Source organism: Rattus rattus, chromosome 2 (genome assembly GCF_011064425.1).
Source record: "Rattus rattus isolate New Zealand chromosome 2, Rrattus_CSIRO_v1, whole genome shotgun sequence".
Lineage (NCBI taxonomy): Eukaryota > Metazoa > Chordata > Mammalia > Rodentia > Muridae > Rattus > Rattus rattus.
The window spans coordinates 102730433-102802521 of NC_046155.1; the positions used below are offsets into that span (position 1 = coordinate 102730433).

General features: G+C 37.7%; 6 protein-coding genes across 6 annotated transcripts; 2 read left to right on the plus strand and 4 right to left on the minus strand.

Annotated features, from left to right (window-relative positions):
* The first annotated feature begins 5484 nt into the window (after positions 1 to 5484).
* On the plus strand, positions 5485 to 6435 carry LOC116894054 (olfactory receptor 51F2-like). The gene has a single exon (XM_032895776.1). It carries the CDS (start codon positions 5485 to 5487, stop codon positions 6433 to 6435), a length of 951 nt encoding a protein of 316 aa, XP_032751667.1.
* Positions 6436 to 18892: 12457 nt separating this feature from the next.
* Positions 18893 to 19837, minus strand: LOC116894055 (olfactory receptor 51F2-like). The gene has a single exon (XM_032895777.1). The coding sequence runs from the start codon at positions 19835 to 19837 to the stop codon at positions 18893 to 18895; it is 945 nt and encodes a 314-aa protein (XP_032751668.1).
* A 22173-nt stretch (positions 19838 to 42010) lies between these two features.
* On the minus strand, positions 42011 to 42970 carry LOC116894056 (olfactory receptor 51F1). The gene has a single exon (XM_032895778.1). The coding sequence runs from the start codon at positions 42968 to 42970 to the stop codon at positions 42011 to 42013; it is 960 nt and encodes a 319-aa protein (XP_032751669.1).
* A 5245-nt stretch (positions 42971 to 48215) lies between these two features.
* Positions 48216 to 48863, minus strand: LOC116893166 (olfactory receptor 52R1-like). Its single transcript, XM_032895078.1, has one exon. It carries the CDS (start codon positions 48861 to 48863, stop codon positions 48216 to 48218), a length of 648 nt encoding a protein of 215 aa, XP_032750969.1.
* Positions 48864 to 55623: 6760 nt separating this feature from the next.
* On the plus strand, positions 55624 to 56589 carry LOC116894057 (olfactory receptor 51F2). The gene has a single exon (XM_032895779.1). It carries the CDS (start codon positions 55639 to 55641, stop codon positions 56587 to 56589), a length of 951 nt encoding a protein of 316 aa, XP_032751670.1. The 5' UTR covers positions 55624 to 55638.
* A 7863-nt stretch (positions 56590 to 64452) lies between these two features.
* Positions 64453 to 65430, minus strand: LOC116894058 (olfactory receptor 52R1-like). The gene has a single exon (XM_032895780.1). The coding sequence runs from the start codon at positions 65422 to 65424 to the stop codon at positions 64453 to 64455; it is 972 nt and encodes a 323-aa protein (XP_032751671.1). The 5' UTR covers positions 65425 to 65430.
* Positions 65431 to 72089: the final 6659 nt, after the last annotated feature.

Genomic DNA, 72089 nt, shown 5'->3' on the forward strand with positions numbered 1-72089 from the left:
GTAACATTTTCTTTCTTAAGCTAATTTAGGAAAGTTTTAGAATTATCCATTATAAGATGTTACCTGACTTAAACTTGATTATTCACTAATATAAATACTAAACTATAAATTTTAAACTTTGCTAGTAGATGTTTCCCCCCTTTTTTAATGATTTGGTAATTTTACTGTCTTTATAGTCTTAGAATGTGGGTTTCTTTCTTATATTAATTTTAAAACATCTTATTAGTCCTTTGAATTTTTTGTACAATGTGTTTTGTTCATATTCATATCCCATCATTAACTCATTCCAGATAAGACAGAACCCTTACCTAGCACAACTATGGGGCCATGAATAAATTTATAGATAGGCCATAGGCTGTAGGGGAGGATGCACTTCTATTACCTTGTTAAAGGGACACAGTATTAAACTGACTCCTAATGACTCATTGCTATTTCCAAAATTACTGATACATCTCTCAGCCTTCATCTGAGAAACCTGTGTTTCAGTAGCTGATGATGAATAGAGACCCACAACCAGCCAAGGTGCAGAGCACAAGAGACTATAGAATGCTTAGTCCGAAACTACAGGTTTATTTAGACAGAAACTTCTTGTGCAGTTTGTTCCCTCTGACAAATCTGTGCCTCTTATAATGTAGAGCTATGATCCTTCAGCATACAAAAAAATTAAATCACTCTTTGTAGTCACAGGCGTCTTACTAACTCTAGAATATAATATAATAACCCTCTGATGTTTCATATAATTAGATCTCTGGGTAAAGTCTAAGTTTTATTAATTCATAATTTTTGGTGGCATTTATTATTATAAACATTATTTATGGTTGTAAAGAACCGCAATAAATACACTGCAATACAAACAAAAATAATCATTTCAAATTATAAAGGGCACTGAGGTCAATATTTGTATATTTCCAAGGGGAAAATTACCCTAAATAGATCTGAGTGTAACATGGACAATTATTAAAATTGATCCTGTAACACATTAAATGTGTAATTGTTATAAAATATTCGAAGAAAATGAACTATATAAATATACTGAATTATGGCACTGTACCTTACAGGTGCATGCTTAGATGATAAAATACTTTATTAAAAGTATTTCTGTCTGTTTCGATAGATGTGTTTGATATTTGTTTACCCGTTGGGTTTTAAAAGGTAGGCACAGGAGATTCTGTTTTGTTTTCTGTATTAGCAGTACTAAAACCTGAAATGTATTGTATTTACAGTGATTTATGAGGGAATTAATAAAGATTATTGTATCTCCAACACTAAGGCTCAAGGACCATCATGAAAGAGGGGCTGGCAGTAAGAGCCAGAGACACAGAATCTTCCAGGAGACTGTGTCTTTCAGAAATTCCTGGGAAGTTTCACCTACAAAGCAGACCTTAACAATATGACTGCCTAAGCCAGGCCTGAAGAAGTGTAGCACCAATGGACACATTACATGGAAGGGGAAAGTAGATACACTGACATGGTTTCATCCATAGGCAAAGAACTGTAGACAACTAAAGAATTCTGAGAATTTTAGAAAGAGTTTTTCTCAATAATGAGTCTACCAATTGTTTATCCAATACCAAATGGTCAGCCCTGAAATCATGTGCATCTAACTAGTAGTGTATGAATATACTGGTTGTATTTATATATTTAGGTACACATCTATTTATAAGAAATGAGAATGATTAAAGAAAAAGAGATCATGCTTTGTCACAGAGAAATGGAGGGGTATATGAGATGAATTGGAGGGAAGAATAGGAAAGAGAAAGACCTAATTATATCTTAATTTGATAAATAAAAATTAATAGAAAAATGACTTGGTTGTGGACAAAAAGTGAAACGTTTCAACAAAATTATAAAATCTAATTTAGTACACGGGAAAGTTGATACCTTTATCAACTGGGCCAGGCACTAGTGTGGGAATGAGGAGTGAGGTGACAGATATAGAGCTATTCCTATTTGGGGACATTTTTAGGGCATGGGTGAAAGAATTAGAATACCAGTCTCGACAGTGAAAGTATAAAGACACTTGACGTCAGGTATATCAGAGAGAATCCAGAAAACACGAGCCCACAGGAAGCCTCTCCCTCTGGGGTTTGTGTCATCTCCTTGAGGAGATTTCTAATGAAGGGGTTTCAGAGCCTGAGACATGACTCCTGATATCTCCCTACTGCTTCCCCAGCTCCCCAGCCTACATCTGGAAAAGACAGCAGGAAAGAACACATCTGTGTGTTTTGTAAGTAAAATCGCTATATTCGTGCAAACGATAGCTTCTACCTACACTGTTTCTTGAAAATTTGAAAGTTATTAACCTCAAATGTGATCCCTAATGAAAACTGGAAAGCTCCAAAACCATATTATTTCCAGGCATTCTGTTCTGTATACGTGGGGTTTAATTGTTGCAGTCATTCTGTCCTGCTCCTTAGAGAAGTTTAAAGAGCTTTTGTCATTCTAGTTTCTGGTGAGTTTTGTTTCAAAGCTGCCTCTTACAGTCAGTGGCCAGTGACACTCCTATCTACTGCTGACAGCCTCTTCATTGATGGCTGTCCAATGACTATTATGCCCTACATGCATACATGTAACATGTTATGAGCATGTAGGCTAGTTAGAAATCATTTCAATTCTATTTTCCACATTCTAGTTTTGAATTCTCAAGTTCACAGTAGTAACATCTGCAATGAAGTGCTTATTTGGAGAGTTCAGTCTATTGGTGGTTGAGCAGTGCTGCAACCCAGGTTTACTGCTTGTCATACCCATGTTAAAGACCAGTAGACAGAGAAAGACTCAAAGCAAATCTGCACTGAGCTTGCAGCATGCTCTGACGGTTTGGGATAGAATCTTCATGTAAAATTAGTGTTGAAAGTGGGACAGAGTATGTTGTTTAGTGAAGACTATTGTATGTCATCCAGAATATTTCAATTTTAACACACACACACACACACACACACACACACACACACACGGGAGGGGTGGTGAGAGGGAGAGGTAGAGGGAGAGAGAATGAAATGCAGAATTAATTTTTTGTGTTATGATTTAGTAAACATGATATCACTGAATGCTTCTTAAAATAAATTCTTGTATTTATAAATGGTATGGTGTGCCCCATCCAAAGAATTCAATGAATTTAGCCCCATTTAAAGAAAAAGAAAGAGGAGGAGGAGGAGGAGGAGGGGAAGAAGGAGGAGAAGGAGAAGAAGGAGAAGAAAAGAAGGAAGAAACTTGCCCTGTTTGATATTCTGGTGAAGGGGAAGTCCAAGCTATTATTTAAGATGGTTCTGGAAGTAGACAGGTGAGCAGGTCACAATAATAATGGTCATTGGCCACAATACTGTCTACTATATTGTCCACTATATTGGACATGATGTTTGGGAAGACATTATGTTGATTATGAATACAAAGATTAAAAAGTTTGAATTTATGATGAGGGCAATAAAGAGCTGATCTGAGGAATCAAATGAATAGTGGTTTTCTGTAGATCTCACCAGCATTGACATGGGGAAATCCTGGAAACCTTTCAGCCACAGGAACGAGCAATTACTAAGATTGGTATTGGAATAGTTCCTAAAATGGCATAAACACTCTTTAAAGTAGTGGTGATGGAATAGATAAATAGATAAAGACAGTCATCACTTCCAAAGCACTGCTGTTTGGGAAACAAGCCAGTCTAAACTCACAGTCCCACATCATTGCCTGCACTATCAGAGTGGGAGCAGGAGGGGAATGAGCATAAGGAAAAAAGGGGGAAAATCTTTAATCCATTTTATTTTTTTAAAAAAAAATATTTGGCAGTATGTCTTACTTAAATGAGTGGGTGACAGTTTCAACAACTAGAGGACTCCAGATAGCATTTTGTTTCATGCCTGTCACTGGACTGTGAGCAAAAATCTAGTACCAAGGTTGTAAAGCAGCACACACATTAAAATTAGAGCTAAATGGAAAGAACAATGAATTACCAAAATGGTGTAATTTTGCACACCATCACTAGGAAAAGTCCATCACACGCCCACTTTCTAGCATGTGAAGAGCTCATCACTCACATTGCTGATGATCACAGGGAAAGAACGCATTAGATAAGGAATATAGATATTCATATCAAGATTTGATTGCCCTTAAAGACATGCTAATTAGCCTTTCAGTCAAGAAGAACTCTTTTTAAGTAGGTTTTATTTTTAGAAGATAATTAAATGGTTGAAATCTTATTTAGTGACAAAATAATGGCCTCTGCTACAACCTTTTAATGCATATCTACCTTTGCACTCTGTTCATATGCACCGCCCCATCATCCCATAGTCTCCACACTTGCCTGTTCCCTCTAATAGTTCACCTTCTGCTTTCATGTTCTACACACACGCACACATGCATGCATGCACGCATGCACGCACGTACACACACACACACACAGCACGCATGCACGCATGCACGCACATACACACACACAGCATGCATGCACACATGCACATTTCATGCATACACACTAAAACTAGATTCTTCCAGGTGTCCTGGATCACAACCTTACTGCCAGCACTGGGGAAGCAGAGACAGTGATGATTTTGAAGCAAACCTTATCTACATAATGAGTTTCAGGCCAGCGTGACAGATTGAGACTCAACAAACAGACAGAAACTAGTTTATACTTAGAGGAGAAAACATACAGTACTTTTAATTCTTTTAATTGTCCTTCCTCTTTAATTCTTTAGTCTATATTCTCACCAAAATATGTACTTTACTTTCACACATATACGTGTATGTATGTACCACATATATGTATATTTATATGTTTGTATGGGCATGTGTGTGTGTGTGTGTGTGTGTGTGTTTGATGCATCTAGACATAGAAGAGAAATGTAGCATTATCTTTAAGAATCTGTCTTATTTTACTTAATGTAATGATATTTGATTTAATTCATTTCCCTGAAAATGATATAATTTTGGTTTTCTCTGTGGCCGTGTAAAACCTAATTGTGTATCATGATGCTGTATTTTCTTTATCCAGTCATCTGTTGATGGTCATCTAGGTGATCCCCTATATCGCTTGTTATAAATGAATCGCAATAAATAAAACTCTTTGTGAGACTTATGTCAGTGGACCACTCTGCTGAGATATTTCTTATATTACTTAGTATATTCCTTATAAGGACCTTGTTAGGTAGGAACATGAACATTACCTAGAGGTAAGAAAAGAGAGGTGCATTCACTGAAATATTTGTTATCTTAGTAAATAGCTAAGTTAATATTTGTAACTTAGTAAATGGCAAGGTATTTGAACCCCATCAAATATAGTCTATGCATTTGTAAGAAATCTGGCCTGAGCACAATAAAAATTATAACATCAAACTGTCCATAATACTTATATAACACACACTTGCTTACAGTGACTATCTTATGTGGAAATTTCATATACACATTTGTTTCGTTATTACAAATAGCCAGTCTTGAATTACCAAACTTGTCATTTCAGGATCCTCAGCTGCAAGTTTAATATTTGAATTCAATATGTCATCCTTCCAGAACACCACAGCTTCCTCCATCGTTTTCCTGCTCACTGGGGTGCCCGGGCTGGAAGCCTTGCACACCTGGATCTCCATTCCCTTCTGCTTTCTCTATGCAACGGCCCTGTCAGGGAACAGCCTGATTCTCTTCGCCATTATCTCTCAGCCCAGCCTCCACGAGCCCATGTATTACTTCCTCTCCATGCTGTCCACCACTGACCTTGGGCTCTCCATATCCACCATGGTCACCATGCTGGGGATATTCTGGTTCAATGCCAGGGAGATCAGCTTCGATGCCTGCTTGTCACAGATGTTCTTCATTCAACTCTTCACTGTCATGGAATCCTCAGTGCTGTTGGCTATGGCTTTTGATCGTTTTGTGGCCATCTCCAACCCTCTTAGATATGCTTCGGTCTTAACTGACCTTAAAATAGCTCAGATCGGAATAGCAATTATTACCCGGGGTACACTGATACTGACTCCTATGGTTGTCCTTCTGAAAAGATTGTCCTACTGTAGAAGCCATGTGCTCCACCACTCCTACTGTTTTCACCCTGATGTCATGAAGCTCTCGTGCACAGACACCAGGATCAACAGTGCAGTTGGGCTCACTGCCCTGATCTCTACTGCTGGAGTTGACTCTGTCTTCATTGTCCTTTCCTATGTCCTGATCATTAGAACTGTCCTCAGCATTGCTTCCCCAGAAGAAAGGAAGAAAGCCTTCAGCACGTGTATCTCACATATTGGGGCTGTGGCTGTGTTCTATATTCCATTGATCAGTCTGTCCTTTGTCCACAGATTTGGGAGACGAGCTCCACCATATGTCCATACTCTGATTGCCAATGCCTACCTGCTGATCCCTCCTGTCATGAACCCCATCATATACAGTGTGAAAACCAAGCAGATCAGGAAGGCTGTGCTGAAAGTTCTCCGTTCCAGCATGGCAAAGAGCTAGATGGATGTTAAACTGTTTTCCTACTCTGTCATTTTGTGAATGAGTGAAATTACATCAGAGGATTTTATAATGTGTAGATTGATGCCCTTGTTGTGAGTTTCTGATATAGCTTCAGTTTAAGCAAGAAGACAAGTTATGAGATAGTAATATGTACTACAGGTTTTTAGGGTTATTACTTTTTCCTCAAATGTTTCCATGATTTTAGGGACATTTCTTGATCATAATATCAAATATTTTCAGTAATCTAGTGAGCAATCATTTTATTTCTTTTGACATGTAGACTGTTTCTATTTAAGTAGAGTAAGAGATAGATCTATTACATGGCTTACATATCTCCTTTCTGGTGAGCATTTCCCTCTTCAAAGTTTATTGACACACTTTTCATACTAGCTAAGTTGTCATACAACTTAGATGTCTAACAACAGGGTAGATAAAATATGCTCTGTATATACACAATGAGCTCTTTTCTATTCATAACGAATTAAGTTATAGTTTTCAGAAAAATGGATGCAACTGGAGTTCTCAATATTCAACAAATAAATCTAATTCCAGAAGGAAAATACTGTGTTTCTGCCAGTGTGGTTTGTAGATTTTATTGAGCTATGAAAAATCATACATGCATATGACATGATAGCAGAAGGAAGACTGCCTAGTAGAATAAGGGAGCTAGTAAGTGGAGTAAGGCAGGAGGCAGGAGCATGGTGATGTTGTTCTCAATGTGATATAGATTTGTGTGAGCACAGACTCATGTTATGAAGCACCATGTGCATGCATACTTAAAAAAATATAGCTAATAAGACACACAGATGTATAGAAGTAAAATTAAAATTTATATTAATATGAATTACCAAATCATATTATGTGTATCTCCATGAACAATTGACAAATATTCATATCTCCTTTTAGTTTCTGGGAAAAGTTTTAGTGGAAGTCTTCTGTGAAAAGCAGCTCTATCTTACTAAACTTTAATATATGATTTTTTCATTGTATTAATTCTTTGTTCAGTACTTAATAATTCTGTTTTCATGATTTTGCAAAGACCATTTACATATAAGTTAACTTTTGTAATCTTTGGTGATGAGGGTGTGAGGGTAATACAGTTATCCTGTTTAGCGCTGAGCACTCAGTCGCTACTTTTAGTCTTTAACCACTTGTGTATTACCTTTTTGATTTTAGCCCAGAACATGAAGATTCTCTGACCAAGGCTGAGATCAGCCTAGGTCTGTGAGCATAAGCATGGATATTTAGAAGGCAATTTGACACCATGATCATTGAGCAAAATAACATCAGATTTCTTTTGGGCATGAGAGCTCCCTAGCCATGAACTTTGAGCAAGATTTCAGTATCAGGTATGAAATTGGCTTTTGTGGTACAGGGTTCAAATCTGATCAGAAAGTGGCTACTTATTTCATAACACTTGTGGCACTATGACAACAGAAGGAACATCTTGCCTGGTAGGGTCACTGAAGCAATATAGGGCTACGAAACCATTAATGTCTTTTTTCTCACCGACGGCTGAATCACACTTTCAGGCACCCGTAAACATATGCACATGTTACCAGTATTAAAAAAATACATGAAATTGGAAGTGGTGTGATGAGGAGTATGGAGAAAGTTGGAGGGGGTCATGGTAGATAAAATATTTCATTATAAACATACATAAAATTCTCAAAATAAAGAAAATAAAAATGTTTATATAGAATATTAGTTTCCTTTGGGCTGTCAAAATTATAGGAAAATGAATTTAGAAATATTTTAATGTGATTATCTTTGTAATGTTACATCGGGACATCTTCATCAAGAAAGAATAATGATATGGATATCAGCCATCCTCTAATTAGGATAATAGAAATGACACCAGTAAGAAACACATGGACTCCTTAACGCAAGTAACTTTATAAAAGGCTGACAGACACTGGCACTGACAAAGAGTTATGGAATGAGGATGCTTATTTCACCTGTTCAACATAGGAACAATGAGAATTCAGGCTTACAACAACTTATTAAAATCTACAATCTTGGCAGCAAGTTTCCTCTGAGCTAACACTTAGATCCCTCTTGAGAGGGTGCTTCCCTACTCATTCTGATATTGGAGGTCTGAGGTTGCTGCCTAGTGTCAGGACAACCTCGGAGAAAGAATGTTTCCACACCATATCTCATTCCTTAGGAGAAGAAAAGAGTTCTAACAGAGTTCAGGTTCCAATTCCTGAGGAGGGTCTATTGGTATTTTGTTGTGTTTTGAGATAGCATGATTATATTGCAATGGCTCATGGGAAAAAGGTAAAAATGGTCAGCAGACTAATATAATTGTGCAGAGAGCTATTAGCATAGTGACACTGACAGAACATCAATCAAACACCTGATTCTAGAATCTTCTAATCTCAATGTCTCATCCTTCAGTTAAGAGAACTAACCAGAAACTGTTAAATAATGTATTGATTCAAGATGTTGTATGTTTATTAAAAGCATGCTATAGATTTTGGAGCTGAGAAATGATATCTTCAAAATTAGCATTATGGACCAAGAGTATGTGTTATGTATGTAAGCTTGCTGTGGTCATGAAAAGGATTTTTTTGGTCCTTTAACCCATACGGTTGATAGAAGATGCAGTAACTAGCAACTAGCTAGTCTGATGATTCCGTGCTTCATAGACTATTATGATGTGATCTAGAAAGATGCTTGTTGATAAATTTCAGATATGTCCTGGAGGCATGTATTTTCTGCTTTGTAAAGACTTTCAATTTTCTACAACTAACCCAGTCCTAATTTAAAATGCCCAATGACGATTACAGGCTGTGTCTACACCCAGGTTTGTGTTGGAGACTGTAGGCTGTGCATGACTGAATTAACAATGCTGCACTCCTTTTATTGATGCTCAGCTCTCTAAGTTGCTTTTGTTTCTTATTAATGGATTTCCCCCCAAATTTCGGGCACACATTTCTGTGCTTAGATGATAGACTAGAAATTTGGGCTCATTATTTCCACTACTCTGCCTTCCTAATTTCCATTAGTCTTCCCTCTATGCATCTACTGATACATCATAGTATTGGTCTAAACGAGACCACCTTATTCAGGGTCTACTGTGGGCTTACTGCAGACTACATTAATAAAATTGGAGACACTGGAAGGGTAAAGCAGAGTTTGAAGAGAGATATTATTATTATTATTATTTTTTTACTTTTCTCTTGGAAACAACTATAAATCTTTTTTATTGGATATTTTTTATTTACATTTCAAATGTTATTCCCTTTCCTGATTCCCTGGACATAAGCCCCTTATCCCATCCCCCACCCCTTCTTCCATAATGATGTTCCCCTCCCCATCCATCCCCTCTTCCCCCCGACATTCTCCTACACTGGGAAGGTCCAACCTTGGCAGGACCAAGGGCTTCTCCTTCCATTGGTGCCCAACAAGGCCATCCTCTGCTGTATATGAAGCTGGAGCCATGGGTCAGTCCATGTATAGTCAGTCTTTGGGTGGTGGTTTAGTCCCTGGGAGCTCTGGTTGGTTGGCATTGTTGTTCTTATGGGTTTTAAGCCCTTCGGTTCTTTCATTTCCTTTCTCTAATTCCTCCAACCACGGTCCCGTTCTCCATTCAATGTTTGCTGCTAGCATTCGCTCTATATTTGACATGCTCTGTCTGTATCTCAAGAGAGATAGTATATTGACTGTATTTCTCTTATCTGGCCCATCAGATAGTACTGATTTCTTATCATTATGGGTCTTTTGATTTCTTAGTACCTCTTTCTTGCTTCCTTAGCTCTTTCATCATTTTGAAAATAGTCTTTTCGTTAAAAAATTTCAGCTCAGAGAACGTGACAGGACTGGGAGAAAGACCGTGAGTGCCAGAATAGTAGGATGTCTGCTGTGAAACAGTCTCTCCTAGAGATGTCTGCCTAAATAAGCCAGAATCAGTATCCTCATATATGATAACAGGGAAAGGGGAAATTTCCACTGGGCCACAGACCTACACAAAGAACTAGAGGCAGCTTATTAATTGTTTGGAGAGGGAAAATCTCTCAGTGATTTATTGGTTGTCCAATACAAAGTAGTCAACCCTGGAACTATGCACTCATGGTTTCGACAACAAAAACCATCTCAGCAGGTTGTATTTCCATATTTTTGTATACATGAACATGCACATATATGTATGTGTTGTAGTTTCATCTTTGTTATACATAAACATGTACATACTTACATGTTTATGCATGTATGTAACAATAATATCAAAGTAAAAGAGGCTGCCAATTTGATAGTGATGGCAATGGGTAGGTTGGAAGGCAGTACCTGAGAGGAGAAAGGGAAAAAGATTTAATTCTATTTCAATGAACTGTTTTATTGATGTTTAGTCTTTTTCAAAAGTTCATTTTCTATTCAAGTTATTAACTCTCTATCAAATGTTTGATTGGCATGAAGTTGTATAGGCAGAGTGGTTGGGTGTAGAGGATTTGGAGAATGATAAAGATTATGATGAAATATATTGAATGAAAAAAATAGTAAAATAAACATAAAAAGAAAATATATTTAAGATATTCAATCAAACTTGTTTGAATAAAGTTCGTTCCCTGAGTATTCATGGTGCTTTGACTAAGAAAAAGTTAAGAGCTCCTTGTTCCTACTGTGTCGATGTGAACCAGTCTATAAGTTCTTTGGAGCCCGAGATGCACAATATTGGTGCCTATGTTCCATCTCACCTATCATATAAAGTAAAGGTTTCTGTGCCCTAATGTAGGTTTGTTTCCATGAGTCTAGATTTATCTCATGTGAAGTCTTTGGAAAAGCCCCGCACAGGTGATTTTTCAGGCATGGAGGGTCTATGTACATTGTTTCTTCACACCCTACTAGGTCCTAGAACCAGAAAAAAAGAAAGAGGCAGATTTCACTCAAGATCTGTAGCGATCTGCATAAATGTCCTTAGGCTCACCCTAAGGAAGAGCTAGCTCAGCATCTTAAGTTAGACTTATGTGTTCTTTTCTGCAAGGACTGTCAGCCTTTGTTCTCTATTCTTGTTTTCTTCTATTGAGGTCGGGTGATTGTAGTAGACAAGGTATCCTATGACGTAGAGATTGATGGGGTTTTAGCGTAGGCTTTGAGGAAAGGGCCGTTCTAGAAAAAGCTGTGCTTAATTTGTTTTCTATCTCAACAAAGGAGAAACATTGCATAGGTTGGGGAAACTGTAATGCTGCCTTCAGAGAGGAATGGGAATGAATGGAGATTGATGTCTGATTCCTTCTAAAAAGGCTATGCAGAGGCAATAAAGGGCCTGGGGAGTTGACAGTTGCTATGGTGTTAGAATAATCATTGCTTTACTCATTAGGTCAATGGTTATCTCATAAGCTCTGCTTTTGCAAAGGTTGCACAAACATGTCCTGTGAAAACTATTAGCATTTAAGAGAGAGAGAGAGAGAGAGAGAGAGAGAGAGAGAGAGAGAGAGAGAGAGTTAAGAGTGTTCTCTTAGAGTGCGTCTGCATCAAAGGGGCCTCTGAGAAAGCAGTATTGTTTAGTGGGAGATCTCTGATGGACTCTCAAATGAGTCAATATCATCTCTAGGTCTAACAAATATGAAAGCAGCTTACAATAATTCCATATAAATAAGAACTGCTCTATTGATTTTATGCCTTTTATCTTCCTTTAAATTTGAGTCCAGCAGTGTTAAAAATGTTAGTTCCTAAGAGGCAAGTCAAAACAAAGACACCATCTTTCTGGGTATCCAGAGGCTCAAGTGTAGTCAGCTATAGCTCAGGCAGATGGAAGGAAAAATCATCTTTGAATGAAGACATATTAATCTGATTATTGAACTGGTGTGTATACATTTTTAATTGATAACATGTTTCTCAAACTCTCTATTTGCTAGTGAGGGCAGAATCCTGACTTTGTCACCTCAGTTGCCTCCAGTGTCAGGAAAAGGTGCTTTCAACTCAGCAACCCTTAAAGAGCAAAAGCCGCATTTGTTTTTATAAGAGTACTTTCCATGCCTGCTGTGTTTAACATCACTTATGTAATGAAGGACAGCCTGTATCATCTTGTACTTTGAAGCAGGTGGCTGAGAAAGTGCTGCTGCTCACTGGCAAAGCATGATGCCTTTAACAGCACCTGCTAAAATGTTTGCCTACAGTCTTTAAACATTTATAAGTACCAAATATACAAATTTTATTATTTAAAAAGAATTTTTATGGGTTTAATTGAAAAAATGTTTCCTTTTACTTATCTATACTGGTGTCAGACACCTGCCAATTCTATCAGAAATATAGTCAAGATTCTTCTGCTTTTGAATTGATCAAGAATCAGAATAAAGTAATTTAGAAAACAGGTCAGATGTGCCAATACTGAGATCTCTGAAGAAAGCTAGAGGTGTGTTGCTGCTCTCTGTTCCCTCTGCTCATATTCATATGCTGAGGAATAAGGATATGCTTTTAAGGTATCCCACATCTATTCATGTAGTATGATTCTTCCAATAATAGTCTCACTACAAAGTTCAATTATGAAATCTAGTTGTGTGAGCACTGTTTTCATGCAATTATAATGATTACTTCTTTGTCAACTCACAGGCCATCTGAATTGCTGAATTTGTCCTTCACTGTGTGGGAGCTGCACCATGGATTTCTCCTCTCCATTAGCTTCTAGCTCTTATGTACCCTTGCATATCCTAAGATAAGTTGCATCCTGGAGTGTGGCAGGAGGGAGCAAAGTGTGGAATCCCTGATGAAGGTCCTGTGATCTCCTCTCTCCTTTTGGATAGTGTCAATAGCCGAATAACCATTTCCACAGTCATAGCTAACTCTAGACTCCTTTGTTATGGCTTCTGGGCCAAAGTAATCTATACTCAAAGATGGTGACCATGTTGTATCTGAAAAAACAATCTACAATAATAAAGCAGAACTTTTCCTTTAAAAATTCAACTTTAAGTTTTGAATTAATTAGACTGTGCATGTCTAGATAATTAGCATAGCCATTATGTTATAACTTAGTCCCTTTTATGATGACTTTCACAATTAACTTTCACAGCGGATTTTTAAGTTTACAACAACATTATTAACTATATGTAGAACATTAGATCTTCACAACTTATGTATCCAGTAGCTTCATAAACAGTTGATATGGTGCTTATTTTTAAACTTGCCAATTGATCTTACTAAGGGAAAATACCAGTGTTGAACAAACCTGGAAAGTATAAGGATGTAATTTCCATACTTGCTTTGGGCTTGTTTGGGTATGTGTATGTGTGTAAGAGAGGGGGGGGAGAGTGAGGGAGAAGGAGGGAGAGAGAGAGAGAGAGAGAGAGAGAGAGAGAGAGAGAGAGAGAGAGAGAGAGAGAGATCAAAAGAAATATATTTTAGACTGGAGGTAAGAAATAACAAGAACTAAAGTTTCTGGAAAGAAGTCACACCTACATTGATCATTCTAAAAATGTAGATTAGTTAATTTGACTGCAATGACTATGTAGAGCTTCTAATGGTGAAAGGTCCAGAATTAAATTATCTGTGTTATCTTATATCAGAAGCCTTCTAGGAAAGGTTAAAGGCATGCAAGTGAGTTTTCTGGAGATGGCCCACTGTTTTACATGGCTATGATGGGTACACTCTGAAATGCAAGATCCTTAAAGAAGTCATCTCAGAACTTCTTCTTGCTGATGATATGCCTTTCCTGCCATTATTATGTAGCCTAATGATTCCTGGGCATCATACTACCCTATTAGGCAAATTCCTTGCAAATCAACATGAAGATGAACTTTCATGAATTAGTGTTGTTTAGATTAATTAATGACTTTATTGAATTCATAATTTGATCCAAATAATTTAAGAAGAAAACTTAGGGAGATGGTTTAGTGGTTTTGCCTGAAAGATGTAATAAAGTAAGAATCAAGAATAGAATGTGCCCCCTCCTCACAGAATAGTAAACATAGGCTGCATACTAAGAAATACAATGAGCCTTCACAATCATATTAAGAAGAGAAATAAGCTTGGGATAAATTTGTGATCAAGAAAAAACTTTAATTCTAGGTCATGTCCAAGGATGAAGCCACAGGTGTGCACTGTGATAAAGCAAGTCCATGTAAAACTATTGCTTTGAACTTATAATGAGCTTATAGAATGAAACTGCTTTGAACTCATTGTTGACATCTTTCTGTAACTCTTTTATGTAATCTTTTATCTATGAGGTAATTTTACAAAGAACTTTTGTCTAAGAAGGTGTAAAAAGGCCAGAAATAAGAAGTAACGTGATGGCTTGGTGGGGGGGGGTATTCTGCCCCATTCATTCAAATGTATTTGAGGCTCAGTCTTATCCACCAAATGAATGTATAAATATGTCTGTTTGTCTATATGTATTCATATACAAAAGTGTGTATACGTGTATGTATGTAAATATGCATGAACACTTATGGAGTTGATGAGACAGGAGGTCTGTCCTTACTAGAATATCACATGTATATGAGTATGTTTGTGTCTGTGAGTGTTGTCTGTGTAAATGATTTTCTTTATTTTGTCTCTGGTTCATGAAGAATTAACAAGTTCCAATCTTCTTGCCTGGCCAGTGAGAAGTCCTTGAGCCAGTGAGATAGCAATTAAGCCCATTTTCTTTTTAATTCTCTACTGCTCCCAGCAGGAATTTATATCCAGAAACCAATGGCTTTAGGCCTTAAAGTAGCAAAGAAAAAAAATTTACCAAAAGTAAGCTATTTTTGCCTGAGCAATCACAATTTTGCCACTGCACCTGTCAAAGTGCCCGTTGCTGCCTACCTCAGTTTGCCTAATAACCAGGAAGTTCCCTGGCTATCTTATCCCTTAATAATAATCATGCACTGTTCATTTTTGTGTGTGACATAACATCCTGTTGCTGTAAGATAGATTCTTTTGGACTTTATAAACAGTTCCATAGCTCCGACACAAAAGCTAAGAACGTAATCAGATAACATATGAGGCCTACACTAAAGGCTCCTCCAGTTCACAAATAAAGATTTTACGTGAGGTACTTACCAATGTATTTGAATATATGTTTTGATTTAAGACCTTATACATATGAATTATATACATATGTATAAATCTTAGGAAACTTTTCTGTTACTGTGTTGGAAAACAAAGCTGCATTTCCATGTCATAGTCATTTATATTTGGCTCCAGAATAGTCTGTCTCTTAATTCCTTTGAGGTGAGAGCTGACAAACAGTTGTATGAAGTACAAAATGAAGAGTCTTCCACTCCATCTCAGCCCATGCACAGCCATTTCCTACCAGTCTCCTCCCACTAAAGTGGTATATTTGTTACAATTGATTGCTCAATCTTGACACATAAATCTTCCCAAATTCAGAGTTTATAGTAAAGGTCATTGTTGATATTGTTTGGCTTATGGGTTTAATAAGTGAATAATGATGAGTATCTCTGTGGTAGTAACAGGCGAAGTATTTCCCAATACTAAAATTATGTCTTGCACTACAGTACTCATCTCTCTCCCACCAGGCTCTTGGTGACTATCTCATAATGGTTTCTCTTTTAATTATAGATATTAAATATAATATCTATATAATTATAAAATATAATTATTATAATGGCATATGGTTTTAATTATATAGTATATATAGTAGTATAAAGCCTTTTCATATTGACATTGCACTTAGTAATAAATAATAAAATTTCCTTAATGTCTTCACAGTTTAATAGTTGATTTTAGAATTGGTGGTTTGTTTTGCAATAAGAGCCTGCATCAATCACTGTGTTCGGCCTTGTACCATGATTCTACCTTCCTCCTAACATTTAACAAAGAAAAGATGCCATTATCAATGTTAAATGCCAGTTCAATTTTCATTTTGTGACTGTGTGTTCCCTTTGAATATCATTAGTGTTTGTAATAATAGGTGCATGAGCATTATTAAACTTCATCTTATGTGGTTTCCATCATTTTTGTTTGAGTTCTTTATGTTTACCTAAATGTCAAGTAGATTATTATGATTGCAGTACTGCGAAGAGTTACTATTTACTGTTCCCTTCCTAGCTTGATTTACACAGTATTTGTTCTCATTATTATATTGTTGTGAAGGTAGATGCATTTGTAAGGAACACTTTAACGAAATACTATCTTTGCCAGCTATATCGTTTACTATGGATATCAGGTTTGTGTTAGTGTTCTCATTATCTTCACAATATAGTTTATATAGATATGAAATATATTATACTGTTTGAAGAGCAGTGAGGTCTTAGTTAGTCTATCCCTAAGGCCACAAGAGATGGATAGTTCTATGGTAAAGTGTGCTATTTTCCTATTATCATAGAAATATGAGTGTGAAAAGTAGATTAGTGTAAATTAGACTGGCATATCCATTTTTTGGGGGGAGGAGGAATATAGAACTAATTTTTATTTAGGTGTGCGTGCGTGTGTACTCTTGTGCATGTGTGCGGATGTTTGTGCATGTGTGTTTTTGCTAGAGTCAGTTCCTCCATGAGAGTCCAAAGGATCTGACCTAGATTCTGCTGTTAAATCCTAAGGTGTTAATCTGTCAGTGTTTAGAATAATTGTAGTATCTCAATGGAATCTCAGAAGAAATTCTTATTGGTAGATATCCATACATTTCTAGTTCAACAAGAAACATCATTCTTAGCCCAAATCTACAAAGATAGCCATTGCAAATGTAGATAAGATTTTCCTAGGAGTGTTATTAATTTTCCAATTTATAAATGGAAAATTATAAAATAAAGCATAAAATTTTGCTTTATTTTATGCAAGTATATTTTGTATATCCATGTGTATAAATTCAGTGTGGAAGGAAGGAAAAGAATCAACAATATTCTGTTGTAACAGGATCTTATGCTTTTTTGTATCATATTTTATTAATGACAGCACATTTATTATTTCTTCTGTAAAGTTTATCCAAAAGACCCTTAAAAGAATTTTTCTGAAAATTTTATAATAAACAGAAAAAAATGACAAAGTTGTAGACCTATAGAGAAAGCCATTGTTTGGGTGAGGGACTTTGGACTAAATACAAAGGTGAAAAGGAAATTTAATGTTAGAACAGATAGGAAGTCAGTGTATGTGGGAACGAGTGGTGAGGGCAATTTGTTAGCTGTCTAGCATGCAGGGAGGTACAGAATATCAGAAATAAAAAATCCAGTGGATAAACTTATTCATGAGAAAACATAATTTAAGTCATTCATAGAGTTTATAGGAATAAGTTATGGAAGCCTCAGTTTCTCAAGTAGTTTTTTTTTTCTTTAGCTATGTCAAAACTAAGGAAAATTACTAGATGATATAGACAGAAATCTGGCTACCAATTATAATAGCAATTTCTTAGGTTATACATATCACACATGGAATGAAATTGGGTACATTAGAATTGTCCTAATAATATATATGAATGACTATTAGGAATAGTATAACTCAATAACTAGCAATAAGGTTCTATTATATGGATGGTATTTGGCTAGATATTGTAGAAGCTTTACAAATCAAGACAATTTTTATCTATGCAATTTATTAATCTCCTCATGAGAACTTGCATGGCTAGTATACAGACACACTAATGCTCATGATCATAAAGAAAAAGGCAAAATATTAGGAAAGGCAGATGATGGTAAGACTACTTGAATGTCACTGGAGACATTCTGAAAAACTTAATGAGGTTATCTAAAGATGAGTCCTAAAACTGTAGACTTTCAACATAGAAAGTAGGTGAAAGGTTGAAGTAGAGTGGGCAGTAAAGTTTACCACCAGGAATGGTTTAGACATCTAAAGGAATAGTTAGGTTAATTTTCAAGTCTTGAGACTTGAGGTGCATGCTAAATCTAAGAGAAAGTTGAAGGTAGATTATAAAGTTATTAGTTCATTCAGTTTATATATGAGAAAAAAATCCAAGAGATGTTTATTTCTCTTTTAAAATTTCTTTTCAACTGAGTTCATGGAAAACCAATGTAAAACATCTGCAACTGATAATTTCTGGGAAGGCAAAGTCAGATTTTGCCAATGGAGTGCCATTGGGTTTATTAACCTCACTCTAGGGTAGGACCCCATGCCTAGGAGCACTTGGCCAGCACAAAACAGACTCATTCGGGGCAAGGGGAGGATGTTGCTTCTTTTTGCTTTGTTTTGATATTTTTGTCTCATTCGTTATTCATTTTGATTTTAGTATTTTATTGTTGTTGTTCTTTGGAATGAGCAATAGGAATAGCATGAAGTTGGGTAGAAAGGAAGGTGGGGGATCTGAGAGGAGTTGGGGAAGGGGAAATGATCAAAATAAATTACATGAGAAATTCAAATTATGAGTAAAATAAAAGTTAAAAAATAAAAGGCAAAATAAAGAGAGATAATGAGAATCTGTGTAAGTGTTCTAGTGGTAAAGAAAAATGCATTAGGAAATATTATTGTGAACGTGTTTGATTGGATTATACCTAGATCTATATAACTTCAACCTTTAATGTGTGACAATTGTTTCTCATCTTGTAATAAGTCTTTATGTGATTACTGGTTGTCAAACATGAGGTCCTTTACAATATATAAGTCTCAGAATAGCTCTCTGGATCTGCTTGGTTTTCACACTGTAGATGATGGGGTTCATCACAGGGGGGATGAGCAGGTACACATTTGCAATGAGCGTGGGCACATAAGGCGGGGCGTGTTTTCCAAACCTGTGGACAAAGGACAGACTGATCAAGGGGATGTAGAAGATGGCCACGGCAGTGATATGAGAAATGCAGGTGCCGAAAGCCTTCTTTCTCTCCCCAGGGGACGCGATGCTGAGAACAGAGCGGATGATCAGGACATAGGAGAGCAGGATAAAGATAGAGTCCACTCCAGCAGTAGAGATAATTGCAGTTAGTCCAAAAGCACTGTTGATCTTTGTGTCTGAGCATGAGAGCTTCATCACATCAGGATGGAAGCAATAGGAGTGATGGAGCACATGGCTACGGCAGAATGATAGGCGCTTAAGGAGCAGGACTAGTGGGGTCAAAATGACAGTCGCTCTAGTAATGACTGCCAGACCAATTTGTGCAATCCTTGCGTGAGTTAGAATGGCAGCATATCTCAAGGGGTTTGAGATGGCTATAAAACGATCAAAGGCCATAGCCAGGAGTACTGACGATTCCATGAATGTGAAGAGGTGGATGAAGAACATCTGTGACAAGCAGGCGCTGAAGCTGATCTCCCGGGCATTGAGCCAGAATATTCCCAGCACTGTCACGATTGTAGAAATGCAGAGACCAATGTCAGTGGTGGACAACATAGAGAGGAAATAGTACATGGGCTCTTGGAGAGTTGGTTCAGTAAGGACTACGAACAGGATCAAAGAATTCCCAGATAGTGCAGTTAAATAGAGGCAGCAGAAGGGGATGGAGATCCAGGGATGAGCCCATTCCAAACCAGGGACACCAGTCAAGAGAAAAGTAGGAGAGGTGGAGTTATAGAAGATTGACATTACGGCCTGTCCAATCAGAATCTTGACTTCTCAAATCTAGAATTTCGAAATTATTTTAGTTGAAGTCTGATAGATATTCAATAAAGTGGATGAATCTTAGGGTATGCCTCAATTAAGCTTGACATCTATAGCTACCCCCTAACTACTTTTGATACCAGTTAGGAGGGCATTACCAGAAGGTTTTCTAATGACCCACCCTATCCGTTGTCATCTTTTTATCTATTCAGCGGTCATCTTTCTCTTAATGTCTGTTGACATAATTACTAGCTTTTATTTTTGAACTTGATATAAATAGAACCATGCAAATGATGCTATTTCGTTGGGAGATTTTCATTCAAAATTATATGTAGATCAGAAAGTTCAGCTATTTTATTAGGTTTGAACTAATTTAAATTTATTCAGCTAACTTTATTTCACCTTTTTTATTTTATATAGTTACCAATCGCTTTCTTTTAATTAAAACTTTTGATTCTTTAAGAGATGTTTCAGTTCATATGAATTTGAAATTTGGAATTCTTGATTTATAGTACTAAACCCCTGCTCTGTTCACGATTGTAGAACCTTCTTTTGAAGTGGTGGTCATTGAGACAAATTATAAGCTTCTTATAAGCTCATATGGCCTGGCTCTTAGTCTGAATTTGATCGGCTACATCATTCTAGCAATATATATCAATATATTAATTCAAAGGCTGTCTCACACATTCCTGTAAATGTGTGTATAAATTTGTTTTGAGCCTTCTGATAAATGTGAAAGATGTGTTTGTCTTCTAGATACAGAAGTCTTAGAAGTTTGGACAAACTCTTCAAGTTTATAAAAACAGAGGTGACATTGTGAATCAGAGAATAAAAGACTTTAGAGTCTGTGTTATTACAAACTAGACCATACTGTCTGATAATAGTGATAATGGTGGTAATTATGACATAATCTTAGTTCAAATAATAATATTATTTTCTACTAGTATATGGAGCAAATGTGAGATACATATCTTTGTTATTAAACATAAAATTACTTAAAATGTCTACTGTCCAGACTTAAAACACATATTTTAAGAGTGTGTACCTATTTTGTGACCTGTATTTAAATTGGTGGGAGTAACTTTTAACAACTAATAGATTATTTGACAAAAAGTGAATACACAGAGTAGTGCATTTTGAAAATTACATATTTACTAAAAAAGCCAAAGTCTTCAAAGTGTCTTGTAAATAGTCTTCAAATTGTATTGTAAACTTCTTTCAGATTCCTATCGATCATGTAATAGAAGACTTCCATGGTCAATTCAATGAGTTATGCCTATTTTTAAACATTTCTAGTACCTAATTCCTCACATATGGATATAAATGAAGATGAGTTTGCCTATTTGTACAAAGTATTGTTTGCTACAAATTTAAAATCTTCAGGCACTACAAGGACAATACTTCTTACTTTTTTCATGCTTTTTAAAAATAAGCATTACTGTTCTAAGACTGATATTATGAATAGTAGATACAGCTAGATTGTTTTTATATTTTCATTTTACACTTTCAAGGTAAACTCAAACACAATATTACTGCATCAGAATTCATTCTTCTCCATGGAAAAGACTCTATTTTGCATAGCCTTTGTATTTTCTTTCTCAGTTTAGTTATTAGTTCTCTTTTAGTTATATTATAGTTGTGCACACATATCTGAAGACCTATCAATTTCCATAAAGTATGCTCCCAAACTCATAAATCTGTATATTCTCACCTTGTCTGGTTATTTTTGCATAAATCTCTGAAGTTAAAATAAAATTACATCATCTCTCCCTTTAACTCCTCCCATGTAACCTCACCCCGTACTCTCTGAAATTCACAACCTCTTTGTCTTTCAGTGTTAATCACCACTTCCTGTTGTGGTGCAGTTGTCTACTTCACATCACTGACTGTTTTACAAAAATTCCATTTCAGAGTAACTTTATCACTAGCACAGTGCAAAAGAAAGCTCCTCTTCTTCTATTAAACTTTCAATCCTGATAGAGATGAGCGAACATAAGATCTACTGCTAAAGTTGAAAACCATCCTAAATCAAATATCATTGAGAGTAACTCCTTTAAACTAAAGCATATAAAGATGATTAAAAGGTAGGCCAAAAAGATTAAAACAGACACAGAAGGAACACCCATTCAGAGCCTGCCCCACATGTGGCCCATGCATATACAGCCATCCAATTAGATAAGAAGCAAAGAAGTGCAGGCCGACAGGAGCCGGATGTAGATCTCTCCCGAGAGACACAGCCAGAATACAGCAAACACAGAGGCGTATGCCAGCAGCAAACCACTGAATTGAGAATAGGACCCCCGTTGAAGGAATCAGAGAAAGAACTGGAAGAGCTTGAAGGGGCTCGAGACCCCATATGTACAAAATGCCAAGCAATTAGAGCTTCCAGGGACTAAGCCACTACCTAAAGACTATACATGGACTGACCCTGGACTCTGACCTCATAGGTAGCAATGAATATCCTAGTAAGAGCACCAGTGTAAGGGAAGCCCTTGGTCCTAAGGTAAGACTGAACCCCCAGTGAACTAGATTGTCTGGGGGGGGTGGGCAAGGGGGAGGATGGGGAGGGGAACACCCATAAAAGAAGGGGAGGGCTTAGGGGATGTTTGCCTGAAACCGGAAAGGAATAACACTGAAATGTATATAAGAAATACTCAAGTTAATAAAAAAAAAATATATAGGCCAATTCTTCCTTATACCCACAGGTAAATATAGCCCTCATCAAGGACATTTCCCCTTGCACTAGAGACCACGGCACAAAAACAAAAAACAAAAAAAAACAAAAACAAAAAACAAAAAACAAAAAACAAAAAACAAAAAGACAAAAACAAAGAAAAAACCAACAACAACAACAACTAAAAACAAAACACAAAAACAAAACAAATAAACAAAAAAACCCAAACAACCCCCCCCCAACCAATCAAAATGCAGAGTTGTGGAGCCCAGTCTCAAGAAATATATCCTGTACCTAAGGCACAGGGAACACTGTAGGAGAAGGAGAGGATAGATTCTAAGAGTCAGAGAATCAGGGAACTTGCTGTAAGACCACCTTTTAGAAATGTCAAAAATGACTTAAAAAAGATGAGTTGAACATTTTTTTAAAGTTTTCTAAAAGTTTTAAATTTTCCAGAGTAAAATATGAATTTCTATAAAGAAATTTAGATCAAGCCAGTTTTACAAAGGTCAACTAAGAAAAGAAATATCTAAATTAAGTTGCAGAAAAAATATCAACTTGATTCTAAATCTATCCACACTCCTCAATTACTAAGACTTGGACACTGAACTATAAGACATGAATATGTAGAAGGTCATCATAGGGTGGAAAGTCAGAAGTAGTAAGATAGCTGTTATCTAAATGCAATGAGCTAAGACTATATAATTGAATGACTAGAGCTGAGGAGAAGGCCAAAAAGAAAATGCTAAGCTCTAAGGATATATGGAGATACTGGAAACACCTTGCAGGATTGGTAGCATTTATATGGTAGTACATTCTCTTTTAAAAAGTGAGTTTGCGGTTTCCTAAACATTTAACCATAAACTCACCCATCAGACTCAGAAAGTCTACTTGTAGAAACTTTCCAAAGACAAGTGGAAGAATATGCATGCACACGTATGCATTAATGTTAATAAGAGCATTAGTTACAATAGCCCCGAGATGGAAACGGTCCAAATTATTTCTGCTGATTGTGGGGTGAGCAAACTGTGAATCGCCTCTATGATGGAATAGTGTTCACACAACAAAGGAAAGTAAAACTGGTATTACTGAAACACGAATGTACTCAGACAAATTATGCAGTATGAAAAATCTGTAGTTAGAAGATTACATACAGTGTGACCAATCTTAATCAAATAAGTAGAAAAGAGAAAAAAATGGTGTCTAGCTGTGTGTGTACTTGTGTGTGCAGGTTCATATGCTTGTGCATGGTCAGAGGCCAGAGGAGGTCATCATGTGTCCTGCTCTGTCATTTCTCACTTTATTCCTATGAGATAGGGTCGGTCACTGAAGCTGCAGCTAGTCTGGTGGCCAGCGTGCCTCAGTGACCCACCTGTTTCCGACTCACCTCTCTAGGGCTAGGGTTACAGTGTGAATGGCCATGCCTGACCTTTTACACAGGTATTTGGGATTCAAACTTGGGTCCTTATGCTTGAGTAGCAAGCCCTCTTACCTACTGAGCTATGACCCTAGTCTTGAAAGGAAATTTGTTTTGAAGACAGAAAGCAGGTCTGTCTCTCTAGGAGTGGGAGTTGGACAGTAACCAGGAAACTATTTTGGGTGATGGAAAATGTTCTAAAATTGGATAGTGGTGATGATTTCCATTACAAATGCACTAATCTTTGGAGTGCATACTTTTTCTAACACATATGTTATGCTGAAGACTTTTAAATATAAATCTGGATTTGAAACTCTTCCAGGAAATGCTGAGCATAGAAAGTAATTGGTGGACAACATCAAAATAGTCTTTGGCAAAAATCTTGTGTCTAGTCTTGTTGGTTTCTCTATGAAAGGTAAGCAATAAAAAAGTTCAGAAAATACAGATTCATACAAGCTTAAAAAATGTGAAATGCTGTGATTTTTTTTTTGGAGAATGGAAAGAAAATAGATAAGGAATATTTTTATCTAAAACGATTGACAGCTATTTAACAACATAGAAAGATCTGTTGTGGTTTCTGCACTATTGTAGCAGTTACTGACATAAATAGGAAGATTTAGTTCCCATTTGGAAACAAATAGAATCTTGGGATAGAATCAAAGCACAGGAAGAAGTCCAGGTAAGCTAGACTTTAAATCCAGTAGTTACAGACTTGGGTAGTGAATAACAGGAGTTTGATAAACTGACTTAAATAAAACACGTAAGGCATATCACCAAAGTCTGAATTGAAATTATTTCCTGATAGTTAAATAAGCAAATTTCAATAAACTATAGATGTTTTAGAACAAAATCCAGGGGAATATTAATATAATTTCAAAGCAGAAACAGAATAATAACAAAATTAAAGCTAAGCACTAAAGAGTAAAGCTTGGAGTTTTTATTTTGGTAAAATATGACGAATTCTTTTTACAGCAAAACATCTCCCACTTGAAACATATAAAATATTCAGTGAGATAATGTGCTCACTGCAGAAACAATGAAACATGAGAAGTTGTATCTGTTCCTGTAAGTAACCTCTCACCATACTCCTGCAGGTAACCCCAATGAAACTCATTCATTGAGGAAAAAAAAGTGAAATCCATCAAATAACTACTAGTTAATACAGGATCATACGACATCACTGATAGTCAAAAGAACAACAATGCTGCTCAAGAGTGAAGAATTTATTGAGGCTTCCTCTCTCTGATGGATGTAATGGACCCAGTGTGTGACTCCAGGTCTGTTCAGTGTGGTCATTACTGTGCTGCATTGTCTCTCTGTGCCACGCCCGGCTTGGTCTTGGTGGGGACAGAGCAATATGGTTCCTGCTCCTGGGACAAGGCCCTGGTGTGCACCGTCACAAGACTGCCGTGGGTGTGTGTTGATGGCTGCTGTGGGCGTAAGGCTTATTTGTATAATCATGTATATATTTTCTGGAACCAGTACTAGCAGCAGAGGATTCTTTTCTTCCAAGGAATGCCCTCCATGTTAATGTAAGTTTTTTGCTTACACTTAAAAAGGCAGATAGAGGAGTTCAGGATCAGCATAGGGACAGCCTAGGACGAACAAGGTTAGGCCAAGGCATAATGGAAACGGCCATTTCAGGGCCGGGTCCCACCCAACTAACTTGTCCTCTATGTTTATTAAAGGCAGAAAGATCTCTGAATTCTTTTTGCAATGTTCAGAAAAAATGTATGCCTGCTGTCAAAGGGCTGGGGTCACCGGATGCTGATTCATAAGATAATCAAGAGGAAGCCTGCAATTTTGAATTGATATGTAAATAAAAACTGGGATTTTGGTCTGCAATAGATGAGCTAACAGAACTAGATAACAGTTCTCTAGAATTTTCTCTAAAGAGAGTTGAGCTGTCTGGAGAGTGAAAACAGCTCTTTGATAATTTTTTTTTCTAACAGGATTTCTAAATTGGTCAGAATATCCAATAGTTGTTCATTTTAAATCACCTTTTCTGACTTTGGTCAGAAAATCCATGAACTATCCAAATAGTTTTTACAGTCTTTACTAGCAGAGAGAGCTGTCTCAACTAGAGAGTTTTTAGAATAGCAAGACAAAGCTGTCTAGAGCAGAGCAGAACATGCACACACACACGCACACACACACACACACACACACACACACACACACACACACACACAGAGAGAGAGAGAGAGAGAGAGAGAGAGAGAGAGAGAGAGAGAGAGAGAGAGAGAGAGATCAAGAAAGCCATCTCAGCAGAACCTAGGCAGTCAGCTTGGACCCTTTTGACCTCAAGTCACTTCTTTTTGCTGCTCCCAAACACCCCTTCTCTCGAGAACACTTCTCTAAGCTGAGGCTAGTCCTTGGGATCTCTGTTGTTGAGAATTAAACTAGAAGTGTGAACTTAGCTGATGTTTTTCAGGACCCTGATTAGAATAAATGTGCTGTAAAAATGCAAAACTATGAGAAATGTTAATCTATGAGGATGTGCCCATGTCTGTACTTGGGAGTTCCATTATTATATGTATCAGAAATAAACTCTAAGTTAAATAGAGAATATTTATCTTACAAAATGTCAGGTTTCATTAGACATTTTCACACTTGGACATACATTTACTATGACTACTTAAACATGTACAAGTGTAACATCTGCGTGGAATTTGGAGTTTCTGAATAGGCAGCACCATGGACGTGAACAGACCAGAGAGGAGAAAGCAGAGCAAGGAGTTGAGAGCAGTTGAAAGTCATGGGCCAAGTAAAGAAGGGCCTTGCCTTTGCCGATGTGGAGAAGCAGAGGCCTTCCAAATGTTGAAGGACAAACATCAGGAACTTTGGATGGGTCTTTGCACTCACTTCGACTGAAAATTCCTTGGGTCTTTTGAGTTACAGTTCAGCTTAAAATGAACAGACAAACATATTACAGACAGAAAGAGTGTGGTTTCCTACCAGGTTGTCTGGACCTTCAGATAGAGAGTGGAGGTTTCTCTTATTCTTCTACAGTGGGACATGTGAAGGTCACCCACTTGTCCCTATGAGTGGAGAATCTTTATAAGGAATCTTGGTGATGGACTCACTGCTTCAGCTGGAGTAAACACCAGCACATGGGATTTCTGTGCCATGCTGGATGTCTCAGAGCTCTGACCCCTGGGATGCTTCAAGTGACATCTAAGCTAATGGAGGCTTAGATAGATGGGAAAGATACACACGAAGAGAACAAATATAGACACAGAAATCCTATGTATATATACCTAAGTTTACAAAATGAATTATTACTCTGGTGATAGATAAGGGGTTGAACATTTCTCCTTAAACATTCTATGCGTTTCTTATCTGTGGTCCTGTTATGTGAATAACCGGAGTAACAGAATTAAAACGGGAACAGTTATAGTTATAGTTAGCGGCAGCTACATAGTATGTATTCATTAAATGTCTCTTAAAATGAAGAGATAGGTTTCATAGGGTCCCATTTATATCAATTATTGATCTTAGAATCTGAGCCATTGAAGTTCTGTTTAGAAAAATTTCCCCCTGTACCCAGGCTCTTTCCCACTTTCTCTTCTACTAGATTCAATGTATCTAGTTTTATATTGAGGTCCTTGATCCACTTGAACTTAAGCTTTGTGCAAGGTGACAAATATGGGTCTATTTTCATTTTTCTACATACAGAGAGCCAGTTAGACCAGCACAATTTATTGAAGATGCTTTCTTTTTTCCATTATATATTTTTGGCTTCTTTGTCAAAGATCAAGTGTCCATCAATAGTGTATGGTCTTATTTCTGAGTCTTCAATTCTATTCCATTGATCAACTTGTCTGTCTCTGTACCAACACCCTACAGTTTATCACTATTGCTGTACAGTAGAGCTTGAGGTCAGAGATGGTGATTTCCCCCAGAAGTTCTTTTATTATTAAGAGTTTTAGGGGTTGGGGATTTAGCTCAGTGGTAGAGCGCTTGCCTAGGAAGCGCAAGGCCCTGGGTTCGGTCCCCAGCTCCGAAAAAAAAAAAAGAGTTTTAGCTAACCTTGGTTTTTGTTTTTCCATATGAAATTTAGAATTGCTCTTTCCATGTCTTTGAAGAATTGAGTTGGAATTTTGATGGGGATTGCATTGAATCTGTAGATTACTTTTGGCAGGAAGACCATATTTACTATGTTAATCCTATCAATTTGTGAGCATAGAGATCTCTCTATTTTCTGAGGTCTTCTTCAATTTCTTTCTTGAGAAACTTGAAGTTCTTGTCATACAGATCTTTCACTTGTTTGGTTAGAGTTACCACAAGATATTTTATATTATTTGTGACTATTGTGAAGAGTGTTGTTTCCCTATTTTCTTTCTCAGACTATTTATCATTTGTATAAAGGAAGGCTATTGATTTGTTTGTGTTAATGTTATATCCAGCCACTTTGCTGAAGTTATTAGTTGTAAAAATTCTGTTAGAATTTTTTGGGCTACCTATGTGTATACATATCATACATATACCATCTCCAAATATTAATAGCTTCACTTCTTTGCCAATTTGTATCCCCCCATCTCCTTTTGTTGTCTTACTTCTCTAAGTTTAAATTTTGAGTACTATATTGAATGGACATTCTTGTCTTGTTCCTGGTTTTAGTGAATTTCTTCAAGTATCTCTTCATTTAATTTGATATTGGCTGTTGGTTTGCTGTATATGGCTTTTATTATGTTTAGGTATGGATCTTGAATTCCAAATCGGCAACCTACAAATTGGGAAAAAAATCTTCACTAACCCCACATCCAATAGAGAGCTAATATCCAAGACATATAAAGAACTCAAGAAACTAACCTTCAAAAAAAAAACCACAAACAAACAAACAAAAAAAAACCCAAACAACCTAACCAAAAAATGGGATACAGAGTGAAACAGGGAATTCACAACAGAGGAATCTTGAATGGCTGAGAAGCAATTAAATAAATGTTCAAAGTTCATAGTGATCAGAGAAATGCAAATCAAAATGACTTTGAGATTCCACCTTATACCAATCTGAATACCTAAGATCAAAACTCAGGTAATAGCACATGTTCTCAAGGATGTGGAGAAAGAGGAACACTCCTCCATTCTTCGTGGGATTGCAAACTGGTACAACTATTCTGGAAATCAATCTGGAAGAAAATTGGAGATGGATCTACCTGAAGACCCAGCAGTACTACTCTTGGGAATATATCCAAAAAATGCTCCACCATACCAAAGGAGCACATTCATAGCACAAACAACCCAGATGTCTCACAATGGAAGAATGGATACCGAAACTGTGGTTCATTTACACAATGCAATACTACTCAGCTATTAAGAACAAGGACAGCATGAATTTTGCAGGCAAATGAATGAATCTAGAAAATATCATCCTGAGTGAGGTAACTCAAACCCCAAAAGGACATACACGGTATGTACTTACTAATAAGTGGATATTAGCCCAAAGTACAGAATACCCAGGATACAGTCCACAGACTCAAGAGGGTTAATAAGCTGAAAGGGCCAAATGAGGATGAATTAATCCCACTTGGGAGGGAGAAAAAAGCAATCACCATGGGGACAGAGGGAGGGAGGGACCTAGGTGGGAGAGGGTACAGGGAGGAGAAAAGGATACTATGATCAGGTATTGGGGGGTCGAGTCAGGAGAGAAACCCTATGGGCCAGCAGAATGAATGGACATATGCAACCCCAAGGGGTGGGAGGTGGAGGGACCCTCTAAATGTACCAGAGACCTAGGAGGTGAGAGACTCCCAGGACTCAAAGGGACCTTAGATGAAATGACTAACAGTGGAGAGAGGGAACTTGTAGAATCCACCTCCAGTAGAAAGACAAGGCATCAAGTGGAGGCATGATGTTGCCATCCCACAGTCAACAACTCTGACCCATGTAAGGGGAGGTGCTGATACTAAGGTTTAGTTTCCTAATTTGTTCTTGATTTGTTACTAAAGAAGGCCAGGAGCCAATTTCTGGATGGAAGGTATATGCAGGACCCTTTTTCCCCAAGAGGAAAATGAGGCGGTGAAAGAGAGAGGGACTTTTTCTGCTATGCTTTGGAAAGGGTAGAAAGCAGCAGTCATGTAAGGTCTTGGGGCAGCTAGGGGCTTCAGCCTCCACTAAGGGCAGTGGCCGAGGATGTTGGTGGGGGCTGACTGATAAGTTTATGGTAGGAGGAGAAATGGAGATAATAACTGACGAAAGCATACCTTTCCTGACAGGAGATTCTGTGCCCAACAATTGTGCCTAGCCTGCAGCAAGTTCTAAAATAATGAAGCTGTCTGTGTGTCCTTTATCCTTGGATTCTATGGCCTCCAGAGTGGGCTGGTAATGCTACCACTCACTGTGGAGCAAAGGTGGGCAGAGAGAGAAGCCCTGTTGGGTTTTGATCGAGCTAAGCAGGACGGAGCAAAAGGGAGCCAGGAGGGTCTGGTAGCAAGGTCGCAGCTCCCAGGCTAAGACAGTAGCATGTTTTTTTTTTCCGGAGCTGGGGACCGAACCCAGGGCCTTGTGCTTGCTAGGCAAGAGCTCTACCACTGAGCTAAATCCCCAACCCCGACAGTAGCATGTTTTAACATTACACATAACAGATCCAGAATTGTTCCTGTCTAAAAGAACTGCAGGAACAAAAATGCAGAAGAGACTGAGGAATGGACCCAATTTGGCATCCATCTCAAGGGTAGGCTCCAAGGCCTGATACTATTACTGATGCTATGGTGTGCTTACAGACAGGAGCCTAGCATCACTGTCCTCAGAGAAGCTAAACAAGTAGCTGACTGAGACAGATGCAGATACTTACACCAAACCAATGGACTGAAGTCAGGGACCCCTGTGGTTGAATTAGGGAAAGGCTGGAAGAAGCTAAGTAGAAGGACAATCCCATAGGAAGACCAGCAGTCTCAGCTAACCTGGACCGCTGAGATCTTTCAGACACTGAGCCACCAACCAGACAGTAAACACTAGCAGGTCTCAAGCCCCTGACACATAGACAGCAGAGCACTGCCTGGTCTGGTCTCAGTGGGAGAAGAGGCGCCTAACTCTTGGGAGACATGAGACCCCAGGGAGTCTGGAGGCCTGGTGAGGTTATGGTGAGAACATCCTCTTGGAGACAGGGAGAAAGAGGAATGGGATGAGGAACGGGGTCAGAGGGTGTTCTAGGAAGGGGATAAAGACTGGACTGTAAAAAAATAAAAGTAAAACAAACAAACAAGCAAACAAAAAACAAAAGTAATACTTGCAAACCAAATCTAAGAACACATCCAAAAGATCATTCACCATGATTAAGTATGGTTTATTCCAGAGATGCAGGGATGGTTTAACACATAAACCAAGAAATGTAATCCATCATATCAACAAACTGAAGGACAGAAACATGATATTCTCATTGCATTCAGGAAAGAACAAGACAAAACGGAAGAGATAAATTTCCAAGATTCAGAAGTGAGCAGTACATTAGAGAGACAAAGTTAAGGTTCCCCTGGGACCTTTTCTTTTGATAGAGGAAAGATTTGTTGCCTTGGGAATGTAAGTAAGTAAGTAAGAGACTGCCAGAAGAGATTACTCGAGGGTTTTATACTAATGAAGTTCTGTGCAGTGGGCAGCTAAGAATTTCAAAGTAGTTTTAGGTTATTCTATTCCATCCTGATTGTTCAGTCCAAGCCAAGGAATACCTTTTAATTTACCTTTCAGTACTATCGAGCATGGTGTTTTACAGATTATATACAGTGTCCGTTGAATTAACTTATCCTCACTCTTTTTAAATGTCCTTTTCTTATTGAAAACAATTTAATAAAATATACTTTGATTACATTTCCCCCCTCCTCTGGTCCTCTCCACTCACTCAATTCCTCATCCCTTTTTCTCTTTCTCTTTAAGAACAAGCATGGTTCACTGTTCACAAGGACATTTGCAGCTAAGTTCATAGTAGCTTTATTTGCAATAGTCAGAAACCGGAAACAACCAAGATGTCCTTCAATCAAAGAATGGATAGAGAAAATGTGGTTCATTTACATAACGGAGTATTACTCAGCTATTAAAAACAATATCATGAAACTTTCAGGCAAATGGATGGAACAAAAATGATCATCTTGAATGAGGTAACCCACACCCAGAAGGATAAACAGGGTACGTGCTCACTTATAAATGGACATTAGCCATAAAATAATTAATTGATATAACCATGCTGTGATCCACAGACTCAAAGAAGCTAAATAACAAAAAAGATATTTTAATCCAGAATTTACAGATGTATTCTTGTTCTCAGATTGAGCCTTTTAATAGAGCTCTGAAAACTGGAAGTCCATATCATCTTCCTTTCAATTAGCAAAATATTCAATGTACCACATGAAATCCCATTAGTTGAGATATAAGAAATAAAAAATAATTCTGGTAGTTCCTTACTTGGGGTAGTGAGGTGCTGCTAGTTAGAGAACGATCCCTGAAGGTCTGGCTGCTAGTATTGGGGTGATGTGTTGGGGGAGAGTAGGCAGCTAGCTTAAGTAGTCCCACTGTTGAGAGAAACATCTCAGAGCATCCAAGACCTCTGTGTTACACAAGCAGAAAGCCAGAAACTTCTGCCTTGTGGATGTCTGAAGCTGAGAGAACAGACATCACATCTATAGCATTTGTTTTCTTATCAGAAGAGGAGGATGAGGGCACAGACAACGTCTGGAAACTCTAATGTCAATACAGAGTCTTGTGACTTAGTATCTTCTACGGGTGGACTTTGTGACTTAGAGAGCAAAAGAAACCTTGAGAAGTTGGCTTTTCTTTCGTAACGTGTGATTTCAGTTTAAGATCAACTCGATATTTGCATGGATGAAAATTGAATAAGAAGTGGATGAAGTTAGGGGCTCCTGATAGAGTGGGTTTATAACAAAAGAGTCTGCAGAGATGGAAAAATTAAGCCAAAATGGTAAAATAGGTGAAGTGTGAAACCAAACTCATTCTTTTCCTGTAAAGTGGGATCAGTTTGAATGGTGTGGCAGGAAAGAGTCAAAGGAGACCAGAATAAATCTGCCTTAGCTGGCTAAACAGGGTGACAGCCCCAAAGGGAAATAAGACATGTTATTTTGATCAAATAGGGAAACGCTGGAGGAAGGTAAAGAGGAGGGAACCCCACAGGAGGACCAGCAGTCTCAATTAACCTGCACCCCAAGATCTCTCAGACCCTAGACCACCAACCAGGCAGTATACCAGCTGAGATGAGGCCCCCAACACATATACAGCAGAGGATTCCTGGGTCTGGGTTCTGTCAGAGAAGATGCACCTAACCATCAAGAGACTGGAGGCCCCAGGAAGTTTAGAGGGCTGGTGGGGTGGGAGGGGCGTAGGGATATCCTTGTGGAGACGGAGTCGGGGGATTGGAAGTGGGGAGGAGGTATGGGGTGTGGAACAGTCGGAGGATGGACCAGGAGGGGATTAAAATATGGAGTGTAAAAATAAATTAAAAAAGAAAGAAAGAAAGAAAAGAAGTTTAAACACAGAGACAGGAGAAAAATCGAGAAATGTCTGGTCACTTTTCTGATAGTAAAGTGACTTACTGACAACGGGCAGCACGGAGCACAGAAGGCAAGTTATACTGACTTGGCTTCATTCTTTGAATTTGAAGAACAGATGGGGTTTGTATGCGGTTGGTCCAGAAAGGGATGGTTAGATAACTGCATTTTAACTTTTACATGGAGCAGGTACTAAGGAATAATCAGTGAATGAATAATGAACATTAAGTACTTAATTTCAAGGAATTAATTTTGAATAATGGATTTCTACCACATCCTAGGACAAGGATTACAAAAACAGATTTAATTTACTAATTCTGCATACTATAATTCTTGTAAATTGTCACAGATTAAGAATTACGATGTTCTTAAAATCTAAGTGTTTACATCATCTTCTGTCATTAGCCAGGTTTTAATATTAAATGAGATTCCTAAAACAATAATTGTCAGAATAAACAATTCTTTCATATAACAAGCATGAGAATTTTATGAAGAATCTGAATTATATATAAAGGATTTTTTTGTTTCTTGCCTGGTGACATGAATTTTTAATCTTGATTGCTTTTTAATTGTTGCATTACAGTGTCTGGTTCTGCCCCTGCTGGCCATCGGCAAGGACAAATGACATGACGAAGGCACACACTCTACTTTCGTGAAATTGTTTCATTACTCCTGTGATCAGTGATTTTATAATCCTGGTGGTTTCGGCCTTTAGTAAACTTCTGTCTTCAGCTACTCAACGTAATTCCTAGAATTTTCATCATTGCCTCAAAGACATTTATTACATATCTTCAATAGTGCTTTGACGGATGATGACTTGTTATAAGTGGCATTGGGAATTGCCTTGGCAAAATACTTCCTCCTTTTGAACACATTTCAAAAACGTTCACAGTAATAGATAGGCGGTGAGAAAGTTACTGATGTCCTAGACCTGCCACCATGTCCTTCCTGAGCACTGGAAACTTTAAGGGAGGCACATGAATATTGAAACATGGCACATCACTGAACTTCTCTGGATCAGCTCATAGATTCTGTTTCCTTCGTCTGAAGGTTTGGTTGTTTGAACTTCTTTGTTTCTCCTTTTTATGTTCCTCTTGATTTGATAGTCTTGACATTTAAATGTTTCCCTCACTCATCAGGTTATGGATACTAAAGGTCCCAGCTCATCATCATATGGCGAGGTGGCCCCTTTCCTGTGAACTGCCTCTAGAAAATGCTGATGACTTAGAAAGTAAGTGAAGCGCACTCCTGGACAGCACAGGACACCCTCACTGTGGTTTGACTTGAAGACAGCTAGTGACCTTGAGTAATTGCTTAGAACTACACAACAGTTTAAGACTCTATTTTTTTTAAAGGTTTACATATATTTCACATTTTACTAAAAATCAAATTTCATTTATAAATTTTTCAGGGAAAATCTTAATTGAACAATTTTATTTCCAAAGATCTTACATTGAAAACCACACCATTTGCTGTACTCTTTCACTTTTTTGGATTTTTTTTATGTACATTTCAAATATTATTCCCTTTCCCAGTTTTTCATCCATAAGCACCCTATCCCATCTCCCCTTCTCCTTCTTCTGTGAGGGGTGTTCCCCTTCCCCAACCACCCTCCCTTCCCACCCTGACATTCCCCTATACTGGGAGGAGGGATCCAGACTTGTCAGGATGAAGGGCTTCTTCTCCCATCGATGCCCAACAAGGCCATGCTCTGCTACATATGCAACTGGAGCCATGGGTCTATCCATGTGTACTCTTTGGATGGTGGTTTGGTCCATAGGATCTTTGCTTGGTTGGCATTGTTGTTCTTATGGGGTTGCAACTCCCCTCAGTTCCTTCAATCCTTTCTCTAACTCCTCCCATGGGGACCCAGTTCTCAGTTCAATGGTTTGTTGCTAGCATTCGCCTTTGTATTTGTCATGCTCTGGCAGAGCCTCTCTGGAGACAGCTATATCAGGCTCCTGTCAGCATGCTCTTCTTAGCTTCATCAATATTGTCTAGTTTTGGTGGCTGCATATATATGGGTTGGCTCCCCAGGTGGAGCAGGCTTTGAATGGTTAAGGCCCCATTTCTATCAAACTGTCTATATATTATACTATTAATTCATTTTGTGCTACCATGAAGAACTATACCTTTTTGAGCTAATACCTGCTTATTAGTAAGTACCTACCACTTACCTTTTTAAAAATTCAATTATTTTATTTAAATTCCAAATGTTGCCACCTTTTCTGGTTCCCCCTCCCCGAGTTCTTCATCCCACCCCCCTCCTCTGCTTCTGAGAGGGTGCTCCTCCACCCACCCACACATTCCAACCCACCCACTTACCCACCTCCACCTCACCCCCCCACCCCCAGCATTCTCCTTCCCTGGGGCATTAAGCCTCTACAAGATTAGTACTCCATTGTGTAAATGAGCCACATTTTCTGTATCCATTCCTCAGTTGAGGGACATCTCCATTGTTTCCAGCTTCTGGCTATTACAAATAAGGCTGCTATGAACATAGTGGAGCTCATTTCCTTGTAGTATGGTGGAGCACCTTTTGCATCTTTTAAGACCCAAAATCATGATTCAGTGAAGAGAAAATATTAGTCACCTATAGCAATCCTATTAGTTAAAAATAGATTAACAAAGAAGCAAAATTCAGAAAGTTATTGACTTTTTTGCTTCCTTGAAGCTAGACGCATACATGCTTCCTTTGCCTGATAGCTTGGAGTGACTCCGGTCTTTAAATTGTAACATTCCATTAACTGTGAAATAAAAAGAAAAGGTTTGAGTGCTTATCATAATAGTAGTTAACATGATACTAAAGTATGTGTTTTCATAAATTTTGTGTATTAGGTAAGCAAGCTTTATAATCCTGAATTTTTTCTTTCATTTTCTTTTTTGTATGTCTTTCTTCCTTTCTTCTTTCCTTTCCTTTCCTTTCCCTTCCTTCCTTCCTTCCTGTCTGCCTTTCTTTCTTTCTTTCTTTCTTTCTTTCTTTCTTTCTTTCTTTCTTTCTTTCTTTCTCTTTTCTTTTCCTTTTCCTTTCTTTCTTTCTTTCTCTTTCTTCCTTCTTCCTTCCTTTTCTTTCTTTCTTTCTTTCTTTCTTTCTTTCTTTCTTTTCTTTTTTCTTTTCCTTCCTTCCTTTTCCTTCCTTCCTTCCTTCCTTCCTTTCTTTCTTTCTTTCTTTCTTTCTTTTCTTTCTTTCTTTCTTTCTTTCTTTCTGGTTACTATCCTTACCAGGTTTCATCATGCCTACATAAACAAGAACAAAATTAATTTTCCTTGCTGGATTATGGGGGGATAATCTAATGTTCAGTTTTAGTTTAAAATTTCTAGGAAGCTGCTGTGTGGATTGATATTTACGGACTCAACCCATCTCCCTTTTCTCTATTCCCAAAAGCTCATTTAAAATGGAATTGGACTTTTCTCAACTTCTTACAGTCTCCTACGGTCTTGTTTCTTCTCCCTACATTTTCCCTATGCCTGCACTCTCTCTTACCAGATGTCACTGAGAGAGGTTACTTGTCTTCACATAAACTATCAGCAATAAGAGATGTGGACACATGTAAACTTAGAGATGTTATACAAACAACCAAAAAGCTGCATTTACTTTCTGAGATATCTGATGGGGAGAAAACGTCAGGTATCAGTTCACTGGGCAGGATCCAGGTACCATATAAATAGCATTCCCCAGATGAACTCCCTCCCAGGCATCTCTGTAAGTCATCGTAAGCCTGATAGAGTTGAGTGATGTTCACTAAAAGGATATCACAGCACATATTTTACACCAAAGGGGAAGGAAAAGTTGGTACAGTGAAGACAGCTCCACCCGACACATGGGATGTTTGTGCACTTTACATAAATATTCTTCACTTATGATCTCATTCCTTTTTGTGCATTAGAAAACTTGTTAGAGCAAACAGAAAGAAGTGAACGCTCATAAAATCTTGCATGAGATTTTAAATGTTATCTATTTTTAAAAAATTGAAATTAATTACATCATTTCTCCATTTCCTCTAAGTTACAAACTCAGGAAGAAACAGGGAAGAGCCAAAACAAGAAAACCTGAGTCCTTAATAATTTCTCAGTAATTTCTGAGATAATTATAATTGCCTTTCTGAGCATCTGTTATATTTCTGGTCTTAATCCACTTTTTGTTGTTTTAATGAAAGCATTTAGTTTAATTTAGTAAACATATCAAATGTTTCTTAAGCACTCCTATTTTGTAGCACTTGACATAGTAGTGAAGAAAACATTCACACTAACCTCATTGATATTAGTTTGTGTATGGATCTGAGGCATAAATAGAACATAAAAATAGGATGGAAGAAACGCAGATGTGTGTGTGTGTGTGTGTGTGTGTGTGTGTGTGTGTGTGTGTGTGTGTTAAAGGCAGAATTATAATATGGTGCATATGACTGGCTTCCAGAAAGCAAGGATGAGCAAAGGTGGGGTCAGATATAGGCTAGACAGACAACTTTCCTTAAGCTTTATATTCAAGTGATAGAAAATAGCATAAAGGTTAAACATCAGGAAAAGCTCGCAAATCTATTGCAGCTTGAAAAGTCATTGTCACTCTTTGGATAACTGATTCAGAAGCAATAGGTTGAACACCAACAGGAGTATGAAGCATCTTTATCATTATTTTGAATACATGTCATCTGAGGCTCTTTTTGTTATAGAAAAAAGTTAAGCCTTCATAGACACATAGAATATATGCTTTGAAAATTAAGTAAAGCCTTGAGAACTGGGATCTATTTCTACTTGTTTTGCATGTGCATAAATATTGCTGTGGCTTATAGGTCTGACTGGGACCCTTGCATGCAAGCCAGCTGGTTCAATAACAAAAGATGCTCAAGTTCCTATGGACCCTTCTCTATTCTTTCATAATTACTTGGAATTAGTATCCTGTTGCTTTTGAACTCTTAGCTTTGAGTAGCAATTGCCTTATACTTCTAGCTTCTTCAAGCCACAAAGTTCTTGTTCTCTCCTTTCATGGTCATCTTTCTACGTTCATCATCTTCCCCCATACACCAATTTAAATCTAAGTTCTGCCTATGAGAGAAAACAAGTTATTTATATTTCTGAATCTGACTTATTAAAAACAATGATCTCCAGGCCCTTGATTTTCCTGCAAATGTCAGAGTCTCATTTTTTGTTATAGCTGAATAAAATTCCACTATGCACATATACATTGTTTTCTTTATCAATCAATTAATCAATGAATATCTAAGCTTGTCCCAATTTTTAGCTATCACGAGTAGTGCAGCAATAAGCATGACCTCGTAAATATGTCTGTAATATGTTAAATAAGAGTCTTCAGTGAATATAGGTAAGATGACATTGCAATAAGACTAGTCACAAACTCTCATATTGAGGCTGGAGCTGGCAAATGGCAACCTGGTAGGAGGTAAAAGACCCCATGAATGGGCAAAATCATGAGAGACACCCTCCACTTCTGGTATCAGGAGTCTCAAAAGAACATCAAAGTATGATGTATATGCAGAGGACCTAGCTCCGACCAGTACAGGGTCCGTGTTTGTCTCTTCAGTCTTTGTGAGACCCTATGAGCCCTGCTTAGTTGATTTTGTGGGTCATGTTCTCCAGGTATCCTCAACCCCTCTGGGTCCTACAATCCTCCTGCACCATCCTTTTGTGGTGGTACTGTGTCAGACTAATGTTTGACTGTAGGTTTCTGGATCTGTTCCCATCAGTTCCTGGATGATGTCTCTCTGGATGGTGTCTCACTGATGACAGCTAGGCTTAGCAATGATCTTTGCGTATGGTAGAATATCATCGACTCTTTTTTCTTTGTCAGTCATGTTTGGTTCTATTCTGCATCTCAGGACTGTCATTCCTCTGGTTCCTAGACATCTAGACAGTGTCAGGTATGGGCTCCCTCTTGTGGCATGGGATTCTAACTAGTATTTGCACCTTTTTTTGGTCACCATCTGACTGGCAGAAGATGGAGTCTGAAGGCATTTTTCATTTGTGTTTCTCTGATGGCTAAGGATACAGAACCCTGGCAGGTTCATTAATTTGACACTTGTGCTTATTTTAAGAGCTGTCTGTTTACCTCATTAGCTCTTTATGATTTGGGGAAAATGTTTAACATTTGCACTTTCTACATTCTGCTTGTCAGTCTCTGTGTGATGTGCAGTTTGTAACATTTTTCACTGTCCCAACACTTTAGCAATCAGTTAGTTTGCTGTGCAGAAGTTTTTAGCTTCATGTGATAATGTTAGTTAGTATTTAGGAATGCTTCCTATACCAATGGAGTTTTTTTCAAAACAGAGGGTGCTTCTGTCTTGATGTATTTTCTTTGTATTTGAAATACAGGTTTCAACATTTCAGATTTTATATTGTTTTTTAACCATTTATATTATTTTTCAGAAACAGTGGATTTATTTTAATTTTTCCATGTGATACCCTAATGTAACAGCCAATTTCTGCTGTATTGCATTCATCAGCTCCTCCTCCAACACCTATGACTTGTCTTACTTCTGCAGGTTTCATAAGAGCAAAGTTTTCTACTTTTTGTGTGGCTACCATTTTAGAACAGTGTATGGCATAGAAGAATAATATTGGGCATTTAGAAAACAGTTGATGGAGTTCTGCAGGGCAGGTAGGTACCAAGTCAGATAGCTTCTGTGGGTGTCCAAGCTAGTGTGGGTATTTGGGAAAAGTCTTACCTGTGTCCTTGGTTACTGTGAGCAGAGCCTGAAGTGGAAGGATGGGGTTACCAACCCACAGTCAAAATTTCTGACCCTGAATTGTTCCTGTCTAAAAGAATTGCAGGGGCAAAGTTTGAAACTGAAGGAAAGGTTGTCCAGTGACTGGCCCAACTTGGGATCCATCTCAAGGGAGGCACCAAGACTTGTGACTATTACTGATGCTATGATGTGCTTACAGACAGGAGCCTAGCATGACTGCCCTCTGAGGGGTCTTACAAGCAGCTGACTGAGACAGATGCAGATAACTATACCCAACCATTGGATTGAAGTTTAATTAGGGGAAGGATTGAAGAGGAGGGCAACCCCACAGGAAGACCAACAGTATCTATTAACCTGAATCCTAGGGAGCTCCTAGAGACTGAACCACCAACCAGGTAGCATACAAGGTCTGGTCCAAGGCCCCAGCACATATATAGCAGAGAATTGCCTAGTCTGGTCTCAGTGGAAGAAGAGCCTAGTCCTTGAGAGACTTGAGGTCCCAGGGGAGGTGGAAGACTGATACAGGGTAGGGGCAAGAGGAAGAGGAGGAATGGGATGAAAAACTGTGGGAGGAGGGTTTGGGAGAAGGGCAATAAATGTAAATAAATAAAATAATTAAAGGAAAACAGTGTAACTTCACTGAGTTCAGAGGAATTTCTGTGTTTTCTTTATCTCAAGGCCTATTTCTATGGCCTTGATTTTAAAATTTGATAAGACCTATGATTTTAAAATTTATATTCCCTCATGAATATTGTACATATCACAGTTACATTCTTCTATAGAATTGTATCTGAAATATCTTCTCGATGTGTCCTTGGAAGTCCTTACATTTCAGGGTCAGGGAAAGCTGGGTGAAGTCCTACTGTTTAGCTATCAGCCACAACACCATTAAATGCATTATTTTAATGTTTGCCCATCTTTATGTTTATTGAACAGAAAGGTGTATGTTTATTAATCCTTTAATTTCTATTACTCCATGCAAAGTAAAAAAGCATAGTAATATGAACATGTTGATTTTGCTTTGATTTGATGATAACAACATGTATTGTATTAAATTCTTAATCAACCATTTTTCATTATATAGACTATTGTAATGTAAATTTGTAAAGAACCATTAAGAAACAAAGCAACAACCTCTGCTCTAAGATTCCTTGCATTTTATGTGATGGCCTTTTCTAGACCCAGAGTTCCCATTTATTTATTAAATTTAGAAACATATATCCCTAATTTCCAAAAAATTCTTTTGACTATTACTTGTCAAACCATTTACTCTTGTCATGTGTGCCATGTATTGTCTCTGTATACAATAAGCTAAGTAGTTTTGAAAAAGCTATGAAACATTTACAACCAAGGAATGGATTCACAGTGATGCAAACTTTACTTCTTGCCATGGAGTGTGTCTCCCCTGGAAACATTTAGCAGAGTGTATAACACAGAGCATGGTATCTAGGATATGGAAATCATACACCAAAATATCAACTCGCATCCATATCAAATGTGTTGCTTAATGTCTCTAGACCTTCATTTAAACAACAATGTATATTTTAGTTGCATTGTAAACAGATACACATTTTGTTGTGCTATTTTGAAGGATAGGGAGAATGTGCCTTGTGAGACATTTGAGAAAACCTAGCACAAAACAATCAGGAAATGTCAGTTACTTTGAGCATAGTTTTATTTCTTCATCACTAGTTCTTACATTTCCCTGATTAGACTTTAAAACTCATGCAAAGTGTAGCACATTGTAAACAGAAAGCATCTAAATATTCATTAATCCTTGTTAAATAAATTAAAAACTTGAAAACTCACACATCAAATGGGGCATTGTTTTTGGAGCATGAAAACCACAGCAGGATTTTCAACAGTATTCTGTGTTTATTTTGCAAAGAGCAAGCTAAGCACAGCCTTTCTGATTTGCTTTGTTTTCACACTATAGATGATGGGGTTGAGCACAGGAGGTAAAAGAAGGTAAACATTGGCCATCATTGCATGGACTACTTTGGGCGCTGAGCGACCGTAGCGATGCACCAGAGACAGGCTAAACATCGGGATGTAGAAAACAGCAACTGCTCCAATGTGGGACACACAGGTGCTGAAGGCCTTGTGCCGTCCTTCAGAGGAGGCAATAGTGAGGACAGAGCGAATGATCAGAACATAAGACAAGACAATGCATGGAGTATCTACCCCTGTGGTCAGAATGAGATCAACTAGTCCACAGATGCTATTGGCCCGAGTGTCTGAACATGCTAACTTTATCACATCTGGATGATAACAGTAGGAGTGGGAAAGGGCCTTCCTTTTACAAAAAGAGACAGGTTTAAGGAGCAAAAGTAGAGGAACTATTAATAGTAGAGTACGCATCATCACTAGGAAACCCATCTGAATGATTCTAGAGTTAGTAAGAATTGTAGTATATCTAAGGGGGTTGCAAATTGCTACATAACGGTCAAAAGCCATAGCCACTAGTACCCCTGATTCTATAAATGTAAATCCATGGAGAAAAAACATCTGAACAATACATAAATCTAGACTGATTTCATTTGCATGAAACCACAGGATTCTCAAGGTGGTTGACATTGTAGAAATAGTCAAACCCAGGTCAGTGGCAGAGAGCATAGAGAGGAAATAGTACATCGGTTCATGCAGACTGTGCTGGGTCACAATGATAAAGAGGATCATGCTGTTGCCAGAGAGGGCAGTGGCATAAAGACAACAGAAAGGGATGGAGATCCAGCCATGAGCAGACTCTAAGCCAGGAATGCCAGTCAGCAAGAAGGTTGTCAATTTCGATGTGAAGTTGCTTAGGAATTCCCTATTGTCCTGCATTTGTAGCATTTGCCTTTACAATGCTCACATCCTAAGAAGTAACAAATTGTACCATTAAGAAAAAGTATTTAGACAATTTTTGATAAGAAAAACTACTCTAGACATATATTTTGTTGCCTAGAAAAATTTATTCTAGTGATTATAATTAGAGACATTTAGAATTTATTTTTGCTGTTAAACCAATATATTCACATAAATGTACATTTATATATTTATTTTTATATTAATAGATTTTTAAGTTTCACCAGATTGTGTGCATAAATTCATTTCTAGGATTGTAAAAATAGGAATGTTTCAATGTGGAAGAGTCACTAGAACACAGGAAAACAGGCACAAATTTATTTTTAATATGTCTGGTTTAAAGTGAGCAAGAGAAGCCTACTTAAAGATATTCATGGGTTTGGAATGGACCTTCATGTATGACTCTCTAGACATAGATTTCTAGGAATAATATTTTTAAGCCCACAGAATGGGTGAACAGCCAAGGAGAGCGGGTTACTAAAAGAAAATAATGAACACAGAGTACTGTGCAAGTTTAGGAGAATGTGAATGATTTATGAGAACTATAGTAAAGAGATCCTGGTATCCTCTTGTGTATATGTTTATAACAGTATTTAATTGCTTGAGTAGCCAACTTAGCAAGTATTGAAACATTCAAAGGGAGTTTAGAGTAGTTGTTGATACTGGGACAGGCAGGTACACTTGCTAACTGAAACTCACAACTAGTGGGAGTGGATTAGGGAATGGATGGAGAAATTGTGGTGGTGATATAGTTTGTTTCATTTTCAGAAACTTAGCAGTTAAGGCAAACTGTTAAAGATAGAGTGTGACTAAAGTAGGTTATAAGAGACATGGGAGTGTTTGGACAGGGGGAGAATTTAGACAAATATATAAATTTATAAACTGCAATTATAGATACAGTAAATCATCATGAATTTTAGATAATGAATGAGAGGATTTAGTTAATAAATAGAAGTTTGAAAGCATCAGGTGATTGAGCTCAGCACAGGAGAGTAAGTAGATCTCAGAAAGATAAGGTTAAGCATTTTCATTAACTCTAGGGTGTCTCAAGTAGTAGGTTGATGGAAAGCCATTCCACAGAACTTTCATCCAATACCTATAATTCTCTCAGGGAATTATAAAGAGTAGATTTTGCTCCTTTCCAAAATGTGTAGAGTGATGGATGCTGGCTTGAAGATAAAATCAAAGATAAAGTTAATCAGGCAGTTGATTATACATGCATAACTGTTTTAAGGCCCTGTTCTCTTAAAATTATACTTTATATAATTAATTTCTAGGATGATAAAAAAATCAAATAGTAGCAATATTCCTTACCATGTTAAGGTTGTCAGTCAAATTTTGCAGGAATTACTTTTATGCTAATAAATATCTTTTAATGTGTTTTACTAACTTTTTTGTGCTATTTTGGTCTTTTGGTAAATCTCAAATTTCATGAATTTTAACTCTGTCTGAGAGGAATTAATGCAATATACAGCTACAAACTGCTATTATACGATACCAACATAGGGTAGAATACATGATTACCTAAATTTTCTATGAGCCTATTTGAATAGTTTTGTGTAGGTAATAAATATATACAAAGACACCACAATGAGCATCCAAGTTGAACTTACCAGAGCCTTCTGGAAACAGGAACTTCCTATGTCTTTGTTAGCAGAGATAGAACAGGCTATCATGCTGGGACCTATGGACTGTTTAGTAAGTTTGAAGTGAACTGTGGGGTTATATGCAAGATGAGGTCTCTGGGGAAAATGACGAAGAACAAGCAATGTATTTAAAAATGGAAGGCATCACCATTGAGTCCCAAAAGATTTTAAGCTAATAACTCAAATAAACTCAAATAAGTGGTCCCAGGAGTCCTGAATGGTAACCAAAGGAAACAAAAGAATTCATACACAGTTGGCTCTCTTTAGTGATGTGCTATTTCTTATGCATTCTGTCATACTCAGTGTGAATTTATATGTGCATCATTGTGCCTACAAAAATATCCGTTTTCGTGTAGGTATCCATCATCAACTTGGGCTCAACAATATCTGCTCACTTCTGTGATGATCTCAGAGTCTTGTGGGGAAGAATGCTATCTAGATATCCAATTTATGACTTAGTACTCTTATTCTCTGAATGCTGTCAAATTTTGGCTTTCTTTTAATTTAAGTCTAATACAAGTATAAACATTTCTGAGGAGAGGTGATGGATGCCCTAACCTATGAGAATAGTGATAATAATTAGGAGTTATTTTAATACTATAGCCACTAGCAGAATAGTAGGTTCTCCTGGGACCTATGTATACCTACCCCAGGTTCTTGGACCCAATATGCTGGTAGGCATGATTCTATCTAGTATAGGGGACCTTACATATGATCAGAAAGCAGTCATTTACTCCCATAGCATTGAACCCCTCTTGCACTAGTGGGCACAGCTTGTTAAGTTGGTCATTGTTGTTGCTCATAAAGTGCACAGAACAGTAAGATTGTGTTTAGCATCTTCTAGATCAATGAAAGCTAGCCAGGAGGAATAAAACTTTAAGATCAGAAATCATTGATTTCTCTGTGTTTCATGACTCAGATAAGTGGTGTCTTCAGCAATAGAGTGTGATAGATGATATGTGTAAAAAGCTGTGGAGCACAATGTAATACTTTAATACATGTATACAAGGTGTGAGATCGGGGCCTCATGTATATTTTACACACCAGACATTAATCAGTTTGTGTAAAAACTTCTATTTATTTTGCTGTTTTTGTGTTTTGATTAAAGAATAAGAATAAAATAGAACAGTCACTGTCACTAAGGTAAAATTATGACCATTCATTCATATGTTTATGCTTTTAAGCTGTATATACACTTATATGCAAAGGCACCCAGTTCATAAAAAATTCAAATTATAAAGGGAATATAGATAACAAATAAAAACAATTGTGGAATTATGTCCTTGATGGGCCCTAATACAACAGTGCCCTACTGTCCAGCTTCTAGGCCTTCACTAATATTTACCCATATAATTAAGAAAAACTATTTTATAAACATTTTTATTAGTCTGTTTCCTGGGCAAATTGGTTGCTAAATGCCTTGTTGGCTAAGCTCAATTGTCTTTGGGATGGGGATAGAACCTGATTGACTTGTTCACTTCATCTGTTATCCTAAGGGAAGAATGAGAAAGAAATGGACACTCTCACTCTTTGTGGTCACAAGTGGATATGATAAGAATATAATCTTTACTAAAGTGGGATAGCTATCAAAATGAATGAATAAATAAATAAATAAATATATACACACAAACACACACACATTATATATCTACATCTATCTATCTATCTATCTATCTATCTATCTATATATATATATATATATATATAGAGAGAGAGAGAGAGAGAGGTTAACCCTCCAGGAATCTATGTGCTCATTACAGTTCCATCACAGTGACAAATTTATAAAGAAAAAAGTTAAGAGAAGGAGGGCTTACTTGATCCTTATTATCAGGTCCCATTGAATTTGGTGGAGAATAGCATCTTACCAACTGGTGAACAGGAAGTAGAAAAGGAAAGACAAAGGACCAAGTAGAATGGAAGTAGGAAGAGACCGAGGAAGGACACTAGCTGCAAGGATAGGATCCCAGTGACTGACTTAGCTCACCATGTTTTACATGTAAAGTACTACTACCAACTGGAGAACAGGCCTTGGACACCTGAGCCTGCGGGTAACATTTCATATTCAAAATAAATCTGGAAGGGGGTCATCTCCAACTTACTGAGCTGGGATTATAGGTTTTATTTTGACATCCATAGATAACCATGAGTGTAAAGATTATCCTTGTAGTTATTTATTGTATATAAATTTGCTTGCTAATTTCTATGGGCCAACTGACTCATAGTCCATTTAATTATAATGCTATGAAATTAGTGTACTGTGCTATCTTAACATTAGTAGAAATGATAGAAGAAATGAGTAATTATCCAAAATGAAAGCTAGCCAGATTTAAATTATCAGTCTTCATAATGATTAACACAGTTCCACTGGCGTGTGTGTGTGTGTGTGTGTGTATTCAATCACGGTTGAATATAGTTTTAGTGTCATGTATTGTAGGTATGGATACTGAATTGAGATCTTCTCACTTAATCGGTAGTATCAATCAAAATGATATGATATGCTTACTATCTAACACATAGATGTAAACATTACTGTGAAATGTAGAAGCAAAATGAATTTTCCACTTTTTTCTTTTTCATACAGACTAGTAATTCTAGCTTTTATATACTGACTCAAAGTAATGCTTAGCAGTGTAATTTTAGATTTCTTCATCTTCAATTAAAATAAATGTGTTAATCATTCCTTCAAAGTCTAGAATGTGAATTTTTATATGCATTGTTCTAAGAAAAAGTTTGCGTCTAGTAAAACTATGATAAAGTAAATACATTAAAGCACAGTATTCAAACTGATGCCCCTTCATGTGGAAGATCTCTGAGGCTTGGTCTGGAAGGGCATGAGGAGCACTTACTAGGTAATCTTGCAGAAATATCTTTGGATGAAATTCGTGTCATTTGGTCTTCTTGTGGGATTCCTAACAGAAGAAGTAGGGGCTGTTTCAGATGCTTTTGCCTACTAATGGGACCTATTTCCTTCTACTGGGTTGCCTTATCCAGCCTTAATATGAGGGGAGGTACCTAGTCTTATTGTATCTTGATATGATATGTTGATTGTTATTCCTGGGAGGTCTACCAGGTTTTGGAGGGAAACTGAGAAGAAGGGATGCGGAAGAAATGTGGGGGTTGGGAGAGTGACTGAAAGGAGATGAGGGAAGGGAAATTATGGTTACATATGAGAGAATACAAACTGTAAAACAGGTGGTGTAAGGAGGGCTGGCTGTAAGTGCCGATGGCACAAGTCAGGGAGGTTATTAGTATCACAGCTTCTGGCTTGCACACCCCTCAGAGTAGGTAGCTAAAAACAGGACAGTTAAGAGTATCAGATATGCAGATAACAGAGAGCTCAAAACCACTTCAGTGTCCTCTTTTGTAAGTTGCATACAGGTACCATAAGCAAAGCATTTTGCATCCAAATGTCTGGAGCTTCTGACTACATAGCTCTATAGGGAAACTGTTAGACCCCTGACTCTGGCTTTGGGGACCCTTGGAACCCTGGTGCTAGTCCATTACTGGCCTTGCCAAGCGTAATTCTAATAAGGAACATATGATTATCACTCCTTGTTCTATCCACAGGACCCAAAGGACTTTTGGCCCTATTTAGTTCCCAATAATGGTACAATGGTGAACAGAACTAGGTGGTTAGAGACACAGAATGACAGGAACCACTCTGAGAGTGCAGAAGCTATAGTAATGGGAGGAGGAAGTTTTGAGCATAGCATGTTGGTATAGGAGCAAGAATCTGTACTAAATACCAGGTAGAGTGTCTCCAATTTCAGCACTACCTGTGTAACACCAATTGTCATATTGACAATATCAAATATAACCACAGAAAAGGCCATGAGAACTGGATCATGATCTAATATGTTACATATCTGTATGAGCATAGTCACTTGTTCATAGTAGGTGTAAGAGACAATATGGCTTAGGCAGATGGGCATCCAAGAGAACATGAGTGGGAAGCAGATAGTCACAAGGCAGCACAAGGTCATGGCCATGACCACACCAGACCCCACAGAAGAAAAGGCATGTGTGAAGAACACCTGGATGAGGCAGGCATGACATTCAATCTTATGATTGTGAAACCAGAGTATGGCCAGCATTTTAGGTTGTGTGGAGGAGGACAGGACCAGGTCAGTAGTAGCCAGCACGGCCAGAAAAAGATACATGGGCCCAGGCAGAACATGGTCAATTTGGATTATGTATAGGATGATGATATTTCCAGTCACTGCCACAACATACATGACACAGAAAGGAAAGCAACCCAGAATTGATAGTCTTCTAGTCCTGGGATTCCAAGCAAGATGACAGATGTGGAGTGGGAAGCCAACCTGAGAGAATGTGTCCTATTTTCTGTGTGGTGAAGTTACTCTGCTCTCTGAGGATTAGAACAGCCAAGACGTGGATGATTATTTGTACTTGTGTAATATTGCAATTTTATTCAATAGTAAATTATAGTAAAAATCATCTTTTATAATAAATAGCATTTTATAACATAAAATGACAATACTTATTAGTTCTTGTAACATTTAAAATGTTAGATCATGTCAGAATCAGGGTAATTATTTCCTAAAGCAAAAGATTTTCCTGTAAATAGAATCCATTAAGTGAAAACAAGCATGACAAATTAGTTATAAACAATTTTGTCATTTTCTTTTTGACAACATACTTGGTCTTTCTTTATCTCTGTGCTGAGTCTTTTGGGCAATGGTAGCTCGTGATAGGGAAGAAGAATGAAATAAGGGATCATAGTAATTTATTCTCATATTACCTTTGGTTATTTAGCACAGTTTTCATTTTGATTCTAGCCTAAGGAAAAAAGGAACCATTTCTGTATTTACAATTATACTTAGTGTATTTAATGAAAATCTGAGAACATGAATATCTTATGCTTTGTGAGTAAGCCACTCTTTTTATTTTTTTTTTCTGGTAGTTGAAATGGTGATTTATTAACTTCATAATTTCTTCTGTGTTTATCAGCTAACCTTCTAATATGAAGAAGAACTGTCTCTTCTCCATTTCATTTTATTTTATTTTTTATTTCTTTTATTTTTTTATAGTCAAGTTGCTACCCTCCTCCTGGTCCGCCCTCCCACAGTTCCACATCCCATTCCTCCTCACTCCTGTTTCTAAGAGGATGTCCCCACCCACCACGCCTCCCTACTCTCTGGGGCTCATGTCTCTAGAAGGTTAGACACATCTTTCACTGAGGCCAGAGGAGTTAATCCTCTGCTGTATGTATGCTGGGGGCCTTGGGCCAGCCTGTGTTGCTGCCTGGTTGGTGGCTCAGTGTCTGAGAGATCTCAAGGGTCTAGGTTAGTTGAGACTCCTGGTCTTCTTATGGGGTTGCCCTCCTCCTCAGCTTCTTCCAGCCTTTTCCTAATTCAATCCCAGGGGTTCCTGATTTCAGGGTATAAATATCTGCATCTGTCTCAGTCAGCTTCTTTTTGGGCCTCTCAAAGGACAGCCAGGCTAGGCTGTCTGTAAGCACACCATAGCATCAGTAATAGTCACAGGCCTTGGTGCCTCCCCTTGAGATGTATTCCCAAGTTGGGCCTGTCACTGGATCCCCTTTCCCTCAGTCTCTTCTCCATTTTTGTCCCTGCAGTTCTTTGAGACAGGAACAATTCTGAGTCAGAGTTTTTGACTGTGGGATGGCCACCCACCCCTTCACTTGATGCCCTATCTTTCTACTGGAGGTAGACTCTACAAGCTTCCTCTCTCCACTGTAGGCCATTTCATCTAAAGTCCCTCCCTTTGAGTTCTGAAATTCTCTCACCTCCCAGGTCTCTCATACATTCTAGAGGGTCCTCCCATCTCCCACTCAGAGCTCGCATTTCCATTCATTTTGCTGGCCCTCAAGGCTTCTTTCCTGCTTTTCCCAGAAGAAGAATTAGGGAACCTAATTGAGTTTCCCTTCTCCCCTCCCCCCATCTCCCATTCATGTCCCTCCCTCCCTCTGACACCTGTGATTACATTCTCTATAAATCAACGACTTTCTCTGCCTTGGTACAAAAGGAGTCACAGACACATTAGTACCTGTCTGCAGCTATATTCTGAAATTTCAACTTGACTTTGACTTGCTGACTAGTTTATTGATGTCCTGGATAGTAAATTACCCAAGTGACGACTTTGAACCTGATGCTCTGCCTAACACATCTCTTCCTGATAAAAAGAAAGTTGGATAAATTTATAGTGAGCAAAATATATCAAGTAAAGGCTCTTATTTAGATGCAACAGATCCATTAACTGACTAACAATATCACCAACGAGAACCTTTCCTCTTAAAAGCTCTCAACACCCCCCCCCACCGCCCCACTTGAGCTATACTCATTAGAGTTAAGGCCATTTCTCACACTAGAGATTACAGAGGAATTTATTGAATGCCAATTTGCTTCATGCTGCTTGTTTCTTTATATCTGAGCTCTTCAAGAAATGCAGCTTGTCACAAAGCTTTAGAACATAGGTGACATGTGACTTAGTTCTTACCCAATATCTTTTCTCTTAGTCTTTGCTGCCCTGTGCCTGTGTTTGGGAGTCTCACTTTTCACCTCATTCATAACAAACCTTCAGGTGAAAACAGAACCTTACTGTCTCTTTTTAAAAACATTGGCAGTCTAGCAAACGTTTCGTTTTATAGGTCTCAAGAATCCTAAAAGGGTTTCCTCAAGATGAAATGGATATCTTTTCTTTTCTTAGTTCCCCTCATTCATAATGGCTGAGATCAGACATGTACATCATCTGAAGCTCAAGAATTCTGCTCTGCTTCCATTTACGAGATGCAATCTTCTCAAACAGTACCACATTTTCTGATTAAACCAGAGGGGGCATACTTCCCTACCCCTGGCCACTGTATGTTACTCTCTGTTTGTGGGAATAGCCACCAAGATAAAGAATGATTTAAACAAGCATACTTAAATTGTATTCATTTTGTCCTGCCCCCGAACCCTCCAGGCACTTGACTAGATAGATGCTGACTAAAAATACAACTACTTTCTCCACATCCTCACCACAGCAGCCTTATCTATAACAGCCAGAAGCGGGAAAGAACCCAGATGCCTCTCAACAGAGGAATGGATGCAGAAAATGTGGTACATCTACACAATGGAGTATTACTCAGCTGTTAAAAATGACTTCATGAAATTCATAGGCAAATAGATGGAACTAGAAAATATCATTCTGAGTGAGGTAACCCAATCACAAAAAACCACACATGGCATGCTGATAACTGGATATTAGCCCCAAAGCTCAGATTACCCAAGATTAAATCCACAGACCACATGAAGCTCAAGAAGAAGGACACCCAAAGTGCAGATGCTTCAGTCCTTCTTAGAAGGGGGAGCAAAAATATTCATCAGAGAAAATATGGAGTCAAAGTTTGGAGCAGAGACTGAAGGGATAGCCATTCAGAGCCTACCCTACCTAGGGATTCAACCCATATACATACAAGCCACCAAACCCAGTCACTATTGGGGATGCCAAGAGGTGCATGCTGACAGGAGCCTGATATAGCTGTCTCCTGAGATGCTCTGCCAGAGCTTGACAAATGCTTGCAACCAACCATTGAATTGAGAATGAGTCCCCAATGGAGGAGTTAGAGAAATGATTGAAGGAGCTGAATGGGCTTACAACCCCACAAGAACAACAATATCAACCAATCAGAGCTCCTAGGGACTAAACCTCCATTCAAAGAGTACACATGGAAAGACTCATGGCTCCAGCTGCATATGTAGCAGAGGATAGCCTTCTGGGGCACCAATGGGAGGAGAAGCCATTGGTCCTGCTAAGGCTTGGACCTCCCCCCCCAAGTCCCCCCTTGGTGTTGGGGAATGTCAGGGAGGGGAGGCAGGATAGAAGAAGGGAAGGGCTGATGAGATAGGGGTTTATGGTGGGAAACGGGAAAAGGGGATAATATTTGAAATGTAAATAAATAAATAAAAATCCAATAAACTCCTTCCTATCAAATAAAATAAAAAGATACAACTTCCCAGTGTGCTTAGTTATAGCTGAATGATTGTTGGGGAAGGATTATTGAATTTTGAGAACCTTCACTAAAGCTCCTTTAAATTGTTTGTTGTTAAACAGTGAAAAACTTCTATGTCATCCTTTACACTGAAAAACAATAAAATTTCAGAGTCATTAAATGATCTTTCAGTGATCACATATAAAAGTATTGTAGGAGTACATGACTCTTGGACTAACAATATTGTCTTTGTTGGCAACAGGTAGTTGAGAATTCTGCCCTAGCTCTATCAAGCAAATTGTTGACCTGATACGTCAAAAGTTGAAATGCAGGGTTCTTAAACAATATACTGAATCAGAGAATTGGGACTCAGTATTCTTGGTATTTCCCTGGGCTGAATCCTCTGTACCAGGCTCTTGGTTGGGCTCTCACTGTCTCTGGGAATATATTGCTTTCTCATGAATCCTTACTCCCTCTCTTCCTCTCTCCCTCTCTCCCTCTTTTTCTCCCTTCCTCCTTTCCTCCCTGCTATATCCAAACTGCCTCACATTCATAATGACTCCAAGTGAGACTAAAAACTAAAGCTGGAAGTATTAACCCATAACTTTCCTCTCTTACCTGTAGGCACATGCACAAAGACAGATTTAATTGAATGCGTGTGAAAGTGGGCTTTTGCAATTACATAAAACATGTTTATATTTACATTTTTCTCAGTGATATGAATAGCCATTGATACTTTGCATATCTTTATGTGTGGAGATAATAAATGAAAGGCTGAAGTAAATGGGAATTTTGACCTGCTTAGTACAGTGCGAGGAGGCACCTTAGCTAATTTTCCTCATTATACCTAGTTGGAGTCCCATGAGCCTTTTGGCAGCAGGTTTGAAGTATGTGGCGGGATGCTTATTAGAGGGTGAGATCCATGAACTACCAGGGCAACCATCACGTACGTGAATTTGACCTGGCAGTAAGTGAAAGTGCACCAGTCCTTTGTTGGGAAAACACTAGGACCAGGTAAGATATTAAGACCTCTATGAAAAAAAGAGACTGCTGAAGTTTAACTGGAGGGTGGGACAAAGCAAAGAAAAGAAGCACATGAGTGGGGAGGGATTGCTTAGAGTAGAAGGACCACAGGTTAGGGCTGCATCAGCAGGAAGATGGCAGACATGTTTCTTTTCAGGAGACAACATCAAATAGTTATATAGTATATATTATATTTATGTAGTGAAAAAGTAAAGTAATGGAGTGTGACAGAGTGGTACAGTCCATAGCATATTAGTATTTCTTCTACCTACGAGAAGCCACACATGTTTTACTCAAATAACTTTTATTTTCATGTTTAGATTCAGGCAACCAGAATTGTAATTTCAATATTTACTTGAAAATTGACGTTCTGGAAGAAACAGAAGCCATGAAATGGTAGACTGGGCCCTTTTTAGACACGACAGTAAGCAGAGGATTGATATCAGAATGGTAAAGCTGCAGAATACATTTACAAAAGGAAAGAAGGCGCCTTCCATCTGGACATACCCAGTAGAGACAAGCTTCTAAAGAGGATGGGGAGGGAAATTTTCTTGGAATAATCATCAGCAACATAAACTAAGAATTTGATGGTCCCTAAAATGTGCCACTGGATTTACGATCTGCTCTAGAAAGTATAGCCTGGGCACACAAGGGAGCATCAATACTAAGGTCACTTCCCAGAAAAACTAAAGCGTACCACGTGTACATGACTTACCTAGAATGATAATTGACATATAGCAATCTACACCTAAAGAGCCATATTGATTACAGTGTGCTCTGGAAAAGTGTGGATTGGAAAGCTGCTCTGAGGAGCTGTCATCTGGATGGCAGACAGACTCCTCCCATGCATTTCCTACCTCTGTAGAGTGGGAGGCTTCAGGCTCAAATATAGAGAGTTCAGACACTCTGTTGCCTGACTGTATACTTTTAGGAGAATTACTCAGTCACATCCGTATATGAATTAGAGAAAGAGAGGGGAGAAATTTTACTTCCTTGAACGGTTATGATGGCTGAATGGATACAGGTAAGAAAACAACTGCCTCTCCCACAGTGTGTATGTTCTGGGCACAATGCTTATCTTGACTTCAGTGACATCACGGGCCATTATTTGTTAGAAGACAGACTTCAATTTATTGTGTTAAAATAGGAGAAGGATTTTTCTTTCTTTCCTCTCTTCATTCCTTCCATTCCTTCTTCCCCATTTCCCTTACTCTTTCTCCTTCCCTCTTTACATTCTTGCTTTATTCTTCCTTTTCTTCCTTCCTTTCTTCTTTTCTCTCATTCTTTCTTTTTTCTTATTTTTTTCTCAAATCAATGTTTTCTCTCAAGAGTCAAGCAGTGAGTTTTCAAGGTAATAAGGCAATCATCTAATGATTAAATTATTGAGATATCATTGCTTCATATGTGAAATGCATTGCTACTATCTAAACCCTAGAACTGGAGCACGAATCAAATCATACACATAGAACACAAGGAACTATAAAAAGTGGACCTGACACCAGATTTTCTTGATCAATCCTGCAGTCACATAGGCAGACTTGTATGTCCCAGAGACACTTCGACATTGTTCTGAATATTTACCAAGCCTGTCTAGTGGTCACATTTCAAAAAAGAGAGCTTGTTTGCTCAGTGTCATTTAATAGACTCAAGAACTTATTTTAAAAAGTACTGGAAATTGGATTTTTTCATTATATTATTTAGATATTTACTGGGAAGTTATATAGGTAGAAATAATTTTCTTGCCACTTTTCTTTTCACAAAGGGAAGACTGGATTGGATTACTTAAAATTATTATTATTATTATTATTGTTATATTTATTGATTTGGAACAATTTGGTAAATTTGTTTTCTCAAAAAGTATGGAACACTGAGAAGCTAGAAGAGAACTCTACAGTTCTAGTATATTAACAAATATTTAAAAATTTTAAGGATTATCAGTATTGACTAAGTTCTAGAGAGATGTTTATAAAATAAGCTATATGTACATTGCTATATTCAATTATCTAATTGCCCTTCTTTCCTCAGACTTCACTATGCTCATCCTTAATAATACCAATCCCCAGCCTCCGACCTTCCTCCTCACTGGTATCCCAGGCCTGAGAGCAGCTCAGGTCTGGATCTCCATTCCCTTTTGTCTCCTTTATGTAATCGCCCTCTCTGGGAACAGCATGATCCTGTTGGTGATCCTTCGTGAGCAGAGCCTCCATGAGCCTATGTACTATTTCCTATCTATGCTTTCAGTCACAGACCTGAGCTTGTCTCTCTGCACACTTTCCACTACCCTTGGTGTCCTCTGGTTTGAAGCCCGGGAGATCAACTTGAATGCATGCATTGCCCAGATGTTCTTTCTCCATGGGTTTACTTTCATGGAGTCTGGAGTTCTGCTGGCCATGGCTTTTGATCGCTTTGTGGCCATCTGTGATCCACTAAGATATACCACTATTCTTACCAATGCCAGGATTGCCCAGATTGGCATAATTGTACTGATAAGGAATGTTGCTGTCATGTTGCCAGTTGTGCTTTTTGTCAAGAGGTTGTCCTTCTGCAGTTCTCTGGTTCTTTCACATTCATACTGTTACCATGTAGATCTCATCCAGCTCTCATGTACAGACAACAGAATCAATAGCATTCTTGGTCTGTTTGCACTATTCTCTACTACAGGGTTTGACTGCCCCTGCATCTTGCTCTCCTATGTACTGATCATCCGATCTGTGCTCAGCATTGCTTCCTCTGATGAGCGACAGAAAGCCTTCAATACATGCATATCCCACATCAGTGCTGTTGCCATCTTCTACATTCCTCTCATCAGTTTGTCTCTTGTACACCGCTATGGTCATTCAGCCCCCGCCTTCGTCCACACCATCATGGCCAATGTCTTCCTGCTGATCCCTCCTGTGCTCAACCCTATAATCTACAGTGTGAAGACAAAGCAGATCCGAAAGGCTATTATCAAGGTTTTAAATCAGAAGCAGAGCCAACTTTAATAATGATCTCGGTAGAAAGGAACATTTATTTATAAATAAATGATTTTGTAGAATGAGGTAATTTTACTTAAGGCATCAAACAAACTTTCGAGATGCCAAGTTATGGAGCTTCTAGGTTGTGTGATAATTGCTTACTAAGCTTTTCTGTCAGTAGATTCATATTAGTGTCATTTAAACTATTATTTCACTTTTAGTACAACATGAGAGACTATAGATGAATACTTAATTACTCACAGTTCTAGCTGATGCTATTATTCTGTATAAAGTAATAATTCAGACTATTCAATTAAATAAGCTTGAATTTAATTTGGGAAATCATGGATGAGTCAGTTGTTCTATTTTTAATGATTCAAAAAATATTTTTACCAACTGTATGTGTTTTACTCAAAACATTTTATTCTTTGTCTGCTTCCTAAATTACTATATTATCGGTTAAATCCTAAAATGCATACCAGCAATTTGACTTCAAGTCTTGTATCCATCAGTCTTGTTTTATTATATGCTAAAGAAAATACAAATGTAGATAAAATCTGAGAGTTTTCCCAATTGATAATTGCATTAATCCAAGTTGTATGCTTAAAAAGCTGAAGAATAACCACAGTAGACCTGAAAACTTGCTGGGCTCCTCACTATTAAATAAATACCAAGTAAACAGAACTCTACTAATCACTTTATTTCAACAACTTTATAACAAAAGATGATGATTTATACAGGTTCTTATTATCATGAGAAATTTCATCTATGTGCAATTGTCATCAAAGGATCCAGATGTCTTTGTCAAAAATTTAATTGCATTTATATATGGACGCATATATTTGGGGGAAATATTAGATAATTTTTATTTCACACTGGCATTGACATTGCAGTGTGTGTCACAGAGATAAGGACTTATGGTCAGCGAATGTACTGTGCAAATGTGTGAAGAACTGCAATTGCCCATTCGGTGCCTGAGACTCATTTGGTTCCAGTCATTCAAGTAGGTGTGGTTTTTGATACTTTCAGTAGATTATTTTCTCCTGAGATATTAATAAAGCTTGATGAGACCTAAGTGTAGATTGGCTGGAACAGCTTCGGCAGTTCTCCTGGAAGAATGATATCATATATGACATACAATGTTCAGGTTTGACTTCTTATATGTCCCTTAATAGGAACAAACAGTTCTGATGGAAAATAAGAAGGATGCTACTTACTCTCGTGGGGCATTGGAAGATTTAAAAATCTTGAGGCTTACATAATCAACACTTCCATAACTATTTCAGGAGTGAGAATTATGTAACCTTTTCATTTATTTCATTTATTTTACTTCTTTTATGTATTCCTACTTTATGAAACCTTCATAAAGAGAGCATTTAGACATTTATCTAGTAGATCTCTTTCCCTTTCCATTAAATCATCTCTATGAGATTTTGCATGATATGATCTACATGTGTAATTAAAATGCTTTTCTATTAAAGGAAGCCCTTTGATTGGATTTTCAATTTAAAAGCCCAATTAAACATCTATTTTTTAAGTTTTCTGATTCTGATAACAATTTCATGTACTTTATAATTTTTAGAGTTAGTATCTTCAGATAAAATTGGAAGAAAACACACAAGAGCCACAGCTGGCATATAACACATCTCCTGTCTTTAAGCTGAAGTCTGCCAGGTCAATTACAAGCAAGAGTCTTCCTAATTTACCTGTCACTTCATTTCAAAGATTATATTCAGGTTTCCGAACATGGATGTAAAGTCTTCATTATGAATTGCTTGTGGAGGTGATAGTGAAGTGGTAGGGTTTGAATGGGAGAAGAACTAGCGTCAAATTGAAGACAAGATGGCAGGTTAGATGCTCTGTCAGGGTCAACTATGAAGACAAAAGCCAGAAAACACTTTGAAAAAGTAGAATTTAATATAATCGTTAGCATGGAAGCAAAGCAGTGAGAAAATTGTTTAATAAGAGTTAACCAGAATTATATGTACTTGTATATGTACAATGGTTACAAGAAATAGAAAGCAGATGGAACCACGGAGGAGAAGCTCTTGTTTCATTTCTTTATGCCTACAAAGTCATGGAAGTGTATTATTTTTGACACTTGAAAAAAAACTGCCCCCATCACCAGAAAGTCCTTCCATATGAAGATATTGCTGGAGGAGGATGTCGTTTCTATGCATGTTAGTTGTAGAGGCTTTCTACATTCATGCTCATCTGTATCATAGTGAGTCAGTGAGAGGCGATCTTCTCAGAATGAGGTTGTGTGTGCAGCTTTCCAGATTAGTCATATGGAACCTTTAAGGCACACTCACATTCTCAGGACAGAGTACACATAGGAGAGGCTACCCTAGACAGAATTCCATTCGTTATGTGTGTGTGTCTTCCGGCTTAGCCATTGTCACAGAGGACAGGTGGAGAGCATTCTTGGTGTGTCAGCGTGGAAGAGAGCTGTACACTGCTGGGAATCTCTCTCAGAGAAAGAATTAAGGACCATAAAATGGAACAAAATTTCATCTTTTAACACTACCCCAGAAAGTTAAGAAGTCAGATAGAGAAATTCTCCTTCTTCCTGTGTTTCTTCACTACTATCAACTGACAAGAATTAGCACTGGACCAGATGGCAAAAGAAAAAAAATAGTTACTGTGTCCACACCATTATCATAGAGGACAAAAGGAATGTGAAACAGAGTTGGCAAATCAAAATGAGTCAGGCACTATTATGAATGGATATTGACTAATTTTGTATAATTGGGTCTGTATGTTTATCAAATATACTTGATGATGGTCTTTCCAGGAAATGAAAAGAGTGAATTACCTGTCAGGCCTCATTTCTCTTTGGCCAAAGTTTACCTCACAGCTTCCTAATTTCCTCCGCACATCTGGATTATGCATGAATGAATACTAAGCAGTGACGCTGGAGGTCTCACGCCCTCAGTGTTAGCTAGGAAGAACTCACCAGGTGAATAGTGCTTGTACATCATGAGGAGTTTTCAAGCCCCCTTGTGCTTATCCAGCATATCTATTGGATATGTGTTAGTCACTTTTACTATTGCTTCACAAAGTACCTGATGAGTTCAACTTGAAGATCTATTTTGACTTATGTTTCTGGTGATTTCATCCATCAAATACGGAAGGCCCTGTGATAGAAGCGTGAGGTAACTTGCTTGCATCATATGCACAGCCAGGAAGCAGAGATAGATGAATGATGTCACTGAACCAGCTTCCTCTCCCCTTTATTGACTCCAGAATCCCAGTTCATAAGATCCGAGTGCCCAGATTTAGGGCTGGACTTCCCCCTCAGTTATGGAAACAATGTCATAGACACACTCAAAGGTGTGCCACTCATGAGTATCACGAGTTTTAATGTAATCACATTGACAGTTGAAGTTAACCATAGAGGTATGGGTGCTGCCACAGTGATTGGAAAGTGAGATAGAATGTTTTGTTATTGATGCTTTAGAAATAAGTGATAAGGAGATAAACCCAAAGCATGTAGGATCACAGATCTGCTCAGATCACCACAAGACATCTGAGTCACTACTTCCACTGTCATGGGAATCCATGCATGGTCTTTTTGTTGTTTTTGATATCATTAATCTATTTTTTCTTGTTTGAGAATTTCTCAATACATATGTATGTTTTGATAAAATATACATGTTCTTTCCCCTCCAATTTCTCTCCTACTTTCCCTACCACTTTCCTCGGTGTTCTTAAGCCCACTGAGTCAATTTAGTGCTACTACTATTGAATGAGTATAGAACCATCTATTGGAGCATCTTTCAGAGCCTGTATCCCCAAGAAAACTTACTTTTCCTTCCCTAGCAGGCATCAATTGCCACCAGTTTCTCAGTTAGGGATCTCATGAGTTCCCTCCCCCATTCATGCTGGAATTTCGACCTGCTTAATCTAGCACTATAGTCCTGAGGGATCCTATGCCCGTTTCTTTGCATGTGGTGCAAGGACATAACATGAGGGCAAAACACTCATATGCATAAAATAAATAAATAAATAAATAAATAAATATAAAAAGAAATAAAAGCTGGGCAAAACCCAGGGATTTTGAGACAGATGGTTCCTAGGATAACCAGCCTAGGCTATGTAAAGATTTCAGGTCACTGAAAAACCCTGTCAGAATGGAGAACAGTGTCTAAAAGAATGGTGGTCTTCATTCTTCTGTGGCACCCACACATGTGCCCATAGATGTGTATATGCTTGCACAGAGAGATGCATTTGCAAACATACAAGTACACACACTTATGGACAGTGAAAACAAGAGGATTGCCAGAGGAGAGGCAAAGCATTTCCTTTGAATATTATGTGGTTTCCAAACTTTATAGTTTTAGCTTTACTTTAGTATTTTAAATTATATGTTCATCTCACATTTAGTTATGTTTAGCATTAAGTTAGAAGTTGAGAATCCATTCATTACTTTCACAAGACTTTATTTTTCATCAAAAATATTGTCATTGACTAGCATTGATTCCTGTATTAATAAGAGCTTGAAGGGGCTCGAGACCCCATATGAAAAACAATGCCAACCAACCAGAGCTTCCAGGGACTAAGCCACTACCCAAAGACTATTCATGGACTGACCCTGGGCTCCAACCGCATAGGTAGCAATGAATAGCCTAGTAAGAGCACCAGTGGAAGGGGAGGCCCTTGGTCCTGCCAAGACTGAATCCCCAGTGAACGTGATTGTTCGGGGGAGGGCTGTAATGGGGGGAAGATGGGGAAGGGAACACCCATGTAGAAGGGGAAGGGGAGAGGTTAGGGGGATGTTCGCCTGGAAACCAGGAAAGGAAATAACAATCGAAATGTAAATAAGAAATACCCAAGTTAATAAAGATGGAAGAAAAAAAAGAAAGAGCTTCCTGCAAAAATAAAAAAAACAAAAAAAATAAAAATAAAAAACAAAAAAATAGTTTCGTACTCAAAACTATTGTTCATATCTTAATCAATTTTTGTAACAAATTATTTGTCTTTATATAAATTCAAGGTCAACTCAGTGAAACACTTGACAAATATTTCAAAGGATGTTTTTTGCATAAACAATTAGTTAAAAATATATTAAAAGCCTACCAAGCAAGATGAAATATAGTAATTTATAGATGTAGAATTGTCATGATAAATAAAACATATTTATTATATTGTTATGACAACATTTATACAACAGGATACACAGAGTAGCTTGAATAATAGAATTTCATTGTGCCACAACTCTGGAATGTAAAGTACAAGATCACAGTTTCAAGATAATTTATTCCTTTTCTGGCCTTGAAAATAGAATTTGTCCTGTGTTTTGATTACTTGAAGGAAATTTTTGATTTTTAGATGTATCAACTTTCTCTCCTTGTCTGAATAGTATTAATACTGTGTGTAAATCTGTATTAAATTCTCCATTTATACAAGAACTCCTCTTACATTGGAGGAGTGGTTCACTGTAGATTGATTAAGTATTTCTTTTCTGTAACTAAGTTCACATGCAATGACTATTCTCTGAGAAAAAATCACATTTAGAAGTATTGGGAATTAGAATCTAAATGTATTTGCGCTTTATAAGGCCTCACTAAAAATTCTTCAGTTAGGGCTCATCCATTTTCTTGGCATTTGTTTGCAGTATGTATAACATCCCCACAATGTCAATAACAAAGTATTCTCTGAAATTACAGCAAAACACATTATAGATTTAACTATTTCCCTTTTAGGTAGATGTGATTTTATTGGAACATGATACAGAGCCTTAGATGATAGAAAGATGATGAGAGTGTCACATCTAATCACTAGAGGTGAGAAGCAATGGCTGAGACAGGGAGCTCAATTCCAAGATAGTGGCTGTTACTCTGTTTCTGGAGAAAGCTCTACTATATCTGTATTAATGCTGACTAAAAAATCATCTTCAGTGATGAGCTATGGAGACAAAATAATATAATAATTTGTATACACTATGAAATGCAAGTATGATTTTAAAAAGCCTGTGCTATGGAGAAGGTTTAAAAGCAATAGAAGCCAAAGCAAAAATGAGACCATCTAAGGCTGAGGCATAATACAAACAAGTGAATATAAATGATTAAATGAGCCATAGATCTTAAACATTGATTTAAACCTCTCTATGCTTGGTCTTCAGCCTTTATGAGTGATTAGAATTCATGACATATGTCAATTCTGAATCTCCACAGATTCCTATTACTTGTCTTGAAGTGTTTTAATTAGGGACACCATAGGATTCAGCTTAACCTAAAAGACTTGAATATTAAGATCTTAGGATATTATTGCTGGGTGAGGTGAGACAAATAGTCGCCATTTCTGAGTGCCTCTAAATTCCACCATCTGCAATTTTTGGATGTGAGTAGGTTGGGAACTACAATTTATAGTCCTTAGACAAAAATATAGTCCTCAATAACGTTTGCCTTTCAAAATCTGATGCAAATGACCTCCTAGTTCAAAGACATGATTTTCAGTTCAATGGTTTCCCCATATAGTTTTCTAGATCCCTTGTTCCTAGCTCTTGCTTTGCATGTATAGCTCTATTTCCTGCCCATTATCCATTTGATGAAATAGTTTGATGAAATAGTTTAGAAAGTGTGCTACCAAACTCTAAGGGTGTTCTGAGAAATTATTTCCATTAGCTTTGGTAGTAAAAGGTTGAACTATGCTAGTGAAGTGACCCAACAGGAAGCATGCTCTAAGGTGATAGTTCTGAAGGAAACTAGCATTTAATGGTGTGATTAGAAGACTTTCCCCCTTGAACGTAAACCTTAGATTATAGTTTCTTATCAAAGTAACTATTCTTTGATTTTTACATAATCTGGCATTCATTCTGAAATTCAGTTTTTCTCATAGATTCAGTAGTTCTTAGCTATGAGAGGCTGAATCATTTCACTTAACATGCATTGTTAGTAGTCTAAAGAAGTTGAGATTTGATACTACTGTTGTCTGAAAGTTTGTAAATGGCTGCACTTCCTTATCTAGTATGTCATACCTTGTTCCCAAGGACCAGTGCATCCTTTGCCATAGTCTTTGGCACCAAAATCTTTTGTATATTTTGTTGATATTTTAATTACTTTTCTCTCACATTAACATTCTGTTCTATCAGTTAAGAATAATTATTAAAAAATTAGTGCTGAAACATCATGCTAGTCTGTATAATGAAATGTTTTAACCAAACAAAATAAAACATGGTAATTTTAAAAGAATAAACTTAAAACCTACAACGATGCATACCTCCCCATGGCCATTAGTAACTTTCCCTTGCATTGGCCAAAGCTTTTCCTCTACATATATTCTTGGTTGATGAAAAACCTTCAAGACGTACAGGTAGATTTTTGTGTTATTGTTGTTGTTAATGTTATAGATTGACTAGTTCCCCACCTCCATGTAATTGTGATGGTCTAGTTAAGTGAGAATAATTAAGAGACAATTAAGAGACACACAGCAGTCACCTGCTGCTTGTTTTAATTGTTTCCTATTTTACTATTTGTTGACATAAATAATGAATTTACATAAGCCTTTAGAAATATTTTAATTTTGAAATATCTGTTTCTATGAAGATTACAAGATGGAGAAAATGTGCAAATTATTACCTGCTTAAGGCATATTTTAATCTCTGTTCAAACTATATGTCAAATTATATGACTATTAAAATTTAAAAATAAAGTTTTCAAGTTAATAATTTATGGATGATAACATTCTTTTAAATAATTCATTGATTAATATAGGAAAAAGCTTCTTTGTTTTTCTTATGAAGGCAAGAAGAGGTTAAGTAAATAAGTTTTATCTGTAAAAGGTCTGAAATCTCTCATTCTGTATAACTTGACTTCTTCTGGAGGGCTGCCAGATACCTTACAAATATGTGTTGATTTGCCAAAGTTTGTTGAATATATCCTTTGGTCATTAACCTGGAGCTACTGTGATCCCTGGCTCAAGTTTTTTTCTCCTGAATCCTCGGATAACCCTGTCCCTGATCTGTTTGGTTCTAACTCCGTAGACAATAGGGTTGAGCATGGGAGGAACCAGCAGATAGAAATTAGCAAATATAATGTGCACAACACGGGGCACATGGTGGCCAAAGCGGTGGGTAAGGAAGGTGAAAAGGGCTGGGATATAGAAAGCCAAGATAACACAGACATGGGAAGCACATGTACCAAAAGCTTTGAGGCGAGCTTCGCCTGAGGGCAACCTCAACACAGCTCTCAGAATCATCACGTAAGATACACTGATGACAATTATGTCAAAGCCAACCACAGAGAAAGCCACAAAGAGTCCATATCCACGATTAACTCTGGTATCAGCACATACCAACTTGAGCACAGCCATGTGCTCACAGTAGGACTGGGGAATGACCTTGTTGGGGCAGAAGGGCATCCTGGAGATCATGAAGCAGAAGGGGCTCACCCACAGCAGCCCTCTCACCATCACAGCTGCCCCTAGTTTGATGACTACAGATGTGGTCAGGATGCTGCAATGTCTGAGTGGGAAGCAGATAGCCACATAGCGGTCCAAGGCCATGGCCATGAGCACCCCAGACTCCACAGAAGAAAAGGCATGTATGAAGAACACCTGGATGAGGCAGGCATTGTATTCAATCTCATGATCATGAAACCAGAGTATGGCCAGCATTTTAGGTTGTGTGGAGGAGGATAGGACCAGGTCAGTGATACCCAGCAGGGCTAGGAAGAGGTACATGGGCTCATGCAAGGTATGGTCAGTTTGGATTATGTACAGGATGGTGATATTTCCAGTCAGTGCCACAATATACATAACACAGAAAGGAAAGGCAATCCAAAATTGATAATTCTCCAGTCCTGGGATTCCAAGCAAGATAAAGAACAGAGGATGGGAAGAGCTGTTACTTGAAGCCACCATGAGAGGATGGTTACTATGTTCTCCCCAGCAAAGGTTTCTATTTTCCTAGATGGTGACAATGGAATGAATGTTATTCATTACAAATACTTTGAATGATTTTATTGGGTCTTTATATGAAAAGTTAACTGTATTAATACAAGCCACTTTGCAGCATGAAATGAAGTAGCTCACAACTTTATTCACACATTGATCCAAAGAGGTTTTCAAATATGAGCTGCAAGTGTAGTTATGCTCTCAAAACCAGTAACTTTCGGGAGAATAAATTACAGTAATGGAAATGTATCTTGACCAATAATGCTATCATTAGCCCCATTTTTCGATTACTTAAAACAAACAAGGGATCATTCAACTTTGTCTGTGTGACATCACCCCTCTGATGGAAGGTAATACTGCTTAAAAGGCTTTATCTATTTAGAGATAGACACTTAACATTAACCCTAAGTGTAACAGAAGTTTTGGGGAAGAGCAGAATTAAATTGAGTATACACTATAGCTAAGCACACTGTGTTCTCTATATGCATCCCCTAAATTGGAAGTCAGCAAATGTTTTTTGTAAAGGTCAGCTAAAAGTATTTCTGGCTTTGTTAGCAGGAAAGCCTCCTTTGCAACTAACCATGTTAACCTTGAATACAAAGAAACCTTATTAACTCATCAGTGTGTGTGTGTGTGTGTGTGTGTGTGTGTGTGTGTGTGCGTGTGTGTGCGTGCGTGCGTGTGTGTGTGTGTGTGTGTCTACACACTCCAATAAGATTTAATTTCTAAAAGGGCTACACAGTATTTATCCTTCATACTGTAGTTTAGAAGCCTTGTTCTTTTTGATAAGCCAGCTCAAAGTCCTGTTTTATTTCTGTCACCTCTGTGCCTCCTAATAGTAGGACTTTAAAAAATATTTGTGCAAGGGAATGTCAGAAGAACTCTGCTATTCAGTAACAACAGGTGTATTCACTAGCTAGCAATATTCGACAAGCCTTCTCATGGCTCACTTAAACCTGTTTTGAGCTATACCCACAAGACAAGTTTCCTTTGTCCTTCTACAAGTTACCTTGCATCTGTGTACTTTGGATCAAAATATGTGTTTTTCCTAAAGCTTATGGGAAAAGGAACAATGTAATTCCATATTAAAACATCTGTTCCTTCTCTGAGTTTTATTAAATATATTCTTTTTATTTTCTAATGTGCTAGAAGTCTTCCCTTCATAATGTGTACTGATGAAATTGAGTCATACTTTGGGGGCACTTACACTTTGGGTTTCTCAGGCTTTCAATTATCCACATAAAGTATGACATAAAAATGTATAGAATTTGGTTGGCAAATTTTAATTACAAGGACTGTGGTTCAAGTTGAGTAAGGCTTAGATGTCATCAGTGAAAATGAATTTGAATCCACGGTCTTTGCTGCTTCTGTTGGATGTCCTTTACCACACTGGTATAGAAAAACACTTGTGTTCAGCAGTCAAAAGTCCTGCTGGATTTAGTTAAGAGATAATAGGACAAAAATGGGCAAGATCTTGTTAACAAATAGTTTCAGAAAAACTGAAGTTTTGTTCTCTCACTTTAAAGCATCTAAGTTACACTGTAAAGTCTTAATAACTGAGAATGTTAGGCCCACGTGTAATCTCCCTTCTGGAGGGTTGTGTCTGGAGTAGTCTTCCTACCTTTCAGGTCTCACTGGAGGCACAGTGGGTATCATTATTCTTCCTTTCCATCACAGAGTGCGGTTCTTCATTCACAGACCTCTGGAACTCAAGATCCCAAGGATGCACAGTTCATAGCTTGGCCTTCTAGCTTCATGGAGGCTCTGTGAGTTCTGCTGCTTTGGAAGTGGCAGATATGCCTGTGACATAGAAACTCTCTTACCCTGAAGACTTCATTTTTATTAAGTAAGCTGAGCCTAACTACAGGCACTTCTAACAAGCCTCTGGGACTCAGCTTTTGGCAGAGACCTTAAATTAGGGTCTATTTGAAGGAATCTGCCTTGTTCTTTCTTCCCCTTGACAATCTTCTCTCCATTCCTAAGGGTCATTGTATCCGTCTCTTATTGGCTTCCTCTGAGACTGGGTTCTGAAGCTGGAGATGTTAACTCCTAACTTTCTCTTCTTTTGTCCACAAGTGAATACAAAGGCTGGAGATTTGAATGCCTGTGCAAGACATGTGGTGTGACAGCAAGTGTGTGAGCAATTGTATGCCTGCATTACTTAATCAATCTGAGGTTGTATACTTATGGTTATATGTGCAATTTGAAAGCATTTTTTATTTAATATATTTTGACATGTTTGTGTGAGATTTGTTAATAACTATGTATATAAGTGACTGGATTTAAATATAGAAAAAGCTTATATGCAAATGTGCAAATGATAATTTACTTTTGTGACACATAACTTGGGTGATAACATCATTTCTGGTTTAATAGTTCTGGAATAGTTGTGAATGCATAGGCTTAGTTGATAGTGTGGAGTGGCTTGTATGTGAACATACACATGAACATGTGTGTGCATGTACTGTGCATAGCAGCAATCTCTCAGTGTTTCTGTGTACACTGTGTTAGCTGAGATCCCACGGCCTTTCTCTTATGAGGGGCTGATGATCCAGAGAAGAAAAAGAATTTCAGCAGAGATCCTGCCAGTCATTTCTGAGCCTTTCTAAGGCTGGAAAGCCCTCCTCACTCAACATGGACATCCCAAACCTGAGCAGGGTCCCTCTCTCCCGATCCTAATTAGGATCTTGCTGGTTAGATTTTTTAAATTTTATTTTTATTATTCTTCCCTCATAGAATACATCCCAACCACAGTTTCTCCTCCCTCTACTCTTCCCAGTCTCCCTTCTCCTGTCTCCCTCTCCTACAGATCTATTCCATCTCTGTTTCTCTTCAGAAAAAAGCAGTCCTCTCAGAGATACCAACCAAAACAGTATAACACATTACAGTAAGACAAGGCACAAACCCTCATATCAGGGCTCAGGGAGGTAACACAGTAGGAGGAAAAATGTCCCAAGAGCAGGCAAAAAGTAAAAAACGCCCCCAATCCTACTGTTACGAGTCCCATCATAACCCCAAGTGAAATAATCATGACATGTTTGCAGAGGACCTAGTGCAAAGCTGCCTAGGCTCTGTAATTACTTTAGTCTCTGTGAACTGCTATGAGCCTTGCTTAGTTGATTCTGTGGATTGTTTTTCTGGTGTCCTCCATCTCTCTGGCCCCTACAATTCTTTCTCCCCTTCTTCCTTGAGGTTCGCCCAAGTTCCTAGGGATGGGACCAGTGTAAATCTCCAGTTTAGGCTCTCTCTGTGCTCAGTGTTTGACTGTGGGCCTTTGAATCTGCATCCTTCAGCTACTGGAGGAAATCTCTTGAGATGAATGTGTTAGACACTGATCTTGTTAGACACTGATCTTTGAGTATAGGAGATTGTTACTAAGAATCATTTTATTGACTTTTTTTCCTTCAATCCTACATCTATGGGCTGTCTGGCCTCTTGTTCCTGGTCATCCGCACAGTGTCAGGTATGCGCTCCCTTTTGTGACATGGACCCCAAATGTGACTAGTCATTGGTTGGCTAGTCCTACTAGTTCTGTGTCTCCATTGACCATATACTCTTGGAGGCAGGAAATCCCTAAATTATTAGTAAGACAAGCTATGTATAAATGATCATGCTTTAAATATACTTATTTGTTTCTTAAGAACTTTATACATACTTTGGTCACACTCATATCTCTTTCTAGCCCTTCTCCCATAAGGTCTCTCCTACTTCCATATTCACATTCTCTCATGCTTGCACTCTTAAAAACAAAAAAAAGGAAAATAAAATATGGAGTCAAGATTTGTAAGTATACAAAAATTCAATTATATTTCATCGTGTATAAGTTAACTTCACTTAAGGATTTTGGGTAATGTCAGAATTAGTAAAACTCATGCATCATCTTAGAACCTACATTAAATATGGTCCCAGAGCAGCAGTACCATCAAAACTCAGAACTCTGGCTGTGGTCCAGAGCCAGTGAATCCAAATGTTCTCTCATGGAAGGTATATTTTATGGTACTAAATATATCATATGTTTGATTATCTTTGTGAGCAGATGCTCACACTTATTAGTGAGATACTGAAGAAAACTGTGAGTAGACAAATGAAACAACATTTAAATTCTAGAGGAGACATAAATAGTATTCCAGAAAGCTATGATCAAAAATAAACAGAAATTTGGTATAGTTATGTAGAATTGAATCAGTATAAAAGGAAAGAATTAGTTTTCTTTTGATGTCCCAGTGCTGTCTTCCAGTGATTTTGTGATACAAAATGGTGCAGCCTCCTTTTCTCTAACCACAACATGTGCCTAGCTTCACCTCAGTCATAATTTATTTGCTTTTAAAATATGAATAACCTAAGTAAAATCAAATATGAAAAGCATAGGTATAAGGTTGTATATCAATTGATATATCTTCCCCAAGGGAACTCTATACTGTATTTGACTGAATGGGAAAGGGGAAGAAAGGAACCACACAAGTATTTGAGCATGCCAGACTCTGCATAGTAGTAAGTAGAACATGAATCTAAAGGAAGAAAAAGTGATGGTTGGTATTAGTGGCCATCAGAAAAATACAAATCAAACCCGTCTTCCTACCAGGGTACACTGGTGGTGTGCATAAAGAACCTTTACACTGAGAAGTGGTGTATATATTATATAATCATATAGAAAATGCTGTGAAGAGTGTCCCAAAGACTAAACATAGATCTTTCATAAAACCCAACTATATACACTGACAGGAATTTGAAGAAAATGACATCATTACAGTGCAGAGCCTTGAATTCTTATATTTATGGCAGGACCGTTTCTATCAACCATGTAAAACATGAAATTAACTGAGGTGTCTATACGTAGGTGAATGAATGAAGGAAATATGACCTACATGGACAATGTAATATTATAAGGTCACAAAGAGTCATATCCCATCATTGGCAATAAAATGGATGAACTTCACTTTTCATTGAGTGAAATAGTAGACACAGAAAGACAAATATTCAGTTTCTTCTCATATGTAGAAGTCAAGAGACACTACATTGGCTGTAGGATACTGGTGACAAGAGACCGAGAAGTATGGAAGGTAGGGGTGGATAAATGAAGAGTGTTGGATAACAGGTAATAAAATACTATCAGATACAAGATTAGATTATGGTATTCCTCACTATAGAACACATAATAATCTTTCATGGATTATTGAAAATTTGTAATAGAGAAGACTGAAGGTTCTAAACAGAGAGTAAACAGAAGAGAAATTATAGATTGCTTTATATACATTAAAATATCACTCTAAGCAATACTATTGTGCATATTAATACATGTTAATATTTTAAAACTACTATAAAGTTAATAGGATAATTAAGAGGAAGATGTTAACATATAATTTCAGGCTAATGTGTGTAGTCTCCTAGGAATTTCTAGTTGACTTCTGATGTAGATTCCCAAGAGCCTTGGCAGCAATGAAAAATACATGACACGTTCCTTATAGAGGGGTGAGACCATGAGTCACCTAATACATAGTCCGCTTGGCGGCAAGTGGAGAAGGTACCTTCCCTTGTATTGAAAACCAGGTAAGGTGTGTGTGTGTGTGTGTGTGTGTGTGTGTGTGTGTGTGTGTGTGTGTGTGCATATGCACTTGTGCATACATGTGCATGCTCATGCATGCATGCTATGTGCATTTTCAGACCAAATTCCATATTGCCGGTTGATGTGTAAGTAATGATTCTTCTCCTCAGCATCTTGAGGAAGTGTGACATTATCAGCATCTTGAAGAAGTGCGACATTAAAGGTACACACCACCTTCCTCAGTACCAGGATCTGTTTCTCTGTATATTGCTATGGGCCACCCTAAGTTTCTCATTTCCAGACACTGCAATGGCAATGTACATTTAATATTGTTGCTTCCTATTTTTAATGTTGTGATGGTCAAATACATTTCAAAAGGACACTCTAACACTCTGTCTGGGCAGCAGGAGGAAGGTGCCTGTTTTTTTTTTTTTTTTTTTTTTTTTTAAAGCTGGGTTGGATGTAGAGATGTAGAGAATGGACCCCACTCCTAAATGCCGGGATTTATTTGATGTGGCAGAAGTTCATGTTTCCAATTGGGCACCAATCCATGCAAAGAAATGACCCTATTGTGAAGGTAGAGTCATAAATGCTAATCTAGTCTATCAACTGTATAGTTTCTTTTCTTTCCTTTTTAAAGGGAAATCTAATAAATAGTGCTTGGTGAATGTGGCCTGATGACATTCCCCACAAGAACCCATAGACTATCAAAATCCTAATACCAGCTATATCCTTTGAGTACTTTAAGGTAGTACAAGTGACTCCTCAACCAAAATGGACGGTCTAGGCCTTGGTTTCCTCCCAAGGCTTGAGACTAAACATTGGGGCTGGAGATACAGCATATGTAGGACATGAGACTCAGGCTTATGTTGGGGCTCCTGACTTTTTCTCTCCTGTGATCTATCATCCATGGTACAAGAAAAAAGTTCTCTCTCTCTCTTTCTCTCTCTCTCTCTCCTTTTCTCTCTCTCAATGCTTATTTGTTTTATGTTTTGGTATGTGTGTGGCATTGATATATTTATTAATACAGTTTTTAATTCGTTGCCAAAATATGAGCACAAAATGAAACATTTTAAAATGTTTTCCATTA

Excerpts from the sequence above, each read along its gene's own strand:
- LOC116894057 (XM_032895779.1), top strand. The coding sequence starts at position 55,639 with ATGCTCATCCTTAATAATACCAATCCCCAGCCTCCGACCTTCCTCCTC.
- LOC116894054 (XM_032895776.1), top strand. The coding sequence starts at position 5,485 with ATGTCATCCTTCCAGAACACCACAGCTTCCTCCATCGTTTTCCTGCTC.
- LOC116894055 (XM_032895777.1), bottom strand. The coding sequence starts at position 19,837 with ATGTCAATCTTCTATAACTCCACCTCTCCTACTTTTCTCTTGACTGGT.
- LOC116894056 (XM_032895778.1), bottom strand. The coding sequence starts at position 42,970 with ATGCTACAAATGCAGGACAATAGGGAATTCCTAAGCAACTTCACATCG.
- LOC116893166 (XM_032895078.1), bottom strand. The coding sequence starts at position 48,863 with ATGTATGTTGTGGCAGTGACTGGAAATATCATCATCCTATACATAATC.
- LOC116894058 (XM_032895780.1), bottom strand. The coding sequence starts at position 65,424 with ATGGTGGCTTCAAGTAACAGCTCTTCCCATCCTCTGTTCTTTATCTTG.